This window comes from Cibotium barometz, chromosome 8 (assembly GCF_041138505.1).
Source record: "Cibotium barometz isolate CiBa-2024 chromosome 8, ASM4113850v1, whole genome shotgun sequence".
Taxonomy (NCBI): domain Eukaryota; kingdom Viridiplantae; phylum Streptophyta; class Polypodiopsida; order Cyatheales; family Cibotiaceae; genus Cibotium; species Cibotium barometz.
The window spans coordinates 60,352,175-60,424,263 of NC_141053.1; the positions used below are offsets into that span (position 1 = coordinate 60,352,175).

General features: G+C 39.7%; 1 pseudogene; it reads right to left on the reverse strand.

Annotated features, from left to right (window-relative positions):
- Positions 1-27,731: 27,731 nt before the first annotated feature.
- LOC147636506 (uncharacterized) lies at positions 27,732-55,706 on the reverse strand (annotated as a pseudogene).
- Between the last annotated feature and the right edge of the window lie 16,383 nt (positions 55,707-72,089).

Consider the following 72,089-nt stretch of genomic DNA (forward strand, 5'->3'; position numbering starts at 1 on the left):
CTTTGAAATCTTCAACATAACACCCATCAGGGTTAAACCGAACCTGCAAACCCTGCTCAATCATCTGGCCAACTGAAACCAGATTCTTTGTTATGTTCGGTACATGAAGTACATCTGCAAGGTACTTCACTTTGCCATCCTGCATAGACAATGGCACATCTCCAACGTGGGCAATTGGATGAGCAGTGTCATCCCCTGTTTCCACAAAACCTGGTCTTTCCGGGTTTTTCATCTCCTTGAACCACTCCCCATCACTCGTCATGTGGTTCGAAGCGCCTGAATCCACATACCATACATTATCTTTTTGTGCTGCATCAACATTTTCAGACATGGCATTCACAACATGCTGCATAACAAACAACCTTTCATTATCCTCATTATTTCTGCCTGAGGATGCATAGTTGTTTTGCTGCACTTTCCCATTTTGCATGTCAGCCTGTTTCTTATAACATTCTGATTACACATGTCCAAGCTTACCACAATAATAGCATTCACGTGCATCATTATATTGCCTTTGCCAATTTCCACGGCCTCTTTGACTCCCCCTGCCTCTGAATTTGCCTCTTCCACCTGCGTGTTGTTGTTGTTGTTGTTGATTCTGGGACTGTTGTTGCTGCTGCTGCTGCTGGCCATAATTTTGATTATCTGTTCGGCCACCTCCTTGACCGCGTCCACGGCCTCCTCAACCTCGTCCTCTTCCTGAACTCGTGTAGAAGGCCTGTTGCTCTGAACTGTTTTTGCTTTGTGAAGACTGTTGGTCTTCACCCAAGTTCTTCTCTTCGATAATCAGCATAGACACCAAATCTGTAAAGTTGGGAATGTTTTTCCGAGTCTGAATAGACGTCTTAAACGCCTTGTATTGTGGCCCGAGACCAAGTAGACAGACTTCCACCTTGTCATCATCATCTACTGACACACCAATAGATGCAAGGGATTCCACAATACCCTTTATCTTCAGCGCGCATAGTCACTCACAGACATTCTCTTTTTCATTCTTCAACTGTATCTTGCGTGCCTTGGTATTTGTTTCATAAAGCTTTACCAAGTTGTCCCACGCCTCCTTGGGGGACTTGGCATCCTGAATGTGCCCAATCATGGTGTCTTGTATACTAATGGAAAGCCAATACATTACTTTCCTGGCTCCTTGGTTCCAGTCTTTAAACTCTTTCACATCTGCAGCAGTCGGATTTATATCCGGTATCTCCGGTGCCTCTTCATGCTCACCTTCTATGTAGTCCCAATAGCCTTTTCCCATCAGGAAATTCGTTAACCTGAACCTCCAAGCATGGAAGTTATTCTTATCCAGCTTCTCAGCCACAATCTGTGTTATGCCATCATTAGACATCTTGCCAAACACACAATTTTACCAAAAACTGCACTCTGGTTTTTCTGCACAAATTGCTGTATTTTCTGCACAGCGGTACTGTAGTACTCTCAAATGTCACAACCAGTGACTTCAATGTGCATACATACACCCAATGGCAACTGTAGACCTCTTTGCAGCACCCACAGTGTCTGCACAGTCAATCTGTCTTCTTGCAGTTCTTAAAACAGAGTTATGCAGAGAATCGATGACTTACCCGCAGTGCTCAAAATCGCCTGCTTTCTGAAAAACGGAGGTCCAGACGTGCCTGAAACGCGTTTTCGGCCCGAAAATCGTAGTCCGATAGGACTGTATAGTTACCCTATAGCTTTACTCCCGCGAAGAAAGCTCCTCAATCAGAGATCGTTTGCCGGTGCCTCCCGTAGAGCTCCCGACAAGGGTGTAGTCACCAACACAATAGGGAAGAGTAGTTGAAGCTCTTACCCTCGTACCGCTTCTTGTGGTTCTCTTGCTTGCAGCTCAGCCCTTAGCATGAACCAGGCTCTAATACCATGAAAAGATGTAGGGGGGAAGAGAGCTTGAGCTCTTGCAAGCACACACACACACTCACAAAACCCTAATAGAGAACACATAAGGTGAGAGGCTGAAAATCTTATTCTTCTCTACTCAACACTCAACACTCCATATACAAGAATAAGAGTACACACAATATGAAAGGTACTCAACCAATACATACACGGGTTCTCTATAGTGTGAACCTGACTAAATGAGCTGGCGCTATAACTATGCCAGTCTCTAGAATGGCTGTCACACAGCCTGTCATCCCACTGGCCGCATATCTCCCATGATCTCACCAACCATGCCAGTGGTGTAAGTGTGGGGCCTATCCCCTAGGCGGGTCATCAGTGGCCACCGCCTCACTAGACGAGCTCGATATCTCAACAACATCCACATCCATTCTTTCACATACATATCCACATCCATTCTTCACATACACATCCACATCCATTCTTCACATATACATTCACATCCATTCTTCACATATCATCCATTCACATCCCATATCATTTATTTACATCCCGATTCACATGACATCACATGTCATCCATTCATATCCCATATCATTCATTCACATCTCGATTCACATGACATCACATCTCATTCATTCACATCCCGATTCACATCACATCTCATTCACTCACATCTATCCATTTCACATGACATCACCTCCATCCATTCACATCCATCATATCACATTCATTCATATCCATCACATTCATTCTCATCACCATCCCATCACATACATTCTATCCACATAACATCACATCACATCTATCCACATTATATCTCATTCATACACATCTCATCTCATTCATCCATTCATTCACATCTATTTGATGCACATCACATCTCATCACATCTATGCACATCACATCTATTCACATCACATCCCATCCGTGCATTCATTGGCATCTATCTGATTCACATGTCATCACATCTCATTCATTCACCTCCCGATTCACATCACATACCATTTCATCCATTCATTCACATCTATCTGAATATTTTGATCTCGATAGATTTCTTGAAATTTCTTTTTACAATCCGTGTGAATATAAAACGATAGAAATTTCTCTCTTAGAGTATTTAATTATTCATATATCAAATACTCATAGAATTTAAACTTTTAAGATAATTCTAATTTTGATATAAAAACTCTTTATGCATCTATTTATGCATAAAAATCAACTTCAATGGGAATAACACTTTTATATTAAAAAAATCCTTTTATGCATCTTTCTATGCATAGAAATCAAATTTAATAAGAATAACACTTTTGTAATTAAAAAAATCCTTTATGCATCTTTCTATGCATAGAAATCAAATTTAATAAGAATAACACTTTTGTAATAAAAAAATCCTTTATGCATCTTTCTATGCATAGAAATCAAATTTAATTAGAATAACACTTTTGTAATAAAAAGAGCTCCTTTATGCAACTTTCTATGCATAGAAATCAAATTCAATCAGAATAACACTTGTAATAAAAAAATTCCTTTATGCATCTTTCTATGCATAGAAATCAAATTTAATAATTAATATCAGTGATATCCATGCATATTCATAGGTGAGTATTACATGGAGTAATTAGAATATTTCTTTTAGATGCAAAAATGGTGGGAATTACTCTTTTGGAATAACATGAAAACAAACTTTCTTTTTCACAAAATTCTGAAAAATTTTGCCATAACCTCCTTTGTATGGCTGACCATTTCTCATTTTTATCTTTCTTTATTTACTTAATTAAACCAATTTAGAATTATAGAACTCTAATCTACATAATTTTCTAAATTCAAGAGAGTAAACAATAAGAAGAGTTTAATTAATCACTTAGTTAATCTTTCTAAGATTAAGAAAGGTTGGAATGTAAAGAAGAGATTGGGGTGACCTTTTCATAAAAGGCATAGCATTTGAATTTAATTCAATCATTTGTGCAAAACATAAAAATCAAGAAAACCATAGATTTTTCATTAAAATTTGTAAACAAAGTAAGAAAATTAGCTTACATGAAGCTTGTAAGCTCTCCTTTGGCTTGAGGGATTGAGGGTTCTACTCTTGTTTGAGGCAAGAGTGGCCACCAATTCACTTTGGAGAGGATTAGGCCAAAAACAATTGAATTATTAAAAAATTCAATGTAGATGGCTTAGGATAGGAGTAGAGTAACACTGCATAAACACCATTAAGCTTTTACAAAGGGGGAGACTTCTATTTATAAGAAAAAGTGAGCCTCTAACAAGTAAACTAATTCTAGAATTTCCAGATTAGTTTGGTCAATTTTTGACCATTTTTGGGTCAGTTCAACTTACTTTTTGGAACTAGATTTGAAATAGGAGAGAGGAGAGATGAAAATATCTCATTTTATTGATTAAAAATTGGGGGTAATGATGAGAAAAAGGTGCCTACTTCATGAGAGGAGATCCCCACACTGAGGTGTCAAAACTTAGTTTTTTAATTCTTTTCTTTGGTCCTTAGTCCACTCTTCATCTTATGTGAGCATTTACTCATTTTTGGGGGATTTTTCTTTTATTCTTCAATTTATCTCCTCCCTACACTTGGATTGATTCTATTGGCCCATAGGAACCTTAATTGGACCATAATCCAATTTTTTTTGAAAATCTGGACCTTTAGGCTAAGGTCCTTTATACCTATTTTCAATTAATTCCAATTGCACATTGGAAAGTTCTTTTTGAATTTTTGGTTTAGGGGAAACCATTTTAGACACTAGGAGGATTTTTATATCCAAAAATATCTCAATTTTGAATTACCTCTCTCTAGACATTTTCTCTCTCCAGGCCAAAACAGGGTAAAACAAGATCTTTCTTTTATTTCAGAGAGGGGAATAATTATAAGATCAGAAGGGGAGGTTCTTACACTTGCACACCTCAAAAGCTGGAGGGAGAAATCTTACATCCTATCCCACTTAATAAAACGCCAGATGTCCTCATCTCGCAAAATAGAGGATAACTCTTTTCCTTAAGATCCAACTGATTCTGGGGTTCCTTATAGTCTGTGAACCCAACAGAATCCTGGGATAAAGATCCCTTATATAGAACTCATCATGAGATAACGTTCAAATCATATCATTCATATCCTTAACACAATAATGGTCCATTAGACCAAAATTTCCATCTGAACATTCCTCCTTGGGAATTTCAATTGTACAGGTTTTTAATTGGTCATCCCTTAACTTGATCCTCTAGGTCAATTGTAACAATAGCAATCTGTCAGCACAATCCACTAATCTCATAGTGATTCGCTGAAGTCATTAACGTCATTCAAGTTATGAACATCATCAAAGGGACTCATCCCATTCATCCTCATTGTGGTTTTGCTCAGGCTTTTCAACAAAAATTCAAGAATCATCATTTTTCAATTAGAATCCAAATAAACTCATCAGTTTCTCAATCAGAGTTTTAAAAATCATATCAACCACATTTGAATTCATCATCTGGATAGCATTTTTGCTTATAATTTCAAGGTCTTAGATTTACTCGTATATACTGCTAGTAAAGAGCTGTAGTTATACCCTCGGTATATACGGGTAGTCACGGTCCTTGGAATTTTAAGGTAAATACCATCATGTCTAGGCCTTAAGAAAGTCAATGATTCCATGCAATTGTGGTTCTTCCATCTGAAGACCCAATTACTAATTTATGAATTTCAGTCCGAATATCAATTTGTATGAATTTCATCACACATTTCTAACTTTTTACTATTACTTCATAAATTTTTGACATTTTTGACTTCTCAGCTGATCCACTTTAGCCAATTCGCTCTGATACTAGCTGAAAGATCCTTGTCCCCTCAGTGCAACAAATTATGGGGTGCTAGTAGTGGAAGTAGCACTTCTTGTGTGGGGCAGGGTCCCTCACTCGGGGCCTTGCCCACGTATATCCAGACGAGAGACTAATCCCTCAGTTCTTCCAAAACCGAACCCGAAAAAAACTTCCCTCACCCCAAAAGCACGGGCGATTCCTCCGTGACTTTTTTACTCGACCATAGTCAAGAGCCTTAACTACCTGAACTGATCTGACCAAACCCGTAAGTCCCATAGTTAGATCAAGGAAAACACTTGCACTTGGATCATAGAGACCAACGCTTTTTTCCTCATTGAGAGGCAGAGCCATTGATTCTTTTCCATAGAACAATTTTTATCCAGGATTTACTTCATCTATCGTACCATAAGAGAACTGAGTCTCCTTTTAGGGATCCATCAGTCCAGTCTAGTCCCTGGGTTAGCCAACCGCCCAACCTTTGTAGCGATGGGATCCATTTAAGAATTTGGTTAGGTTTTGTCCTGGGTACTAGGGAAAAGAGTTCCTAGGTCCCCTAGCCAGATATTCATGCAAACTTAAACCTAGTCACACCACTTACACACCTAATATGAAATTGCCTTTTTCACAGATTCAGCTGTCTTTAAAATAATCTTTTAATGAAACTATAGTATCATTGATTATAATCCTCCAAAATATCCGATTGGATCCTAATTTCTAATTTTTCCTTCAAATTGGTGTACCTATGGCATCATTGGCAACCAAAACGCTCACCACCTGTCCACTCAGGAGCCTTTTCGATAATTCCTAGCTCATAGTACCCAGCAATATAGTCACTTATAAAAATCAAAATGGAATCTCCGTTCAAGATCAACAAGATCAACTAACAGATCCATATAAAAGAGCCACGGACTCATCCGTTGAGGACTAGCAAGGTCAATCAACTAGATCCATGCCCAAATTCAGAAAACAACTCTTACTCCTTGATCCAATATCTTCCCCAATACACATGTGGGTATCTTCAATGACCGAGAGCCCTAGCACCATATGGTCAACACCCTCTAGGATCCTTCGTCGCAGGTCATCTAGTGCTTCACTCATAGGCCGCTTCCTTGGTCCATCATCCACCGTACCAGAAACTCACCATTTAAATTGAACCGAGACTGGTCAAGACCTTAGCCGACCTTGCTACGCAAGACATCCTTCATTGACTCTCCGTCAGCTGTTGCAACTTTATCCAGTGGGTCTCCACCACCTCATTCACAAGATGATCAAAATGCTTTCCTAGCATTCTTGACATAAAACAATCATTTAAAAACATGTCATAAATACAGTTTCTATAACCAACTCTTATCTTTCCACATTGTTCCACATCAGTCCACATTATTTAATTCACATCCATTTCATATGTATTCCCATTCTCATCCAATCACATCATTTTCATCTCATCACATCTTTTTCATCTCATCACATCATTCCACATCATTTAATCCACATCCATTTCATATGTATTCCCGTTCTCATCCAATCACATCATTTTCATCTCATCACATCTTTTCTCATTTATCCTCATCAAATCTCATCTACTCGCATCTACCCATATCCACATCTCATCACATCACATTCATTCACATCTCATCCATTCATATCTACCCTGATCCACATCACATCACATCCATTTCACCTCACATCTCATTCATTCACATCTATCCCGATTCACATTCCATCACATCTCATCCATTCACATTCAATCTCATTCATTCACATCTATCCTGCTCTCGACCTGAGATGTGGAATGATATTGCCACATGTTTGTCAGAGCAGGTATTGCTCTCGACCTGAGTTGTGGAATGATATTGCCACATGTTTGTCAGAGCAGGTATTGCTACAAAAGGGTCACCATCATTGTACTATACACCCTGAGACAAAGCATGTTATGCCAGTTCCTATCAACAAAGTAGGAAAATTTTGTGAGGATGATCAGGGAAATTCTACCCTCCCATTAGAAGTGCGAAAAGTAGCTTCAACTGCAATACTTGATAGTGGTGCAGGAGTGGGCATTGTGACAAGGTCCATTTGGGAAAAGTGGGGCAAACCAGCCTATTAGGAGTACCAGGATGCGCTTGCAGCTAGCAGATGGAAGCTTAGAACATCCATCTGCTTGAGAACATATTGGTCACCACATGTGGGATTGAATATGAGCACACCTTTGCAGTAGTGGATTTTGGAAAACATCCAAACTATGAAGAAGTGATATTGGGTAGACCATTCATGCGACAATTTCAAATGATTCAAGATTGGGGATACAATTATTTGTACCTCCGACATGATTCTGTCATCACAAGAGTCAACCTAAAGAATCACTCATATCGTGATGTAACAAGGTCTCCAATAGATGAGTTTGATTCTGCTTCATCTGAGGGCTCAAGAGTTACATTGTCAGATGGGCGAGAAGATCTGTGGATGTGTGGAGCCTCATGTAGGGATTTCAACACTGAGAGACTTAAGGGTAATCGAAGTGTATCAGATGAGGCATACATTTCACAACCCTTCCCTGAGCACTTAATTGATCCACTAGAATGGAGTCATGTCCTTGCAACATTATTGGCATGTGCTTTACCTAAGCCAATTCAATTTTATGACTCAGATGGATATGACATTATTCCTATACAAATGGTACAACCACGTGACCTTCTAGATGTTTTGTACTATGGGGATGCATCCACAATAACACTGCATGTAGAGGAAGTCTCAGTGGAGGATTTAACACTCGAATTTGCTCTAATGATGCTGCTAAGGAAGATGGATGGGACTCTGATTTTGATAATGATGTGATAATCTCTGAGGAAGAGTTAGGAAAGGCACGCCTACTCTTGAGAGGAAGGGAGGTTCAAGTAGAGATCCCTCGAAAGCCGACCTAAATGTAAATGCTGTAAGAGCCATAAGAGAATCCGTAAACAAGATGAGAGGGAACTACGTGAGAGACTACAAAAAGAAAAGGAGGAGTTTAAGAATGAACACTCTCGACCACCACCTCACTTCTCAGGAAAGAATGGATATCTATACTATGTCCAAGCACAAGATAGTATCAAAGACCAAGTAAAACGATCAGATGGATTCCAACCAGGAGAAAAGCTAAAAACTGTTAGCAAAAATCATAAAAAAACAAAGAAACAAAAACCAAAACTCAAGTCTAAAATCGATTCAAAAGAGAGTGTCGAAAGTGCAAAGATAACGGTTGAACAAAAAAATCTGATGCAAGATTGCAAAGGAGAGCTCAAAACCGCATGGTCTTCAATGAGTGACGACTCAAGTGGACAAGAACAAGGTCTCAATGTTCCCCCAAACTTCACACAGTACACTCTTCAAGATCGGAAGATTGTTCTTCAACAGCCCATGCGACAAAAGCCAAGCATGCCAGGGGTTTCATATGATGGTCCAAAAGATGCAAAAAAAATTGATATCGCTAAGCCAGGAGAAGAGCCTCGCTATGTGTGGATTGCCACAGACTTGTCCTTAGATGAGGAGAAGTTATTAATTCAAACAATAAAGGAGTATCGTGATGTTTTTGCTTGGAGTTATAAAGACCTCAAAGGAGTTGATCCAAGCATATGTCAGCATACAATTCCATTGCGAGAGGATGCAAAGCCTTCCAAGCAATGTCCTTATACTTACAATGAGAATTTTGCACGAAAGATAAAAGAAGAAATAGATAAGCTCTTAGAGGTAGAATTTATCTATGAGATTGAACACACTGAATGGGTCTCCCTTATTGTAGTGGTGCCCAAGAAAAATGGAAAACTTCGAGTATGTGTAAACCTCAAGAAGGTAAATGCAGCTACTGACGTATTCTCCGGTTACAGTCAAGTGTCAATTGAACCAAAGGATCAACACAAGACAGCCTTTGCTACTGAAGATGGCATCTTTGCCTATCGTGTTATGCCATTTGGTCTAACAAATGCACCAGCAACCTTTCAGCGGTTAATGAGTCATGTATTCAAGGAGTACCTTAGGCAATTTCTTGAGATCTTCATGGATAATTTATGTGTTCACTCACAAGAGCATGATGATCATATAGAACACCTCAGACTTGTGTTTCAAAAGTGTCAAGTTTATCGTATATGCTTGAATCCTGACAAGTGCAAATTCATGGTAAGACGGGAAAATTTTGGGCCATATTGTTTCTCACAATGGGATTTCAACAGATATGGATAAAATTGATGTCATTGTCTCATTACCTCGGCCTATCAACCTTAAAGGGGTACAAATATTCATGGGACATTGTGGCTATTATCGTCAATTCATCTACATGTACGCAGTCCTAGCCAAACCATTATATGCTCTTCTTGTAAAGTTTAATTGGACTGATGAGTGTGAGGAATCCTTTGAAAAGTTGAAGCAAGCATTAGTGACTGCACCCATCTTACGGGCACCAGATTGGAACCAAATCTTTCATGTCCATATTGATGCTTCAAACTTTGAAATTGGATGTATTTTGGCTCAATCGGGAGAACATAATAAGGATTTCCCAATCTCATATGCTAGTCGACAGTTGAACAATGCTGAGAAGAATTATACCACAACAGAAAGAGAAGGTTTGTCCATGATATATGCAGTGAAAAAGTTTTGCCATTACCTTTTAGCAAACAAATTCATATTTTTTGTGGACCATCAAGCATTGCTATATTTGGTGAATAAGCCTTGTGCAACTGGAAGGATTGTGAGGTGGTTTGTCATCCTTCTTGAGTTTGATTTTGAAGTGGCAGTCCGAAAAGGAACAACTCATCTTAGGACAGATCATTTGTCTCGAATCACCTCTGGCGAAGCTCCTGTGGGGGTGTGGATGATGATATGTTAGATTCAACACTTTTCCTTGTAGAGACAGCTCCTAAATGGTCTGAATCCATCTTAGAAATTTTGACAAGTGGGCAGATACAACTAGCGGGTCCTAATGTGGACCTATGGCGACCATTCGTCGAGTTAATCTCAGGGAGATTATATCGTCAGGGTAATGATGGAGTGTTGCGGCTTATACCTAACCCTGACCAATATGAAAAGATCTTGGAATGGGCACATGCGAGTATCGGTGGAATCCATGCATCAGCTACTACTTGTGTGCTACGTATATCTCAGGATGGGCAATGGTGGCCTACCATGCATGTGGATGCTGAAAAATTTGTTCGTAACTGTGCTTCATGTCAAATTCAGCAGCCAATTCATAATGTCACATTATTCCAAATTTCAACTACACTAAGTTGGAGTAAGTATATTGTGGACTATCTTCAGCATGGTCATACTGATCAAAAAATTGTGGACTATCTTCAGCATGGTCATACTGATCAAAAAATTCCTAAATATCGAAAGCATGCTATTGAAGTTGAAGTGGCAAACTATATTCTGATAGAGGGCCAACTCTACAAGAGGGGCAAGGATGGCAACTTACGCATGTGTGTATGTGAAGCTGACTACTTGAAAATCTTGACTCATGCACATGCAGGTGTTGGGGTGGACACTTTTCGGGCAATACCACAGCTAAGTTGATTAGGTGGACTGGGCTTTGGTGGCCAACCTTACAAATGGATGCTGAAGAATATGTAAAACGTTGTGACGATTGTCAAAGGACCAAACCTCCCATCACAAAGGACAATATGCCATTGCGGCCTATGTTAAGCACACGTGCTTTTGCCAAATGAGGTATTGATTTTGTCGGTCCCATTAAACCTCCAGCTCGTCACACGCATGCTGAATATATTATAGTCGCAACTGACTATTTGACCAAATGGGTAGAGGCAAAGGCTACAGTCAAAAATGATGCCAGAACCACAGCCAAGTTCTTGTATGAGTACGTGTTTACACGCTATGACTTACCTATTGAAATCGTTAGTGATCAAGGTGTGCACTTTGTGAATGAGGTCATAGAGTTTTTACTTCAAGAATTTATGGTAATTCACAAGCGTTCTGCACCCTATCATCCCCAGACCAATGGACAAGCTGAGAGTACTAACAAGATTCTCTACACGGCACTCACAAAGATTGTTGAGGGACATAGGACTGATTGGGAACAAAAGTTGCACTCAGTTCTTTGGGCATATAGGACAGCCTATAAAACATCTGCAGGCACAACCCCATTTGAGCTTGCTTTTGGGCTAGATGCAATTCTTCCCATTGAATTTCTTGTACCTACTCTACGAGTAGCTAAACAATTGGACTGGACTGGTCATGAGCTTTCTCAGCGCATTGATGAATTGGAAAATCTGGATGAGACCCGCTTATTGGCGGTAATGGGGATGTATGCCGAGAAGAGGAGACAAAAGCAATGGTATGATCGAAATGTAACAACTGGCCGATTCAAAAAGGGGGACCTTGTGCTCTTGTACACACTTAAGAAGCATAAGCGAAAGCTCAAGAAACGTGGCCTAGGACCGTTTGTGATTAATGAGCTTACTCCAAGTGGTGCAGTGCATTTAGAGACACTATAGAAGGTGAGCAAATGCCTAACTTCATTAATGGAAGTCGTCTCAAGAAATACAATGAACCATTAACTGAAGCCATGCTTCAACAAATGCATGCTGCACACACACGGAAAGAAGCACATGACCTACTTAAACGTCAGGCTCAAGAAGAGGCTAAAGTTAGAGTTGCAAAAGCCAAGGAGCGTCGCAAGGCTTCTATGTTGAGTGTATAAAGTTTGAAGTTTCTAAATTTCATTGTTCTACGACCAGATACCTCTTGATGGATACTTGGCGAGATACATGTCCACCATGCATTGACCCTGATAGTACTCAACCTGAACATCGTGGGGGTTATAGTGCTCCTCCTTTTCAAACTCATTCTAGGTACTTTTATGCTCCCTTAGGTGAAAATTGCTGTGGGCATCACTTTGTCACTTTATTCTATCAACAGTATCACCCATTTCCACATTGTGAAGAGTGTGCACGACTCGTATTAGGAGAAGCTTCACACATTTGTTGGCTATGCCGCTCTTACTTTCGACGATATGGCATGGGCTTAATGAAACAAATTGTGGGAATTACACCCCAACACCATAACCTTCTTGATGTGAGAGTACCAGACCGAGGACCAAATCAACGTAGATTACCTGAGGAGGTTCAAGCACAACAATGGAGGGATACATGCAAAAATGACTTGCAACCACCTATCTTGCAAGCCCTCCTTCCCCCAGCCTCAACATGTCAATTTTGGATCACTATGAGTAACTATATTGAGCAGTTCCAAAATCCGAATTGTTTGCTTAACCTTCCCATAGAACCAATGCCATATTTTAACGAGGAAGCACTCCTTCCTCTACCACCTTCTCCAGAGGCCGGTTTTTGTACAGGGTTGTCCTTGCATCCTGAAGTGATTAATACCATCTTTCCAAGAGAAGTGGACACGGATCTACCACCAGTACAAGGGTAAGCTTATCAACTCCACAATAAGATCAACAAGCCAGGGCACTTTTCTCCCACTGGGTTTTTCCCCTCGGTTATATTCGGTGATTGGCACCAATAACAAATTTTATTCCTTTCTTTTCTTTTCTTGTTTGTTAATAAACATTTTGCAGAGATCTCAGCTAAACAAGAGCATACAAACATGCCCCAATAGTCCACCTACCGTGCACACAAATTAGGAAGAGGGGAGACATGCAATGCCTACAAAGAGCAGAGAGAAGCAATCTGCACAACATCAGCAATGCATCAATGCAAATGCACAACATCAACGAGCACTACAACAGGTGTATTCAAATCATAATCTTTTGTTCTTTATGTGCTTTTAACTTTTGGATATATTGTTTGCATGTTCACACACAGTTGGCTGGTTTAAGTTTTAGTTGTTAAAATGTGGTGAGTGATTTCTAGATTCTTAGAGGACTTAGTAGAAGGTATTTCTATTTGAAGACGGTGTAGGATATATACCAACGGAGTATGCCAAGTTCTTATGCTCTCGAAGTATATTAGTTATCCCTAGTGGTAGCTACCTCTTAGGTATGGGCTAGGTGCTAGGATTAATAAAAAAATTTACGAAAATCATGCCCTAAAAAATATATACAAGTGAATCGAGACATGACGTGTCTACAGCCATGTGGAATGCTTGGTAGGACCTTGGGTTGTCTTACCACCTTGGGGCCGATGCCTTGGTTTCCATGGGGTGAACACTGACGTCTAAAAGGTTAAGAAAGACCTTCAAGGACTCTATCGCCTTGATGGATGCTGGTAGGACTCTGGGGTACATTATGGGCCCTCAAGACCGAAGCCCTCATCTTCATGGGGTACTCTTTATGTCAAAAAGAAAGAAAAGGGTCTGTCGCTCTTGAGATACTTAGCAGCCTTTAGATTCTCTTGGCAGAGGTCTCTTGGCCATTGCTTGGGTCTCATTGGGATGGAACCTTCCTCTTTATTCATCTTTTAAGAAAAAAAAAGGAGAAAAAATAAAAAATAGAAAAAAGAAAAAAAAAAGGTCCAATCACCATTGCTCATATTTAGGAGTCGGGTTGCCACTTAGGAATAACTTAAACACTTGTAGGACATTGAGACTGCGATCATAACCTGCGGTGTACAAGCACACTTACCTTTACATAGCACTATCTAACACTTAGTCTCACTTTGACTAGTCTTTACTCACCTCTTTTAGCACTCTTTAAAACTCTAATCAGCCTTTCACTTGTATGCTCACGTGTGAGATTGTCATTGCTGGTTTTTTTTCAATAAAAGGCTTTACTTGTATCCATTGTTTTTTGCAGCTTTTGCTTCTACCGCGCTCGAGGACGTGCGCAAAATAGGAAGGGGGGAGTGTTGCGTGACGAGTGGTGATCAATGCAAGGATGCAACAAAAAGATGCAAGCAAGAAAACAGGAGACTGGACATTCTTATTTAGGGCTCTTGTAAAGAGTAGGGTTCTTGTAAAGAGTTCCAAGTTGTAGATGAGTGTGGGAGTGGGCTTGAGAATAATCCCACATGGGAAGTTTTGGGAGTTTTAGGAGTTTTAGTATAAAAAGTGGCTCATTTGAGAGCTTATGGATACATTGGACTAAACTTATGCTTAAGCTCTCTTGAGACTAGCTCTCCCTCCTGTTCATAGAGGTGCAAGCTCTTCTCTCTCCCCATCTACATTATTGTATGAGCAATGCTCTTTTTTTTAATTCAATGCAATGAGATGATGTTTGTCTCTCTTCTCGTCTATTCTCTAGTGTGCATGTTTTTTTGTTGATAGCTTCAAGGTTTGAGAGCATGCTAGGGAAGTAAGTGCTTGAGAATGAAGTATGCTTTGAGCTTGTGTATGCATTAGCTTAGCTTTCTTCTTGTATTGGATGCATGAATGAGTGGGATGATGAATGAATGAGCAATGGCAAGATTGAGCTTGTGTGTATGTTAAGTCTATGTCAAGGTAAGGGTGTTCTTAGCATTCTCTCCATTTGTGGATAAGCTTTTGTGCACCGGTACAGATAGAATCCCTAGCTCCGAAAGGGATACAAATCCCATTGGATTGAGCTACACACGGATCATACTACTCATGCTACAAGTGAGAGAGTTTCCGTCTCTCCATATGCATAGTTTGTTCTTCCAATTTCTATAGTTGGTTGTGGAGAGACAAGAAGGTGAGAGAGGCTATTTACAAAATGGGAAGCTTGGTGAGATATGAATCTTCTCTTCAATTTACAGAGTTATTTTGCTTATTTGGAATTCTCATGCACTCACAAGTTATATATTGGTAAATAGTACACATAATTGCTATGTATGTAGGTACATATCCTTAAAGGAGATACATCCTACATCCATTGAGATGGATTGTCTCAATGCTATTGAGGCACTATGTATGATCAAGGACAACTTTCCTAGAACAATTCTCCATAGCCAATTGCATCTTGTGGTGCATTTGGTTGATGAAGTGGCGTAGTGTGGTGTTGTTCATGTTCGATGAATGTTTTTTCTTGAAAGGTTCATGAAAGCCTTAAAGGACTTTGTGAGATAAAGAGCAAGGTAAGAAGCAAGCATGGCAGAGGGATGGTTGATGCAAGAGTCTCTTGTGTATATCTCAAAACATCTATCTCACATAGATCCTTCCATGCCACGATTATGGAGCAATGAGGAGGATAACCGACTAATCACTAATGTGCCTCAAGGGGAAAAGGAAGGCAATGAAGACTTAATGAAGAATTACACCACAAGTTGAATACATTCTGCATTCTAAATAGTCCCATTATGGAGAAGTGGATTGGGAGATACAAGGATGCAATCAATAGACAAAATAATGAGAGAAGAGCTTTGAGAAGAGCAAATAGACGCTTGCTATTCCTGCCTAGCTTGGAACCTCCACCAAATGTGATCAATATAGAATGGCTTCATATGGCAATATCGATGGAATCGCAAAAAGGAGAGATGATCACAAGAGAAGAGCATGAGTATGCAAGAGGATGTGACCCTCAAGTTACCAGAGATTTTGAGGATTATAATCAGTGACTCTATGATTTCATTAAATGATTGTTTTAAAGACAGCTGATTCTGTGAAAAAGGCAATTTCATATTGGGTGTGTAAGTGGTGTGACTAATTTTAAGTTTGTATGAATACCCGGCTAGGGGGCCTGGGAATTCTTTTCCCTCATACCCGGGACAAAACCTAACCAAATTCTTCATTGGATCCCATCACTACAGTGGTTGGGCGGTTGGCTAACCCACGGGACTAGATGGGGTTAGGCTAGACTGATGGATCCCTAAATTGAGACTCAATTCTGTTATGGTACGATAGATGAAGTAAATCCTAGATAAAAATTGTTCTATGGAAAAGAATCAACGGCTGTGCCTCTCAATGAGGAAAAAAGCGTTGGTCTCTATGATCCAAGTGTAATCTTTTCCTTGATCTGACTATGGGACTTACCGGTTTGGTCAGATCAGTTCCGTTAGTTAAGGGTTTTGACTATGTTAGAAGTGCTACTTCCGCTGCTAGCACCCCTGAATTCATTGCGCGGTGGGGACAGGGATCTCACACAAGTGATATTCTGAGATAAAATCTAGAGAGCATCAGAGTATTTCTTGCAATACAGTGAGTGGGCATATGAAAAATACCAATGCTCCCTTCCTTTTTAGGAACTAAAAGTTTGTCCCATGCAAGCCAAGTAGAGACTTTTTTTCCCCCATTACCATTTCTCCAAAAAAAATCTCTAATAGGGCCTATGATTTTCTTCCAGTGGCACTTCCCAATATTCAACACTGGGCATAAAAACATACCATAAGCATTCAGTATTGAGTTGCAAAAATCAACCTTGCCATGAAAGGGGACCTTGATGCCCTCCGACTTTTTCAATTTGTCCAAAAACCTATTGATAGTCCACATTACCAATTTTTTATTAGCAACCCCAACACGAAAAGGTATACCAAGTAGTCTGACAATTTGGCCTTTCTGCGCCACCTCACAGCCCCACCTTTGCATATCAAAATCATTATCCTCAGTCAAGCTGATAATTTTGGATTTCATAATCTTACATTTAGAACCAGAGGCATTAGCAAACTCCTACATTATCTCTAAGACCAATCTCCCATTATTGTTCTCAGCCCTTAGGAATAATAAAGAATCATCAGCAAAACATATTGTATAACTAATTGTTCACTATACTTGAGATTTAACCTAGTAATCTTCCCTTCAATGCATGCTGATTCTAGAGAAATTATTAAAGGGTGGGAGGCAATAGCGAACAACAAGGGAGCTAATGGATAGCCTTGTCTTATTGGTTTGTTAATCTCAAATCCCCCTACCACTCTTCCATTAAGAAACACTTTAGAGTATCCTCCCCAGGATAAAGTGTAAATACATGTTGCCATTTTGATCCCAAAACCCAGTTTTTCCATCACTCTAGCAACAAATGACCAATGGATCCTGTCATAGGCGTTCTCTAAATCCAATTACAACATGATGCATTTCTACTAAGTTTTGATAGCCACATCCCTTCCCAATAAAGTTGCAAAAATGTTGTCATAAATTGACCTTCCTTTAATAAAACTATGTCGTTTTCTGGATACAACATCTTGCAGCACAAGGGTGATTCTAAGAGCAATCACGTTGGCAGAATTTTGTACATCCCTGTTAATAGGGTAATAGGCCTCCAATTACCAAACCTGTTGCAAGCAGTTTGTTTTGGGATGAGCTTTACAAGCCCTTTTTTAAAAACCTTATCCCAAAGCCCTGAACTAAAGGCTTTCTTACAAATATCACCCACCACCTCTTTCTTTCAAGGAAGGCCAAAAGTCTATAAAGAACTCTGTAGATAGGCCATCCCAACCCGGGGCTTTCTCCCTCCCCAGCTTAAGCAAGGCACACCAGCATTCATCCACCTTGATGTCTCTTTCTAAGCATCTAGCTTTATCTGAGTCCACCATTTGTTTTAGAAGACCCAATAGCCTATCTTCAGCGTGAAACCTCCTCAAAGAACAATCTTCCTTCAGACTAAGGGTTGAACCCAAAAATTTCACCCATTTGAAAGCCAGTGTGTTCATATCATTCAAAGGGTTACCATCTTCATCCAGAATACTTCCCACGATCTCACTATCACTCTTCTTCTTTGGAAGTTTAAATAGCCTATTGTCTTGTTTTCTTTTATTATTGAATTAATTCCATTTAGCCCAATTCTCATGTTCTCTATAACATCTATCCTCCTCTTCCTTAATACTAGCTTGGCATTTAAAGTAAAAAGCTGTATCAGTAGCATCTAACCCTATGGTTTGTCTCTTCATCAAGAGATCCTCTAGCAATGAAGCCCACTTCCTTCTCTCTCCTCTCATTTCCTCAGTCTCACAGCTCTAATAACCCCTTGCATTTCAATAGCAAACTACCTCCAAGATCCATCAACCTCCTTTCTCCTTTTAAGTTTTCTAATTGCTTCTTCTGTATATTCCATAAAGAGTGGGTCCTTCAGGAGCAAATTATTCACTCTCAGTTTCCTTGTTGGGAAATGAGAAAGATCTATGTCAGCCCCACCCTTAATGGTCAAGCTCCACTTCAAAGAAGGTGATGAGAGAGTGTGGAACAACAGTCAACTAAAACTCTCAAGGTATGGGGCACCCACGAGGCCTGCTGAGACTAAATAAGGCCCTATCAATTCTTGAAGAAGAAGAGAGATATTGAAGGCTGCAATAAGTATGCCCCGGCTTGTCTCTCCAGTCACCCAAATACCAACTATCCTTGAGCCCTAGCCCCCTTCTAAGCTCTTCCCATTTCCCTTTTTCCTTCCCTATAAGAAGAGAGCTACCACCACATGTATCAACCACTTTTCCACCATGTTGAAATCCCCAAGAACAATACAAGGAACTTGTTCATTTAAACTAGCAATCCAATTCCACATATTGCTCCTAACCTTATGACTGTGTGTCCCATATACATTAATAACCCATATTCTCTCTCCATCTACTAAGATCTCAACTACTAAGATTCTTCCCTCAGGGTGATTAGCTATAGCACTGGGATTAAGGTCAGTCCTAACTAGAGTCATAACTCCACTATACCCAAAGTTGACTCTGCCAACATAAAAAATTTTCCAATTGCTGAATCTATTTAATCTAGGAATTTTCCCAAATAGCACTACAAGGGATTGGGCTCATACCCGCGCTCCTAGCCGCTAAAAATGACTTGTGAAAAAAAGTAGCGGGCCCGTGTATCAGCGCGTGTAACATCGCGGCCAGAGACATGCGTGTAAAAGCGCGTGTATAGCACCTCTCAGACGCACGTATACACGGGTGTGTAGCCGCGTTCTTTTCACAGACGCGTTGATACATGCGGCTATACACATTTTTTCTTATTTTAGACGCGCTTATACACGGGTGTATAGCCGCGTCCTGTTCAGTTCAAATGTCCCAGACGCGTTTATACCTGCGTCCATACACGCGTTTCTTTAATTTAGATGCGCTTATACACGCGTAATTACCAGTTTTGACGCATTAATACACGCATATTTTCCAGGGTATCCGCGTAGATACACGCGAGTTTTAGCAGTTTTGACGCGTTTATACACGCGAACAGAGAGCAAAAAAAAAAATCTAGAGAGTGCTATTTGGTGCCTGAATACTGTTCCAGCATTCCAGCACCCAATAGCACTCTCTGGTTTTTTTTTTTTGTGCATTAGACCATCCACGAAGAACATATGCACGAGGGAGATTAAGACAAGAACGACATGAATGCATACATTGTCAATACACGATTCAAGACAGACATGAATGTAATACTATCGATCAATCAATTCAATATTACCATCAAAATTTCATACATGTATACAAGGGAGTCCATATCTCGAAGTAGCCCATGGCTTGAGTTTACAAAAAAATATATACAATCACATCCTCAATATGGAATGTGATACTATAAGTCTGAGTACTACTCAGACCCAGATGATGACTCGGTGCTCCCTCCATGCTCAGATGAGCTCACATCGGTCGGAATGTCCGAGGAGTAGTGCTCACGTCCACCCTCTGCAGCGGCGGCCGGTGGATCATCAGCAGCTTGTGCCTATTCAAGTAATATATAGTATATAAGTATATATATATGCAATTCAATAAACCAAAACCATTCGTTTAGAATTTTCAAGTACCTGTCGACCGTATGGTCTCATGGCCATCTCAAACTGTGCGTCCGTAATACGTCCCTCGGCTCTGAAGATGGCCCATGTGTCACGTCTGCTATGCCGGCGAGCATACGCAGTATCGTGGGTTGTGGGCTTCCTCCCCGTAACCCGTCGCTGTATCATAATCAACACAATTTGTAAGATTAAAACAATCATAGAATCAATGAATTAAGTAAACAATCAAATAAAGTGGCAGGATACTTACGAACTCTGCCTCCCATGACTCAACGCCGCCAGATCCGAAATGCGAAGATCCAATGGTCTCCATCTGGATCCGTCGTGCCTCCACATGCTGCCTGCTCTTCACGCCACCCTTTGCTCGTTTCTTTGCCTCCTTCCACTCGCGTTTGTGCGCAGTGGCAGGTTTCTCGGCAGGATAGCCACCCGCAGCTACATTTAGCCGGTCATCGTACGCGAGTTTTTTAAGGTGAGATCTTTTACTACTTAAGATCTCCCTTATTCGCGTCCTTCCCCATACATCCGAGAATGTAGCATGTGGGGGATTGGGGTACCGACTATGTACAGCCTCTATCACCTCCCCAACTAATCGGCTATTTTGATCTTTAAATTTAATAAAACAATTTCTATATGAGTTTGATACTACCCCACGCATGTACTCCATTACCTCCCTCCCCCTCGCATCCACCATCACTATCCCGCCCCTATCCGTCACATCATAGCAGACCACTCTCTCTATCTCTCTCATCTCCTCCTCTTCCGAACTGTCTCCTCTAACTCTTCTCTCTCTATCTCCTCTCTCACCGCGTGCCCTACTACCTCCCCCACCTCCCCCACCAAAGCACCCGCCGCATCCTCCACTCCCACTCTTCCTACTGCTACGGGTGGAGTCACGACTGGGGGATTGTCTACGTGACGGTGGCTGTGAGCCCTGACGTGACGGTGGCTCTGAGGGAGCACGTGATGGTGGCTGTGAGGGTGTACGTGAGTGTGTCTGGAACGAGGTATGTCTCCTCGGTGGACGTGGAAGAGGAGAAGCTGCATGCCGTCTCGTCGGACTCGGAGGAATAGACGGCACTGGAGTGCCCTGGATACTCGCGGTAGGGGTATAGACACCAGGCAGGGAAGGAGGGGGATGGGCATACATATACTCTGTAAGCTCAACCGGACCAGGTTGGTGCCCAAAATGATTCAGCATCTCCATCAGCCAGTTGCTGTACGCAAATGGATCGGATGAAGAACCTGGAATATCCATAAAGAACCTGCAACAAACATCTTCATGTACATCATGGGCTGTCTCTTGACTCACACAAATATCATCATTCAAGTCAGTTGTGTTGCCTGCAAATCATGAAATCTGAAACGCCGCAGTCTCGTGCAGAAACGCGTGTATACACTCGTCAAAAAACGCGTGTATACACCCGTCCAGAAACGCGTGTATATCCTTGTGAACAGACTCTGCAGACAGGTTACACGCGCTTTTACACGCGTTTCTACATGCGACCTGCGAAATTTTTTTTTCGAAAAGACCGACCCCCGACAAAGACAGAGTGTCCTTATAAAAGGACCAACCATTGTCGCCCCTGTCAGGATGCAGTAACCCAATCGTGTGCAAAAGGACAAACCCAAAGAGCAAAGAGCAAAATAAACAAATCTGACGAAAGAGACAAGGCACAGGACAAAGTGACTCACCTCTGAAAAAGTGAGTCTTCTCTACTCCTTCTCTGCTCCCTCCTTCTCCCGTGTGTGTGCTCCTTTCTCTGCTCCCTCCTTACTCTTGGAAGAGGCGAAAACAGGCGAAAACGCATGCAGAGTCGATTTCTTAGTTCAAAATCTATATTTGGGGAAGGCGGGCTATTTTTAGTTTAAACATACCGTCGCATTTATATTCGCGTTTATAAACACGTGTATATTCGCGTGTATGATATTTTAGCTGCGTTTATACACGCGTTTTGCAGAAATTACCCGCGTTAATACACACGATTTTTAGGAAGTAGCCGCGTTAATACACGCAATTTTTAGGAAATAGCCGCGTCAATACACACGATTTTTGTGCTTTCATTAAAAACATATAATGATTTTGTGTTTTCTGATTTGTACACAGGATGTCATCAACCTCTTCAAGCAGTTCTGGGGAAGATGAGACAATGTGTCATCGTAATCGCGATGTGTGGTTGGGACAACGGATCAAATGTATGTGTAATCGATGTCAAGGATGCATTGTACGAGCACGTCGAATTACCTTGAATCACATCTCCATGTATGGAGAATGGAATCAAACAGGTTTAGAGGTGAGTAGATGTAAATTGATGGTATTCAAATGACTCATGGTATCCAAATTAAATTAATAGAGTTGTAACATATAATTTGATAAATTGAAGCAGGATGCAGTACCACACCCTAACATGGTACCCTATGCGCGACGAGAGCACGTAAAGCGTCGACGAGATGATGCTGGAGCTTCGGGATCTATTGTCAGAGATGAGTGGGAAAGGGATGACAATAGCCCTGCACCCCACGAAGTTGTGGAAGAGGAGGTGCTTGATGATATGGTGCGGAATCTTTTTAAGGATGATCCCAAAGGTATGGACGACGATGATATGGAACAAGAGCATCTTTATAAGGCTTCATCGACACCGGTGTTTGAAGGGTGCACATTCTCTGTTTTACGTGCTTCACTTGAACTACTTAATATACAAACAGTTTATGGATGGAGCAATGCAAGTCTTGACGCATTGTTGAAGTAAGCATTCTAACTTACAAATTTGAATTAGTGGTTTAAGGTTTAGGATTTAAGACTAATTATAATTGATGATATTGGATGCAGGCTATTATCAAACATGCTTCCAAAGGAAAATAGACTACCCACCTCAAGAGACATAGCGAGGCGCTATGTGACATCTCTTGGAGGACTGGATTATGATAAAATACATGCATGCATCAATGATTGCATTCTCTTTCGTGGGACGCATAAGGAGGCTCTACATTGTCCCACTTGTGGTGAAGCAAGGTACAGAACAAATATGAAGAGTTTTGATGTACCTCGTAAAGTCTTGCGACACTTTCCTATAATTCCTCGCATCAAACACATGTTCAAGTGCAAATCCATAGCAGAGCTCATGTCATGGCATTCCTCACATCGATCGGATGATGGCATGTGGAGAATTCCCGCAGACACTCCTGCTTGGAAGCATATTGAAGATGAGTGGCCCAGCTTTAAAACAGAGCCCAGAAACTTGAGACTTGGCCTGGGTATGGATGGAGTGAATCCATTTGGTTTCAAAAGCACCGCATATAGCGTGTGGCCAGTTGTGTTGGTGAATTACAACCTTCCACCATCACTGGTGATCAAGAAGGGACATCTTATGTTATCCCTTCTAATTCCAGGGAAACATAAAGTCAAGCATATGGATGTTTATCTTGAACCACTGATTGATGAGTTGGAGGAACTATGGAGAGGTGTTGCGGTGGTGGACATTAGTCGGTCTCCCTCCTCTCGACACTTCGACTTAAAAGCAGTGTTGATGTGGACAATGCATGACTTTCCAGGATACAGCGATTGTTCTGGTAAGAATTCTAATTACCTCCCTACTCTATTACTATTGGCTATATATATTAATTAGACGGTTTGACTTTATTATTCTAACTTTTATTTATATTTTAACAGGTTTGAAAACATCGGGTAAACATGCATGTCCTGTTTGTGGCCCTTCGTTAGTACATGAGTATGCTGATGGTTTGTGTAAGACTATATTCGATAATCATCATCGATTTCTCCCCTCAGATCATCCTAAATATGTTGCTAGTAAGAGTAACATTCCTCCACAAACACTTCGTGCAAAAGATTGAAAGCGTATTTGGGAGTCTACAACTATTCTTCCTCCAGATGGCATGAACAGGTATAGTGATGTTTTTTCAATCTTGTTTTGTGTAGTCTCTAATTGGATTAAAGGTCACATAGAGCAATCCCTTGTGCAGGTACTCCATTTTTTTCCGGCTACCATATTGGACCCATCTTAAGATCAACCATCTTCTTGATCCTATGCACATCTTCAAGAATGTGGGATCTGGTATTTGGGAACATATTACTGGTAAACGAGACAATGTTAGCGTACGTGAGGACTTGCGGGTCGCAGGACGTATGCGTCAAGCTTGGCCACGAGAGGTGGGTGGGCACGTTCGTCTTCCACCTGCACCATGGATTATATCAAAGAAAGAGGAGAAGCAGGTAAAGCAGGCCATCACCACTTTGCGTACTCCCACTGGATGCATGAGATCATTGAAGGGAGCCTTTACAACCACTAAGAAAAGAGGCGTTGAGCAACTATATGGGTTGAAGTCCCACGATTGGCACAAGATGCTTCAAGTAAGTGTTTTCCAAGTCTTGTACGTACGTTGAAATTAAATTTTGTAATGCCATAAACCATAAATGTGCTCTTATGTGCACAGTTCATACTACCTACTAGCATCGACCATTGTGCAAATAAGAGTTTGAAAAAATGTATTTATAAGATGGGCGAGCTTGTGAGGTATGTAAAACCCATGCTCAGATCACCCTTCATTATACCTTGCAAAATGAACGTGCATGAGGTATAACGTACTATTTATTTATTTTTCAGATATGTTAGTTCCAAAGCAATTGATCCAGCCACGTTGGATGATGTGCGTGTTATGGCAGTGGAGGTGGTTTGTTTGGTAGAGGAGACTTTTCCGCGAACCATTCTCACAAGTCAACTACATCTCATTGTGCATTTAGTGGACGAAATTGCTTTATGTGGTACTGTGCATGCACGCTGGATGTTCTTCCTAGAGCGCTTCATGAAGACCTTAAAAGACTTTGTGAGGCAAAGTGCAAGGCCTGAAGGAAGCATGGCCGAGGGTTGGTTGATACAAGAGTCTCTTGTATATATTTCAGAATTTCTTGGTCAGGTGGACAGCTCTTTGCCACGACTATGGAGCAATGAAGAGGACTTGAGGATGACCTCTATTGTGCCTCAAGGAAAAGGACAGAGTAAAGTAATTGACAGAACATTGATTGATGATCTCAATTTCACTTGTATCCTTAATAGTGATATGATGAGCAGATGGGTTACAAGATATGAGGATGCAAAGACAAAAAGGCAAGTAGAAAGAGCTCTCTTTCGGAGGCAACATGGCTCTCGGAAGGCGTACCCTAAGCATCTAGCAACACTTCCGAATGATATCCATGTTGATTGGTTGCATGAGGAAATGGAGAGAGCAGAGAGCGACGAGGGGCTGCATATCACGGCGGAAGAATGGGAGTATGCACGAGGATGCATGTCAAAGGTACATAGAACTAATGTTTTGCATTAGTTGTAAGTGATTTACTTTTAATATTTATTCACATTGCTTACACAAATATTGCTTCTATTTTGGTCCAGTGCACTATGTTCAATGCTATATGGTGTGAAGGCAAGCATTTTCGAACACAAAGAATTGATGAAAAGACAAATACACAAGATTGCAGTGTCATTAGTAGCTTTGAGGGAGCTAATGGAAAAATGGATGATTATTGTGGCATAATCCAAGACATATTTAGGCTTGACTTTCGTCGCTTCTTTGTGTATGTTTTGGATGTCAAATGGCAAATGAACGTGGTGGAAAAAGGACCTGATGCAACGATAAAACGCCATGCAAGTGGATATGTAACTATTGACTCTACAAAGTTCTGGAAAACAAAGAAAGATAGGCTCGTATTGCCACAACAATGTGAGCACGTATGCATTTTTTTACTAATGTGTTTCATGTACATATATATCTAAGCTCGCGTACCCCTTGACTCTTGATATGCTAATTAATTACTGTACTGTGTGTATTTGAGTAGGTTATCTATCTACCAATGGTGCATGACATCAAATGGTGGTACGTCATCCCTATTGCACCACGTTCCAAAGTGATGTATAATACATTCACTGATATGGAGCATATGGAGGATGTAACAAGCCGCAATGAAGATGATGTCGAACATGCCATTGAAGATGTTGTGATCGATGATCAAGAAATAAGAGATGATCATGATAATGAGGATGAGCATGCCATTTCTCATGATCATGAGAATGACCCTACCATTGAGGATGATGGTGATGTTGATGAGGATGATCAGGACATTGATACCATTATCAATGGAGTACAGAATATCGATAGTGGAATAAATTTAATCGTAGCCTTACCAATTGATCAAATGGATATTGATGTTGATCGTTTGGCAAGGATGGATCTTATTGAAGATGAGATCGAACCCTAACCAATCCGTCACTGTATGTTCTAAATTGATGACATTTCTATCATCTCATATGCATGATTTATTTTTGAATATATTTCATTGTTGTAAATGCATGTAGTGGGATTGTGTAATGATGTATACTGTAATGTACTATGAGATGGTTTAAGGAAAATAGTTTTTAATTTTGTAAAGGAATTCAGTTTTTCTTCAGTTTTTCTCTGCCATGCGTGTATTAATCCGTGTATAGTAGCGTGTATTTATCCGTGTATAATAGCGAGTATTACCCCGTGAATATTATCGTGTATAGATGCATGTATTACTGCGTGTATATAAACGCGTTTATACACGCGTTGATAAATGCAAACATACACGCGAACTTAAATGCTAAAATACACGCGCCCGATTCTATTCAAATACAAGCGCGACCATACACGCGTTCGTAATTTATTACGTGTATGAAACGCGTGTATGGCAGCATTGTCTTGTAGTGTAGATTGTGTTCTTGTATGGTAAAAACCGACAAGCCCCAAGTTTAAACTCATCCCCAAAACAGAGCATTTTTCTTTTGTCCTTAATACCCTTAACGTTCCACGTGCACCCCGTAAACTCTAAATGATTCTTCATGATAAGGCAGTTTCCAGAACCATCTCAACTTGCTCCTCATCCCTTTGGCTAATGTGATCAATTCTAGATCCTTTCCTAGTTTCACTCATTAATAGATCAGGATTTGGCTCTGCCAAAGGGCGGCTATCTCTATCAATCAGTGGGCTGAATGGATTAGAATAAAAAATAGAACTCAGATTCTCACTATTCCAAGGCCTTCTACTCTCAGTTCTACGATTAAGTTGAGCCTTCCTGGCCTTAGCCTTAGCTTGCCTAACACTGGGTTTTCCTTTTACTTTAACCCAACCCCCTTCGACCATATTTGAAAGAAAAAAAAAGTTGAATTTCATAGATTGTGAATAACATATGGGTGAGAGCAAATGGGCGAAACGGTGAATTTCATAGAGCATTAAATGGTGCGGAACACATAGCATCTATACGTGAACAGGTGAGTTTCATAGATGCAATCAATGATGACGGTGTCTCTTCTTAATATACAAGCCATTGCATTGAATTGTGAAGAATGATCTTCTCAATGCTGCAACCTAACAAGCACAAGAGTACAAGGGCTGCAGGGCAGAAGAATTGCAATGGGAGTCATTAAATAGATACAAGAAGATTGTTTACTTAGTGAAATATGCAAAGCCTCAAACTTTTTTTAAATATCTACAAAATATATTGAGATTCACAGTTTCTGTAGAAATTTATATGAAGAACAAAGTCCACTATACCAACACCCAATGTTCCGGAAAGGAGCAAGACAAACCCTAAAGTTTGCAACTTCTATACCCAGTGGTCAAAATACAGTATCCGGTTCGCAAGTGCGCTAGGGCCGCGAGTTAGTAAAGACAAAGTGGATAAGGAAAAAAGAGATGGCAGTGTACTGATATAGAATTCCAACACTGGACTCCATGTAGGTTTGGAACTCGGAGTATCCAATATAAGGCCATACAGAAAGCATGACAAGGCTAAGGCAAGCTGCAGCCCATCCACATGCCAGAAGCTTGTTGGATGCAGCATAAGCAAAGCCATCACCTTCTTGTGCTAGCGTAGGGGGGTATGAGTATGGCTCCACATAGACCTTGCTAGCAACCCAATTAGAAACCATGACCCTCACCAACCCCAAGAGTGCCAAGGGCTTAGAAATGTTGGGCAAAAACGCTATGGTCTGTGATGAGATTGAACTGCCATAATCCCTTGGTAAGCTGCAATTATGCTTAGAAGACCTTGTGAGCTAACAACACCAGAAATCTCAAGCCTTTTGATCGAGAGATTCTCAATTGTTTCTGCTACGATATAAGGGGTAGGGGGCCTGAAAGGGTGGGCTTCATAATTGATTAAAGCTAGCTGCCTTTCATCCCAGCTTTTGGCCATCAAACGGTAGGCCAGTAGCGCCAGCAAAGGTTCACAGGGTTGAAGTATCTTAACAGCCATGACATTTTTGCAGGAAAACTAGCTCCTACGAGTACAGTGTCCACCTCTCCCGCCAAGACCTGGGTTGAGAAAACTGCCAAGAAGGAGTGGAGTGCACCCTCCAGCAGAAGCGAATTGCCTGCATTCCGGCATTGCGGCGGTGACACAGTCTGAGTAAAGCTTCTTCGCTTAATCTTTGCTGGCAAGCCCCCTACTACAAATACATATATTTATATTTAATTTTATATAAGACGAATATTCAACGATCCCACAATTTAAGATCGTCTTGACCACGTTATTTAGATTGCCCAACAACCCCTCACTTTAGTCTTTCTGGTCGCGGTGCTTGTTGAAAACTAACGATGATGCTCAAAAGTAATCCTTTGAAATTAGACAAATATGTAATATTTCTTTCCCTTCAACATAAAGGCAATGCTAAATGTCAACCGGAAAAAAATACATAAAATTTGAGTTTTTTGAGGATTGGTCTTCCGTAGAAAACAAGTTGCCAAGTTCCCATTACACATGACTTCCTCCTCGTAGTGATCGATTTATGTTGAATATTTGTACACCATCAAATCTGGAGGGGTTCACCTAAAAACATATAAGTATAGCACATGAGTTCAAATGAACCAATTTTTTAAACAAACCATTGAAATAGGGGTCATTTTATTCATGTAGAATTCATAGGTAAGGGGTTTTTTAAATACCCCTTCAAAAAGTCAACTGCTAACCAAAAGTTTAACAAAGGTCTCATTATTCAAAGTTCAACCTCACACACGATATTAATACCGACTATATGTGTATGTATGTATGTGTGTGTGTGTGTGTGTGTGTGTACATGTACACACACACACACACACACACACACACATTGTTAGCATTTTTCTTCTATGTGTTTTTCATCATTCAATAATGTAAAATGAGCATTTTAAGGTGAGTCTAGAGGTGAATATGACCTACATTTAGCTCTAAACGATGTGTGCATGCGTGTGCTAGTTTGGAATAATAGGTTTGGGCATACATTGGGCAAGGTGAAGATGTCTAAGGTTCATTTTGAGTTCTAGCAATATATGAAAGTAGAGTGAGATTGTTAAAAAAGAGGGTTTTACTAGCCTACTATGCACAATGTATAACAATGGTGTAAGAGTTATGAGAAATGTCAGATATTTGGTGTAAGAAAGCTAGTAGGTAGGCCTTTGCACCCAATGATTTGGGAAATTCTACAGCTTGGTGGGCCATTTGAGAAGTGGGGATTGGTCCCCTACACATTCTATGAGATGATCCTCATGGTAAAGAGAGGGTTTTGATTCCCGACCTAAGAAAATGCTTCGCTGAAGTCTAGACCCACCTCTCGAAATGAGGTAGACGTCTAGACCCACGTCATGTTCTGTGTATCCATGTTCTGTGTATCCATGTTATTGTTTACATATTCTAAATTTTCTATACTAAAAACTTTCCCTTTCTATTTTTTTTTCTCACCCAAAATCTCATAAAGTGATCTTGAACCTTGACTTTCATTCAAAGCATGAATAATCTTGAGTCTCGACTTTCATTAAAAGCATAAATAACAAGGAAAAAATCAATTGTGCCGATTAATTCCAATATACTAGGAATTTCTCTTTTCCCATCTCAATGATGGAATTCCAAATGTCATAGGAATTATTCTTTTAACATTAAAAATGAATTACTAGAAATTCCTCTTTTGCTAATTACTATTTATGCATAAACATAAAAATCAAATTTTTCATGATTATAATGAGAATCATTCAATTAATCTAGGATGATTAATCCTAGAATATGGTAGGAAGTCCTCTTTTCATATTATGAATGAAAATGATTTATGTGTTAATTTTTTGAGAAATTTTACCATAGCTCCGCTGCTATTACTGATAATTCTCAAATAATTTGAAAGCATAAAGTTTAGTAATATCCTTATGATTAGAATAACCACCACTAATTGGATCATTATCCATTTATGGATTGATTCTTAATTTTACCATATATTTAATAGCATAAAAGTATTAAAAAGCCATTATTTTGGCCTCCAATTAGACAAGTATAGAAATTACTTTTAGATTAGAGAAATGCTTCATGAGAAGCTTCATTCGAATTGAGAATAGATCATATGAATGACCATTCTTTGGGGGAGGGAGAGAAATGCTTAAAAACCATTATAAATTAAGCATAAATAGAGATTTATGTATTTTTTCATTACAATACGTTAAAGAACTTCAATAGTATTCAAAAGCCATTCAAATTAATGTTTCTCAGGCTTGAGAGGGGTCGAGAAGAGAAACATTTGGAGATTTAAGAAAAAGAAGACAATAATCCACACTTTACCTTCTAAATTACTTGATTCTTTGATCACACTAGAGGACCCCAACCAATCAATTGGTTTGGTATGTTGATGAAGTCTCCAATGAAGATTGAAGAGAGAGAGAAGCTCCAATCTCTTCAATTTGTAGAGGATTTTTAGAGGATATTAGAAAATATCATTATTTTAGTATAATACTAGCATGGTATAGTTCTCCTATTTTTTTTAACAAAGGGCTAAGGATCTATTTATAGGTGAGGAAGGCCTCTAACCAAGTCCAATTAGTTTCTAGAATTTTCCAGGTTCAGTTTGGCTGAATTTGGACAAGATTTGGACCTACTTTGGCTCCCTTTTGATTTGGTTTGATCTAGGAGAGAGGAGAGATAAAAATATCACAACATTTTTGAGTTTAAAACTCCACCACACATGTGAAATAGGCGCCTCCTTGAAGAGCCCCCTTCTCCTTACCAAGGTGTCAAAATTGATTCATTATACTCAAAATATCTCATTTTTTTAGTGATACTCATAGTTTTTTTACTAATAAACCTTGTCCTTAGTCAACTCTTCATCTTATGTGAGCATTTACGTGGTTTTTCTTTTGTTCTTCAATTTATCTCCTCCCTACATTTGGATTTATCTTATTGGTCCATAGGAACCTTAATTGGAGCATAATTCAAAAATTTTTGAAAATCTGGACCCTTAGGCTAAGGTCCTTTTTACCTATTTTCAATTAATTCCAATTGCACATTGGAAAGTTCTTTTTGCTATTTCATGTGAAACCATTTTAGGCACACTAGGAGAATTTTTATATCCAAAAATATCTCAATTTTAGACTATCTCTCTCTAGATATTTTCTCTCTCTAGGTCAAAACAGGGTAAAACAGAATCTTTCTTTTATTTCAAAGAGGGGAATAATTACAAGATAAGAAGGGGAGGTTCTTACACCTGTACACCTTAAAAGCTAGAGGGAGGAATCTTACATCCTAGATCATACACACTGTGTCAATAGGTTTGAGACGAGCCATGTCAATGGATGTAGGATCTATCTACTTTAAGGATATGTACCTACATACATAGTAATTATGTGTAGTATTTACCAATACATAAATTGTGAGCGCATGAGAATTATAAACAAGTAATATAACTTAGTGAATTGGAGAGATTCATAACTCACCAAGCTTCCCATTTTGTAAATAGACTCTCTCACCTTCTTGTCTCCACAACCAACTATAGCAACTGTGGAAGAATAAACTATGTATAGAAAAAAATGGAAGTTATTATATGAGCTTACCAATTTTAGTACCAGAAAGAGAAAATGAATAAGCGAATATTTATATACCTATAATATCTTGTGCCAATCATGTGTCTTGAGGCCATATAATTGTTCCTCTCCTTTCTTTTTGGTCTTTGTGAAGGCACCCTTCAATGAATGCATTACTCTCGTTGGTGTACAAAAAGAGGCAATTACACTTTTCACCTTATTTGTACTCCTTCTTGGTTACCCATGGTCCCTTTGGTAGGACTATTTTTCCACTCTCACTTTCAATTGGCGTTTGACCCATTTCTATAGTTGGATTTGTACCATAGACACTCACATCTGTTGTATCTACTCCACTACGGTTTAGTTTGGAAATGACATCGCATGGCACCTCTGCTCTTGATAGATGGCACAGGCAAGTGAGGCAGAAGATGGTGGTATGTGTAGTGTACCGACTATACCTATTTCTTCAGCAATTACAAATTCTGCAGAGCCTAGCCCGGTTAGTGCGGATGTGGGCGGTGTCTCGGAGTGAAGACTGGTGGAGTATCCCCATGGCTCGCTATCCTCTGAGCCTCCCTTGATTCAACATTCAGTGGCATAGGCATAACAATACTAAGCAAGGCCATAGTCCGTTTTCTTCCCCTGCACTGTGAACTGCTGCCTGTGTGAGTGGTGCCACTAGAAACTATGTCGATGATTTGCCAAAAACAAATTGAGCCCAAAAAAAGAAACTTACACAAATGTAAAAATGCAATCATCATTGGCAAAAAAACCCCACCCACCACCCCATTAGGAATTTCCAATAGACAACTAGCCTCTTTATTCATTAACTAGCTTTTCTTATTTCTTCCGGAGGAACAAAGACCATTGAATGTCATTAAACATCAAAGCCATCGCCACAAAGCTTGTTCATTCTCCCCACACAAAGTTCTTCAACGCGATCAAGAGGATGTGATCGCCATCAAGAAGGGGGGAATGTTAATCCAATTCTGGGATTAACAAGAGCTACCACCATTATCTTACATCAAGGGGTCATGGCAGATATACCAAAGGGTCATACATTCAAGATATGAAGCAATAGTGTCCAAAGCTACAACTTGGACGGGTGCTCGTAATGGTGTGACAGAGTATTCATGGCAATTCCCGCTTCAAGAGCGTGTGGGAGCAAGTTAGGATGAAGTCCTAAGTGATGTACTTCATGGATATATTATGCCAAGTAGTCATTGTAATAGCATTAGGCCTCTTAGGAGCCTAAAGTGCCCGGTCGGCCACCATAGTTTAAGTGAGTGTGAACACTTATGGCCATGTATATAAGTGAATTTCTCTCATAATACAACATACTCTCCCATTGTGCAATTGAGTCTTGATCTTGCTTATCCTCTTGCTAATCTCTCTCCCTAATGCATTCTAGTGAGTGTGTGTGAGTGAAGTGAGGTGAGAGGAAGGACAAGGACCCATAGTGCAATGTGACAATGTGACAACGCTCACGGGAGATGCAGTGGAATTGCTTCTCAAGGAGTTGTAGAGGTTGGAGACCTCAAGGGTTACGAGCTCGGCCATTGGAAAGATCGTCACAAAAGTTACGGTTCACTAGGTAATCTCTTTTTGGATGTGTTTCAAGGTAATCTCTTTTTGGATGGAGGCTTAAGGTGATCCATAACAAATGTTTCTGTGTTTAAGAAGCCTTTCCCTTCTCATTGTTTGTTGTTTTCTTCTTTGAAGATAACCCAAATTTCAATGGAGACACTTTGGGAAGTCCTTTCTTTTTCAATGGCTTCTTTACCGTCATAGGTGGGATTGATGGTGGTGGTGGTGAATCTGAATCTGTGGAAAGATCCGCATGATTGTCGAGCAATAATCTAATTGCCTTTTCTCTCACCCACCACATGTATGTTTTTGTATAACATGAAGTTGTGAATTGTAAAAAATTATGACAAAAATCTTAGTATATATTAGTAGGATATGAAAGTTTGACAATATTTAAATTTTTCACAACTCTTTTTGATGTGTCTATTGAAAATACTCTCAACTACTCTTTTTGATATGTCTACTGGAAATTTTGATTGCATGTATGTGCAACCACTCTTCATTGACATTAGATTCCATCAGTTTGTAATGCAACTTATAGCAATGGTAGTCGTTGTTTAGACTTTTAACTAAAGCTTTCTTACAAACTTAAAAGTTATCATTTGTATTATTATAACTTACATGCAAAATAAAAAATTGATGTGGAGTTTTATTGATGTTTTTAATGAGCTTATTATGTGTTTAGATGCCTTGCAAAATAACAAACCACATGTTTTATTCAATCTAATACAAATTGAATCTTAAACACAATCTCTATTAAAATTAAAAACTCACAATTTGGCTTCTCCATGCATACTAAGCATGGAATTCAAGAAACATGTCTTTCTTTTCTTGATATCAATTATAATTACACTCCAATGGCTCCTACAAAATAGAGAAAAGAAATTTTTTTTGATAGAGATGTATAGAAGGACATAAAACAAAGTAAAACATATTTAAAATAAAATACTTACTTTTCATTATAAGGTACAATTACATATTGCACCTTTTCAAAGTTTCATCTCCTCAACCATTCTTCAGCCTACTAAAATTGGTGCTTGTTTCTCTTACAGAAAGAGAGACTATAGGGTCTAAAAAAAATATGATAATAGGTCTCCCGGGGTAGGGTGGCCAAAAGAAGCCTACAAAAACAAATCGAGGATAAATTAGGCATTTATCTTTAAAAAACAAATTAGTAGTAGATAAATTTTCAAAAAAATAGCTTACATACTTGAGAGATATAAAGACCACAACATCATTTATTTCTCATTTTCTCTCTAACACCATATATGTATCTGAAGGTGCTATATAAAGATACTCTGAACCATCAACAAAATCTCACCTGAAGAAGAAGTTATCCAAGTACCTTGTTTAAATACTAAAGATTCTTCTCCTCAAGCTCCATCAGCTCATCTCCCATCATTGTGTCTTCATCAATCCTCCTTTCTTCCTTAGAAGACATATGTTCTTTTCCCTTCTCACTCTTTGCTTGATCTTTAGTCCTAGTATTCCTATCATACATAACATCCTGAATCTTAATACCTACATCCTTAGGTTTTCTAGATGGTGGGACATTTAAGATATTGAATGCCCTAGAGGCACTCAATGAGGATGCAATAACTTCTCAAATCTGTATCTCATAAGCCTACAAGTGTGCATGTCCTTGTCCATAAGAGTGACCCTATGCACATGGGTAGAACAAATGTAACTATCAATAAAAAAGTCTACAATGAAGTCTTCTACAGGCTCTTAAAGGGCACATACTGCATTGTCTGTCCATCTCATTCAAAGCTTCCAATTATCACAAATCTGTCTCACAACACTCATGAAGGTAAGCTTGGGTATGAGTAGTGTGACATGTTTCTGGGCTTCATATGCTGGTTGATTATTTTTTTCAGCTTTTGCTTTGATAATTTTTCTCTTCACTTGCTACTTTCTCTACCAACCCTAGACTTGTTCCAACCTCCTTGCTATTTTCTTTGTTCTAGCCATCTATGGATTGTCAATTAAACACAAAAAGAATATATGACTTCATATAAAAACCTCCTTCATTTGGATTCAGACATTCAAAATGAAAGGGCAGAACAAGAACATGATATGCACATAATATATGTTTAATTTATTTAAAATGGAAAGATCATTCCCATGTACTAGCAAACTAACTGGTTAGAGACAAGTGTGGGCTCATGGGAGAAACAAGCAATAATTGTTCAACACACAATGTAATGGAAAGAGGACGAAGTTAGGATGAACCAATAACACACTGTGTCTTATATCACGCCATCTTTCTACGCCTTTTATTTCATTCCCCAGGATGGCGGTGAAGGTGGTGTTTCGGCTAAAGTATGGTGTGCTGCACTTGTTGCTGGGGACGATCCAAAACAAAATAAGCATCATAGGGATCAAAGATAAAATGGCCAACATTTACATCATGCTCATGTCCTACTACTACACCACAACCAACACTAGCAACAATGGTTCAATACGCAATGTAATGGAAAGACGACACTAGTAGGAAGTCCTGATAACACACAGTGTCTTATATCGCACCATCTTTATACGCCTTTTATTTCATTTCATGATACTCTCATCACCTCAAAGACCAATACAAATGGGACAGATGCTTTTGTAGCTTGTTGAAAACCCAAAACCTTAACTTGATCTAGAAATTTTTGTTGTAAATGTGATTCCACAACGAACTACTAACTTGTCATATTATTATAGAAAGGTGATTTAATTTTATTCACCATGGTAGAAGCCTCAACTTTTTCCTCTACGTAATAATTATTAACCAATAGATTGAGACTCGATTTATTCATAAAATGATAAAAAAGCTTTCTCATTCTTCGTTACTCCAACTACATCTAAAAAACTTTTTCTTGTTTGAAGGCTGCACGTGGTGAGAAAGGCCCATGCTATGTTATAAAAATGCGTGCGTAGCTAGAAGATCTTGAGTGTGATATCATATTATAAAACAAAGTAAGGAAAGCAACAAAAACAAGGAAATCACATAATATATGTTTAATTTATTTCAAATGGAAAGATCATTCCCATGTACTCGCAAACTAACTGGTTAGAGACCGATGTGGGCTCATGGGAGAAACAAGCAACAATGGTTCAACACGCAATGTAATGGAAAGATGATGCAATTAGGATGAACCAATAACACACTGTGTCTTATATCATGCCATCTTTCTATGCCTTTTATTTCATTCCCCAGGATGGCAGTGAAGGTGGTGCTTCGGCTAAAGTATGGTGTGCTGCACTTGTTGCTGGGGATGATCCAAAAAAAAATAGGCATCCTAGGGATCAAAGATAAAATGGCCAACATTTACATCATGCTCATGTCCTACTACTACATCACAACCAACACTAGCAACAATGGTTCAATACGCAATGTAATGGAAAGATGACACTAGTAGGAAGACCTGATAACACACAATGTCTTATATCGCACCATCTTTATACGCCTTTTATTTCATTTCATAATACTCTCATCACCTCAAAGACCAATAGAAATGGGACAGATGCTTTTGTAGCTTGTTGAAAACCCAAAACCTTAACTTGATCTAGAAATTTTTGTTTTAAATGTGATTCCACAAAACGAACTACTAACTTGCTGATAGGTTGGACTCTCACTGTAGTCTTATCCATCATATTATTATAGAAAGGTGATTCAACTTGCCATTGTAGAGGCTTTAACTTTTTCTTCTACGTAATAATTATTAAGCAATAGATTGAGACTTGATTTATTGATTAAATGATAAAAAAGCTTTCTCATTCTTCGTTACTCCAGCTACATCTAAAAAACTTTTTCTTGTTTGAAGGCTACACGTGGTGAGAAAGGCCCATGCTATGTTACAAAAACGCATGCGTAGCTAGAAGATCTTGAGTGTGACATCACATTATAAAACAAAGTAAGGAAGGCGACAAAAACAAGGAAAGCAACAAAAATAAGGAAAGTAACAAAAACAAGGAAAGCATACCTTTTGCCCTGATGGAAGAACAACACGTAGGTGGAGGTATGATGTCTCAAATATATTGAAATCATGCTGTAATTCTAGCGAGACATGTGTAGGTGAAGAGCAATAAAAGAGGGTCTTGGTGGTAGTTTGAAGGCCAATGAGGAGCTGTTGTAGGTGAAGAACAAGTACGGGTTAAAAAAAAAAAGAAAAAGTGCAAAGAGAGGTCGGTGCTCCTCGTCTTTCCATGTACTAGTAGAAAAAAAAATTAAAATAATCCATGCTTATTTATAGAGCATGCCGATTAGGCCACATGGCAACACATACTACAAAATGGTACAACGACTCATGTGGCCATGTGCATTCAAACGTACTAGAGTAAATGCACCGTGTATCCACACATGCAACAGCTAGACACATGCCACTCACACGTGTGACCACACGTCGACATGTGGATTCCCACCTGTGGGTATTTCACATGTGTTTAAGTCGCACGTGTTAACATAGGTGGCATGGCTACGTGTGGCATCCATATATCATTGCCATATGGCCTCATGGCCTTATATATATCGAGTTAATTTTTAAAAAATAAATTTTTTACCTCCTAACCCTTTGAGATACCTGAGCTTCCTTGAGTTGCCCCCCTTGGCCCACTGAGCTACCCTTTTCCCCTTACCCCAAGTACCCCACCATAGAAAAACAAAGCGGATCCCTTGCTCTAGTTCCCCCATCGTAGAAAATAAAGCAATGACATTGATCTGTTTTTGAATTGGATTTCACATTTTGCAGTGTGTTTCCAACCTTCCATTTTGCACTGTGTTTCCAACCTTCCATATCTACCTTCCATTTTGCACTGTGTTTCCAACCTTCCATATCTACCTCCTAGTCCACACAATTTCTACTTAGTTGTCCCACCTGTCCCTCAGCTACACCCAAGAGTATTTTTGTGTCCCTTAGGCTACCCCATCACTGGTAGAAAAGCAATTCAAAGAGGGGAAACTTGGTCAATTGGATTGCAGTAATCACGCTATCTTTCCAACATTTCTCTAAGCTAATGAGAAGGCTTAGCTTCTATTGTGTGCCCCTAAGATGCACCCTTCCATGGTTATTTAGAGGTGTTGTAGGCTGGATCCAAAAATCATTGCATAGAGATGGGATCAAGTTATGAAGTTGTTCCTATGACAAAGGAAACACTAGCAGAGAGACTTTTTGACTTCCTGTAGCTTGCAGGTGTAGAAGATTTATTTGAATGCTATAGGGAATGCTTCAATGTAAGATTTGAAATGAGTTTAGTGATTACAAAGAAGAAATGCAAGCTTTCTTTGCATTGATAGATGATAGTGACATTCATATTGAAGGTGTGAGGCTTGATCATCTTAGCATATTGTCACAGACATCTTAAGGCCAGATTGCAGAAAAAGTATGACATACTTCCCTAACCATGTGAAAGTCACTATGGAGCATTGCAGATTACATAGTAGGAAATGCAGGTTTCTTCAGCATCATGCAGGTTTCTTCAGCATCATGTGGCTTTCCTTTTCTATCTACATGAAAAATTGGAAATTGAGGATGTTGAAAAGAGTAGTCTTGAAGGTTTTAGTATCCAGTCTGTAGCATTTCTAGGGTACATTCAAAATCAAGAAGAAATGCATAATGTAGAAATGGTTGTGGATATAGATCAAGAAGAAATAATGAGCAGGGATTTTTATGCTATAGATTTAAAGAAAATTTAATTCTTCCAGAGGAAAAGGATTTTTATATTGTAGATTTTTAAGAAAGTTTAATTCTTCCAGAGGAAAAGGATTTTTCTATAAAGGTTTCATAGAAGGAGATCCTTCTCCCATGCCTACCATACTTCCCACTAAAGGACAATAAGAGTTTTGTACTCCTAACATATATCCAAAAGCTCTTGAATATAAGGGGAGGAATATTGTCTTGGTTTAATAGTAGATGGATGTCAAGTGGTATCAGAGTTTTTAGATCCAAGTGCCACTGATGAATTTTCAGTTCTTAATATAGAAGCATGTGGCACTTTCATTGGTGCACCTAAGGCTATAGAAATGTGCATAAGAAAGTTTGAAGAATAGGAAAACAATCTTCCCACAGAAGAAGAATTTTTGGCTATTCAAGAAAGCATGGGAATCTTTAATATGTGAAGGGAGAAACCAAAGATTCCATGCTCAAAAGTGGAGAAACCATAGATTCCATGCTCAAAAGGAGAGAATCCTCCACAAGGTTCAATTGACTTGTGGGAGGATAGGCGACTTTTTGACAGCTGATGACGATGAGAACTATAAGATTCCTCCCTCCAGCATTTGAGATGTAAAGATGTAAGAACCTCCCCTTCAGTCTCTTGTAATCATCTCCCCCTCAGAAATGGAAAAAGATCTTGTTTGTTGGTCTAGAGAGAGGTAATAGAATTTTGAGATATTTTTGGATATAAAGTTATCCCTTTTATTTAAGATGAATTCCCCTGAAATAGAAGTTCAAAAAGAGTTTTCTAATATGCATTAGAAATTAATGGAATATGTGCATTAGAAGTTAATTGAATATGTGCATTAGACACCTTAGCCTAAGGGTCCACCTTTTCAAAAAAACTTGGATTAAGGTCCAAAGAGTGTTCTAAAGGGCCAATAAGATTAATCCAAGTGTTTGAATGAGAAAAATGCAAAGAGAAAAAGAAAATCCCCCCAAAAATAAGTAAATTCTCACATAAGATGAAGAGTTCACTAGAGTACTGGGTTTATTAGTAAAAAAATTTAGGATTTTTTAGTTAAAAAATGGAATTTTTGACACCTCAAGATGGGGAGAAGGGTTCATGAATGAGGTGCCTAAAATCTCATGATTACTCTAATTTTTAATCAAAAAATGAGATTTTTCCTCTCTCCTCCTTCAAACCAGATCGAAAAAGTGACCCTAACTTGTCTAAAATGGATCAAACTGAAGCTGGAAGCCTCTAGACTCTGGTTGGGTGGACTTGGTTGGTGGCCTCCCTCACCTATAAATAGACCCCAAATACTTTGTATTTTCATATTGGAGTAACTCTATGCTAGTGTAATTTTTAGTTTAGTGTATTTCTTTTATCCCTCTTCATTGGGCCTCCATTAAGAAGCTTTGGGGCTTCACTAAACCTCTTCTTCTCTTGAAGACTACACTTTTCCCTTCTTGGTGCCCAAGCCTTTTTCTTGGGGGCTACTCAATTCTAGCAAGGTAAAGAATCAAGCAAACCAAGGGTAAGCCTAAAACAATGAAGTTTATGCTCTCTTTTAATGTTAATCTTCTTCCTAATCTCCCTAATGCTTGGGAAGCATTTTATTTTATGATTTTTCTCTAAAAATATTTTTGTATATAATCAAATATAATTTAACTTTTAATAGGGCAGGAGGCAAAGTATAACTTTCTAAATCAACCAATTACTTTACAAAAGGATTCTACCTCATGTGGATGGCATGTTATTACCAATGTGTGGAAATTTCTTTTGTCTAAGTATACTAAGATTGATAGAGTAGTGTAGGTTACTTATGTCAAACTAAACCCACTATTTTTGCGTTAAATCTTTACCCAATTTTTAAACTTATATTCTATAGTTCCAAGTTTTTAAATCTGAGAAATTGTCTTAATTTGGCAGACCCTTGGTTCTCAAGAATTTTGGATGTGGAGTGTTTGTGCAAGAGTAATAAATATTATTTTGAATAATTCAATTACTCCTAGAGATCTAGACTCTCCACTCCAAAGTCAGGCCTCTCCATCTAAGAAGAAGAAGAAAATGCATGTATATTCACCACCACTAAATAATTTTATGTTTAAGCAAGGAACTCTATATAAAGAAACCAAGGGTGCTCCTCAACAACAAGGCACTCCTAAAAGAGGTACTAAACCACAAAGTACCTCAAAGAAAAGTGGTTTTTATCAAGAAGCCACCTAAGAGTCCTCAAGTGGGCGCCAAGAAGGGTGTTGGAAAGAAAGCTAAGAAGGAACTCAAGTTTGTAGAGGTAAGAATAACTAGAAGCAGTCAAAGGAAAAGAAGGTCATAGAGACAAAGGAAAAGAAGGACATGGAGACAGAGGAGGAGACAAATCCAGAGGAGATGAAGGAGACAAAACTAGAGGAGACAAAATAGAAATCTTCATTCCTCCCTATTTATCATTGTAAATATTTGGAAATTTTCTTCTAATTTAATCATCTTATTTTTAAAGACTGAGAAATCCTCTTCTCATTTTATCATGTTTTGTACTCATAAAACATTTGATATTAGAAACAAGCTTTAATTTCAGACCTTTAATTTCAGACATTTAATTTTTCAAGGTTCTTAACATGGTGAGTTTGTAATGGGCTGACTATGGTTTTGAGATATTGTGCTACAATTGCCTTCAAATGTCATCTTGTGACTCGAGTATATCTCTAAAAGGAAAATATTGTAACTCTAAAAGTACTTCATTAAAAAAACTCCAAATATTGTAATTCTAAAAGGACTTCATAAAAAAACTCCAATCACAAGACAAAACTTTTCATTAATGAATTACATTAGTAAATTTATAAAATTGGTTTGAGTGGAGAAGGAAAATATTATAATTCTAAAGGGACTTCATAAAAAAAATCTAAAGCTTTCTTATTAAGTTATGCTTATACCATCAGCATCTACCAAGGTCTTTGACTCCATTCGCATTCGAATCTTTCTATTCTTCACTTTGAACTATGCCCTACTTATACCCTCAATTCCCATGATATTAAGGTGCTTGAGTACTCAAGCTTCTCCCATGATATTAAGGTGCTCCCTAATATTTATGAGGCTCCAATGCTTGCTTGCACTTACGATTTCCACCACACCATTGGGCAACCTAACGCATATTTCAAGAGGCAAAATAACTTGTTCATCCACTTGCCAATGGAGCCCAACTACTATTTTTCTTCATCCACCACTCGTAATAAAAGCAGATGTATAAGGTAGAACGAGCTTTAAGATACCAAAATGCAACACTGGACTCTAAAAGACCATATTAGGGAGTTTGGAAAAATTTCAACTCCCATTTTGCAAGACCAAAAAGATGGGGGCATGGTGAACCTTTTTAAACTTTTCTCAAAACTACCTCATCTAACATACCATTGGAAAGCTCTTGAAGAGTAGGTTCTAAATCCATATTCTTTGACAAATTTGGAATTGATATGCTGAAGATACACTAAAAGTATATTAAAAAGAAAATTCCCAAAGTAATGGGATTTTCCCAAACTCCCTAATATGGTCTTCTAATATATTGCACTTTAATGTATCATCCTTATGCTCCCCCTCTACAATATCATCTAGTAATTTCTTGCACACAAACATGGAAGGTGTTTGTGGGAAAGTAAATTGATTGAACATCTTAGCAAAAAGATGAATTAGGCATACCCAGTTGAGACCCACAAATCAAGATGGCTTTGCAGCTTCAAAGATCCTTGTATGTCATAAAGCATCTTTAATTTCATCACCATAATTGGCCAAGCATCAGGGATTGGCCAAGCATCAGGGATTGGCCATACAATAGAAGAGAGGGGAGGAGATGTGATGATCTCTAGCTTACCAAACCCACCATCATGTTGAGACTCAAGCTCAATGACAGCTGTGCCAGCTGCATTATGTGCTGGCGTGTTAAGTAGTAGCATGTGTGAGACATAAATGACCGCATCCAGCTGGTCATAGTTGTGTGGATAGTAGCTAGGGTTAGTAGTGTGTGGACACAACACAAGTAGTGTGTTGTAGCTTTTATATTATGGCTTTATGCATTATGTGAGATGGGACATGGCTTCCCTCTAAGGCTAGGGTTTGAGTAATACATTAGGGTTTGCTCATGTGTGTTGATTCCCTCTCCCTCTACTTGTTTTTCATCATGGTACTAGAGCTTGGTGCTCTCTGTTAGGGTTTATGAGGAGTGAGTGAGAGAAGAGGGAGAAGAAGCTCTGAAGAAACGCTGTGGAGCTTGCCATTGGAGCTGTGAAGCTTGGAGCACACCAATTTTCACCAAATCTGAGAGCTTGGCCTACCGGGTAAGGAAAACTAAACATCCTTGAGTGGATTGCAGGTGCAAAATCACAAACAATATCAGATTTGAGTTGCCCAAAACCAAGAAAAATTCTGTTTTGCAAGCCCTCCATTGAAGCTTAATAGTGGTGAATGTATGTTGCAAATGGTTGCAAATCTGGCAAAGGTTCATGTATCTGGCAATGGGAATGTGTTGGCAACTCATGTGCAAACCCTAGAGTGATTCTAGAGCAAGTGTGCATCTGCATTGAAGTGATTGGAAAAATTTGGTTTTGAAGCCCTCGCAAAACTGTGAATAGATGCTCATTTTGATGTAATTGGAGCCGGTTTTTTTCAAAAATCACAAGGTTGATGGCTTGGGTGCATGCCTAGGGGTGTTGGAAACTCCTACATACCATCATTAGCCACAGATAACTTCTTAATTTCCCCTAATTACGGGCGGCACAGCTTGGAGGCTAAAACAGAGCAGGTTTTTACCTTTTTGCTTGCTTGAGGTCCAACTATACGGCCTGGTTGATTGATTCCTTCCACAATTTTCTTAGCAGTATTGTGATACACATAAAGGAGAAGGATGCTATGTGTTTTTTTGAAGCAATTATGCATTTGGGAGCCAATTATGAGCTGATTAAGAGTGCTGTTAATTGTGATTAGTGAAACATAGGGTCATTAATCGACTAATTACTCACTCAAGTTTGACAATTGGTCTAATTCCTTTTACATGGAGTTAGTAGACATCATTGCTAAGCTAATGAATGCCTGGTCCCTCAATTTGGACATGAATTGAGAAAATTAGAGCACTTTTTCTACTAGTTTTTCTCAAAATAAAAAAGGGGATTTGATATTTTTGGTATGTATACACCTTGGTTGGTGTTAATATGCAACATTGAGCTTGTTCGGGTGTAAATGCAAGTTTTCCACAGTTGATTGAACCACTATATTGTAGTTTGAAGCATTTGGAAGCCTTGAAAAGTGCACCAAAACATGGTATTTTGGATTGCGTATGCTAGCTCAATTTGAATGCACTCAGTGTGATTTTCTACATCAACAGTGAAGTTGGTTGAGTACTTTGGATTATCTGGGACACTTATTAGAGTGTGGTTGAGCTGAGGAAGGATCATTTATAGGATTGGACATGTGTAAAAGATGCATTTGCATTGAGCAAATATGTGAGACAACCCAGTACTACTGATTGTGGGTGAGAAGTTGGATAGAAAGAACTTCCAGGCATGGAAGTACAAGATCAAAAGCTTTCTAAAAGTAAAAGGATTTTGGAACCTTATTTTACAGGTGCGGAGCCAGAGCCGGTAGATCTACCCCGACAACCTACACAAAAACAAGTTGTAGCTCATAAACAATGGTCAGAGAGAGCATACAAAGTTTTGCATTACTTGTCTATATGCATCTCGGATGCTATACTCATACATATACATGATGTTGAGAATCCCAAGGATGCATGGGATACTTTGGTAAGCTGTTTGATCAGATACTAGTGCTCGTAAGTCTCAAGTGAGACAACAGATTCACAATGTGAAGCAGAAAGGAAGGAGTATTCATGATTATGTACAAGAGATTAAGAAGTATGCAGATGCATTGGCAACTATCAATGCCCCCATGCCTGATGATGATTTGGTAGACATTGCCTTGCATGGTCTTGGGAAGGAGTACAAGTCTTTTGATACATCTATCTCTGTTAGGAGTATAGGTTTACCAGATTTTGATGAGTTGGTTTCACTCTTGCTTGTTGAGGAAATAAAACTCAGTGGCCCTTTTCATGATGCATCTACTAGCCATGATGATCATGGCAGGAATCAGGCTTCCTATTCACAAAGGGGATTTAGATGCAGGGGGGATTTTCATCACACAAGGTCATGGTGTTGGTCGTGTATGGCAAGATAGGTCACCACAATAGAATTTTCAGCCTTCATATGGTGGTCACCACAATAGAATTTTCAGCCTTCATATGGCAAGATAGGTCACCACAATAGAATTTTCAGCCTTCATAGAGGTGGTCGTGGATATACACCTCAAAGAGGTAGAGGTAATTCTCATGTGGAAGAGGATGTTGGCAAGGCCAACAAGCATCTATCCAAAATGTGGAATGCCATTATTGTGGAAAGTTTGGTCATATGGCTCAAGACTATTACCACAAACAGAATGATTTGAGAGGGGGTAGAGCACAACATGGTGGAAATTATGCAAATAGTGAAAATTTTGGAGCACAACATGGTGGAAATTATGCAAATAGTGAAGATTTTGCATCAAGCAGTCATGATGGTAGTGCAAATCACTTGTTTGCCATGAAACATGTTCATTGTTGCCAAAGGCAAGAAAGAAGGCAAGTTATTCAAATTGGATGCTGGGATTCCTTAGTTGAAATTGGCTATGTTCTCTAAAAACCAAAATGTGGTACAAGACATTGAAATGTGGCATAAAAGGATTGGACACATGAACATACAAAATTTAAAGAACATCCAGGAAAGAGGCATTGTTGGTGGGCTACCTAGATTCAAGTATGATGCGAGTATGCATGTATGTGATGCTTGCCACTTTGGAAAGCAAGCAAGGTTGCCATTTTGTAAAGAAGGCAACATGAGTAGCAGGCCACTTGAGATTGTTCATAGTGATGTATGGGATCGTGCACAAAACCCACCCGTTAAGGGCAGCATGTACTATGTGACATTCATTGAAGATTTCAGCAGAATGACATGGATTTGCTTTCTTAAAGAGAAGAGTGAAGTGTTGGGAAAGTTTATAGACTTCAAAGATTTTGTAGAGAAGTAGTATGGCTACTGGATAAAATGTTTGAGGACAGATGGAGGTGGTGAATACACCTCACATGCCTTTGAGAACTTCTTGAGAAAGAATGGCATAAGAAGGCAGCTAACTTGCAGGTACATACCTCAACAAAATGGTGTTGCTGAGAGGAAAAATAGAGTCATTGGTGATGTGTCTAGGGAAATGCTCAATGAAAAGAGCATGCCAGACTATTATTGGGCTTGGGTATCAAGGCATGCTTGGGTATAAATAAGCGCCCTCACAAACCGAGAAACACGCCTTAATGTATGCTTTCTCTAGTTTGTAAGCCTTCCTTAGCCATCATCTCCCTTTACTCTCTTGTACATTGAGTCACAAGTTTTTTCATTCTCAGTCTAGAGCTTTTTCTACCATCATAATATATGATTATTGAGATCATTGTGTCCATTTATCTTGTTATTCTCTTGACAAGTTTTTTTTTACGGCCTCTGTTAACACAACTGTTAAGATTACCACCTCGTATAAGTCCAAGTTAACCTCTCTTATCTGCAAATAGCTTTATGGTATCAGAGCTGCGGCCTTCCGATCCTCTCGTCATTAATCCTTATTGCTTTCCTTGATTATCAGAGCTTGTTAATCTCTCTTTAAACATTCTTATTATAGTCTGTAGTATTGATCACCATTCGCCCATCTGTATTGGAGTAATAGAGTATCTGTTTCTCACAGTATAAGGTGCTACTTTTCTTGAAGCCTATTCCATCATCGTTAAGTCGCTAAGCATAGCCAGCGGGCACCGCGTCAGACGTTCAGGCATTTGGACCTTGAAGCACTGCAAGAAGTTTGCATGCAAACACTGATCGAGCACAGAAAACTCCTCTCTTACCTTGATCAATGGCAATGTTATCTCTCACCAAGTCTATCTCTAAGAGGTTTAGAATCGAGTCAAGCAATATAGTAACCTCTTCTTCACTTTCTATCTTAGACGATGCTACACATCCTAAGTGGAGCATTCCTAAGATTCCCCCAAAAGCCCGTATGATCTAGATAGAAAGTTCAAACTCAAGTCTTCTACCAAATTCTCTATTTCTAAGTCTACCTGACATAGGGTTTGGTTATAACAAAACTCATTACCTCTACCCATAGAGAAGATGATCTCAAGAATGCCTTAGAACTAGGATACAATTATGTACATCTAGACGTCATCTGTATAGGCACCATTCCACTATATAGAAAGTGAAAAGATGCAGGGGGGAAGAGAGCTTGAGCTCTTGCAAGCACACACACACACTCACAAAACCCTAATAGAGAACACATAAGGTGAGAGGCTAAAAATCTTCTTCTTCTCTACTCTACACTCAACACACCATATACAAGATAAGAGTACACCCAATATGAAAAAACCCGACTAAATGAGCTGGCACTATAACTATGCCAGTCTCTAGAATAGCTGTCACACAGCCTGTCATCCCACTGGCCGCATATCTCCCATGATCTCACCAACCATGCCAGTGGTGTAAGTGTGGGGCCTATCCCCCAGGCGGGTCATCAGTGTCCATCGCCTCACTAGATGAGCTCGATATCTCAACACTCCCCCTCGAGCTCAACTCCATCTCATGTACACCAAGCGAAGCCCTGAATCTGCGGAGCTTCTCTGTACCCAATGCTTTGGTGAAGATGTCAGCTACCTGATCCTCTGTGCTGACATAAACAAGGTCAAGATCTCCTGCCAAGACCTTCTCTCTGACAAAGTGGTAGTGGACCTCTATGTGCTTCGTACGAGCATGAAAGACTGGGTTCCTGGCCAACTGTATACTACTAATGTTGTCACAGAAAATGACAACTTGTCTATCCACTGATAGACCCAAATCTGCAAGTAGCTTTCTCAACCAAGCTACCTCACATGCTGCCATAGCAGCTCCTCTGTACTTGGCCTCTGTACTCGATAGAGAAACCGTAGGTTTCTTCTTGCTGCTCCAAGTCACAGCAGCACTCCCCAGAGAAAACATGAATCCACTGGTAGATCTTCTATCTGAGATACTACCAGCCCATTCAGCATCTGTGTACCCATGTACACATATCTCTGTCCCAGTCTCATAGAATAGTCCACAATGCAAAGTAGACTTCACATACCTCAGTATGCGTCTCACTGCATCCAAATGCGGTTTCCGTGGAACCTGCATAAACTGACTCACCAACCCAACAGCATAGCTCAAATCTGGTCTGGTGATCATCATGTAGATCAAACTTCCTACTATGTGCCTGTACATAGTAGGGTCCTCCAAGATCTCTCCTGAATCTGCACTCAACTTGCCATTCTGATCTAATGGCACAGAAATAGGCTTACAGCCTGTCATACCATACTTGGACAACATGTCCAAGCCATACTGTCTCTGCAGTAATCCAATACCATGTGGTGACCTAATCACCTCAATGCCCAAGAAATATCTGAGCTCCCCTAGATCCTTCATCTCAAACTTCTGTCTTAGCAAGATCTTTACATCAAAGATCTCTACATCATGGTCCCCCGTAATGATCAAGTCATCTACATAGATGACAACAAGAACAACTCCTCTATCACCATGTCTCACATACAATGAGAAATCCAATAGTGACAAGATATTCAGAAATCTTGTCAGACCATGCTCTTGGTGCTTGCTTTAAGCCATACAAGGCTTTCTTCAACCTGCAAACATGCTCGGGGTGACCCACATCCTCATAACCAGGTGGCTGCAACATATACACCTCTTCTTGCAAATCCCCATGCAAGAATGCATTCTTTACACCCATCTGATGTAAAGACCATTGCTTTGACGCAGCCACTGCTATCACAACTCTCACCGTTGCCATCTTGGCAACTGGGCTGAAAGTTTCCTCATAATCAATCCCATATGTCTGTGCATATCCTTTGGCTACCAATCTATCCTTGTACCTGTTTATGCTTCCATCACTGTTATGTTTAACTTTGTACACCCACTTGCATCCAATGGCTTTCTTGCCTTCTGGCAATTGCACTAAATCCCAAGTTTCATTTCCATATAGTGCATCCATCTCCTCATCCATAGCTTTCTCCCAACACACATTTCCAACAGCCTCATCAATGCATGTGGCTCTACAACCTGTACAACCTTTGCCATATATGCATAGTGATGTGCCACATAGCCATCATATGTAAATCTCTGCACAGGGTTCTTCACTCTCCCTGATCTTCGTAGCTTTTCATTCATGGCTTCCATAGCCTTCTTTACACCAGGTGTTCTCATAGATGGGATCCCAAGCTCCTCATCAAGGCTCATATCTGAGCCACTAGACTCTCCATGAACATGAGAATGCCCTACAGAAATGTCAGGCATACCAAGGGGCTCAACCACTTTCTCTTTTCCTTTAAGTGATGTAGTAATCACATTTGCAGGACTGGTATTATGACGTAGCCTGCCACTCCATGGTCTATCAACAAACCCACTAGATGAGGACTCTCCTGGTCCAATCAAAGACTGTGATTGCTGACCTGCATTCTGTGCAACCACACTTCCACTCACATCAGCCCCAACAGCTTCTTTTTCAGCAGCATACCAGCTGCTCATCTCATCAAAGACAACATCCCTGCTTACCCTCAACTCACGTGTAGCAGGGTTATAACACCTGTATCCCTTTTGCTCAAGGGAGTATCCAATAAACACACATTTTTCAGCTTTTGGATCCAGCTTAGTTCTCAGCTCATCTGGCACATGCACATATGCAATGCATCCAAAGACTTTCAGATGAGACAAATCTGGTTTTCTGCCAGTAAACCTCTCCTCTGGAGTTACATCATGTATGGCTGTAGTTGGAGTCTTGTTCATGATGTATACTGTTGTAGAAACAGCCTCAGCCCAATAGCAATGCGGCATATTCTTCTCTTCCATCAATGCTCGCGCAATCTCAGCAATGTGCCTGTTTTTCCGCTCAGCAACTCCATTTTGCTGCGGAGTGTATCTGCATGTAAACTGTCTTCGAATACCATTCTTCTTCAAAAATTCAGAGAACTCATTAGAGAAGTACTCTCCCCCTCCATCTGACCTTAGGCACTTTACATATTTTCCTATTTGCTTTTCAACCAAAACTCTGAAATTTTGAAAGTGAGTGAACACCTCACTCTTCTCCTTCATGAAATATACCCACACTTTCCTTGTGTGGTCATCAATGAAAGTCACATAATACCTACAGCCTCCCATAGATATGGTCTTCGTAGGACCCCATACATCTGAATGCACAATATCTAGTGCATTTCTGCTCACATATCTGTTACGTGGAAACACATGCTTTGTTTGCTTCCCAAATTGGCATGCTTCACATATTTTCTGCATACCTTCCACTTTAAATTTTGGCAGCCCTGTCACAATTCCTTTTGTCTACATAGACTTCAATCTCTGCACATTTACATGTCCAATTCTTTTATGCCATATGTCTGTGTCTGCAACAACTCCTGAACCATTTGCAAACATCGCAGCACTCATTTCAGGCATGTCTACATTCAATGTAAACATTCTGCCCACTCTGTTGCCTTTTGCAACCAACCTGTACTTGTCTTTGAAATCTTCAACATAACAACCATCAGGGTTAAACCGAACCTGCAAACCCTACTCAATCAGGGTTAAACCGAACCTGCAAACCCTACTCAATCATCTGGCGGCCAACTGAAACCAGATTCTTTGTTATGTTCGAAACGTGAAGTACATCTGCAAGGTACTTCACTTTGCCATCCTGCATAGACAATGGCACATCTCCAACATGGGCAATTGGATGAGCAGTGTCATCCCCTGTTTCCACAAAACCTGGTCTTTCCGGGTTTTTCATCTCCTTGAACCACTCCCCATGACTCGTCATGTGGTTCGAAGCGCCTAAATCCACATACCATACATTATGTTTTTGTGCTGCATCAACATTTTCAGACATGGCATTCACGACATGCTGCATAACAAACAACCTTTCATTATCCTCATTATTTCTGCTTGAGGAGGATGCATAGTTGTTTTGCTGCACTTTCCCATTTTGCATGTCAGCCTGCTTCTTATAACATTCTGCCTCCACATGTCCAGGCTTACCACAATAATAGCATTCACGTGCATCATTATACTGCCTTTGCCAATTTCCATGGCCTCTTTGACTCCCCTTGTCTCTGAATTTGCCTCTTCCACCTACGTGTTGTTGTTGTTGTTGATTCTGGGACTGTTGTTACTGCTGCTCTACTGGCCATAATTCTGATTACCTGTTCGGCCACCTCCTTGACCACGTCCACGGCCTCCTCTACCTCGTCCTCTTCCTGAACTCGTATAGAAGGCCTGTTGCTCTGAACTGTTTTTGCTTTGTGAAGACTGTTGGTCTTCACCCAAGTTCTTCTCTTCGATAATCAGCAGACACCAAATCTATAAAGTTGGGAATGTTTTCCCGAGTCTGAATAGACGTCTTAAATGCCTTGTATTGTGGCCCGAGACCACGTAGACAGACCTCCACCTTATCATCATCATCTACTGACACACCAATAGATGCAAGGGATTCCACAATACCCTTTATCTTCAACACACCAATAGATGCAAGGGATTCCACAATACCCTTTATCTTCAACGCATAGTCATTCACAGACATGCTCTTTTTCTCCACAGTATGAAGTTCATTCTTCAACTGTATCTTACGTACCTTGGTATTTGTTTCATAAAGCTTTACCAAGGTGTCCCACGCCTCCTTGGGAGACTTGGCATCCTGAATATGCCCAATCATGGTGTCCTGTATACTAATGGAGAGCCAATACATAACCTTCCTGGCTCCTTGGTTCCAGTCTTTAAACTCTTTCACATCTGCAGGCAGCAGTCAGATTTATATCCGGTATCTCCGGTGCCTCTTCATGCTCACCTTCTATGTAGTCCCAATAGCCTTTTCCCATCAGGCAATTCGTCAACCTGAACCTCCAAGCATGGAAGTTATTCTTGTCAAGCTTCTCAGCCACAATCTGAGTTATCCCATCATTTGACATCTTGCCAAACACACAATTTTACCAGAAACTGCACTCTGGTTTTTCTGCATAAACTGCTGTATTTTCTGCACAGCGGTACTGTAGTACTCTCAAATGTCACCAACAGTGACTTCAATGTGCATACATATACCCAATGGAAACTGTAGACCTCTTTGCAGCACCCATAGTGTCTGCACAGTCAATCTGTCTTCTTGCAGTTCTTAAAACAGAGTTCTGCAGAGAATCGATGACTTACCCACAGTGCTCGAAATCGCCTGCTTTCTGAAAAACAGAGGTCCAGACGCGCCCGAAACGCGTTTTCGGCCCAAAAATTTTAGTTCAATAGGACTGTATAGATGCCCTATAGCTTTACTCCCACGAAGAAAGCTCCTCAATCAGAGACCGTTTGCCGGTGCCTCCCGTAGAGCTCCCGACAAGGGTGTAGTCGCCAACACAATAGGGAAGAGTAGTTGAAGCTCTTACCCTCGTACCGCTTCCTGTGGTTCTCTTGCTTGCAGCTCAGCCCTTAGCACAAACCAAGCTCTGATACCATGAAAAGATGCAGGGGGGAAGAGAGCTTGAGCTCTTGCAAGCACACACACACACTCACAAAACCCTAATAGAGAACACACAAGGTGAGAGGCTGAAAATCTTCTTCTTCTCTACTCTACACTCAACACACCATATACAAGATAAGAGTACATCCAATATGAAAGGTACTCAACCAATATATACACGGGTTCTCTATAGTGTGAACCCGACTAAATGAGCTGGCGCTATAACTATGCCAGTCTCTAGAATAGCTGTCACACAGCCTGTCATCCCACTGGCCGCATATCTCCCATGATCTCACCAACCATGCCAGTGGTGTAAGTGTGGGGCCTCTCCCCCAGGCGGGTCATCATCAGTGTCCATCGCCTCACTAGATGAGCTCGATATCTCAACAGAAAGGGTATGCCTGTTAGGCTTCTAGTTTCTCTTATGGGCACAAGAGTTAAAGATATGCAGAAGTCTATAATTGCTACTTGGGACACTCCCCTCTCTAAAGGACCCTCATTCTCTACAGTCTGTCCACACTATCTTCTATCCCTCACAGATTCTTACTATCTTAAATCCCTTATAAGCATGGTAATCCTTGACAGAGAAGACTTCATGAATTTCACAGAAACTGTGTCTGTGTAGTGGAGAATGTGCAACAAATATGTGAATATTGGAATGCCAAAGCATATAGCAGAGAAGGAGAAGAAGAAGATTGGATACATGAACACCCATCAAGATCCAGATCAAAGCATGATAGTATTCATGAAGCTAGATGAAAGATCTAGCAGTATTAGAAGATTGCTAAGGAATGGACCTTAGACACAGAGAAGCTATCCAAAGAACTCCCTTATCTAATGAGGTTGCAGATCAGAAAAGAATCCCTTGAAGCTTCAACCAGCAAGTCTCTTCTTGTATCTACAAATGTCAAACCTAGGTCAAAAGAAGAAAAGTTGAGGCAGCTTGAAGATTTGTCTCAAAAACTTGGGACAATGAGGCTTGATCTTTGTGATCACCCCCAAACTATCACCAATGGATATACAAAGCTTTGCACAACTTGTGGATGCATGGTGGTTAGAGAAAAATGTAGAGTATCTATGATGAGTACACCTGTTGCACTGGTAGACAACAAGGTGACACCAAAAATCTATTCCCCAGCCCAGATGTCACCATAGTCACTGACCACAAAGGCAGGAAGCAAGGATACCTATGGGTATATGCAATATATGGAGACCAACCAACCAATCAAGCAGTAAACACATGTCTCTCTATTTCAAACTAGCACTCCAAGGCTCTTTTTGCATTAAATGAAAGGGCAATATAGAACATGCAAGCTATCACAAAAGACTCAGCCAAATCAAGTCAAGGATGCTTTTCAAACACATTGAAGTGAAGAATTCACTTTGCAAAAAACTTTGCAAGGTTAAATAAGATCCTTAAAGAGAAAAATCCTTAGCAAACATATGAGCCATCTTCTCCATCCCACAAATCCTCGCTCAATGTAGAAATGGTGGCGACAATACACTAGCCTTACAGGGAAGATGACATTCGGCAACAAAAGGCCAACATCAAAGCTGCAGAAGAAAAATGGGAGAATGTTATGGATATGTTCCAAAAGATGAAGCTTTCTAGGACGATCTAAAGAGAATGTGGGGGAGAGGGAGAGCTTCAAACTCTAGAAAGCAAATACACACACACACAAGAGAGAGCAAGACACAAGAGAGAGATGGATAGCTGAATTTTCTTCTATCTTCTTCTCTACTCAACCAACATAACATAAAGATAAGAGTACACATTATATGGGTTAGTACTCAACTACTACAACATACAAGGATCGGTCCATAGTGTGAACCCAAATAAATGAGCCCGCGTTATAACTATGCAAGTCTCTAGTAATCCAAAATGGTTGTCGAACAACCTGTCATCCCACTGACCACATATCACCCATAATCTCACCAACCATGCCAGTGGTGTAGATGCGGAAGCTATCACCTAGGCGGGTCATCTCAATGTCTGCCGCCGTAGCACTAGTTGAGATCGATATCTCAACACTCCCCCTCGAGCTCAACTCCACACACTGCACTCCAAGTAAGCTCCTAAACCTGTGGAGCTACTCTGTGCCCAATGCCTTTGTGAAGATGTCAGCCCCACTGATCTTCTGTGTGCTGACATATACCAGATCTACATCTCCTACTGCTAGAACCTTCTCCCTCACAAAGTGATAATGCACCTCAATGTGCTTCGTTCTAGCATGATATACTAGGTTATTGACCAACTGTATGTTTCTCATGTTCACTATAAATAACAACTTCCCTATCCCCACGGGCTCTCCCATGTCACGAAGTAGCTTTTGAAACCAAGCTACCTCACAAGCTACCATAACAGCACCTTTGTACTCTGCCTCTGTACTCGATAAGGCAATTGTTGACTGCTTCTTATTGCTCCAACTCATAGCATCACTCCCAAATGAGAACATAAAACCACTGGTAGATCTTCTATCTGCAATACTACCAGCCCAATCAACATCTATGTACCCATGCAATTGTATCTCTGTACCAGCCTCATAGAAAAGTTCATAATCAACTGTGGACTTTATGTACCTGAGGATCTGTCTAGCCGCATCCTAGGGGCCTGCATAAACTGACTCACAAGTCCAATAGCATAGCTCAAGTCTATCCTTATAATGGTCATGTAGATCAAACTACCCACTATGTGCCTACATGTCGTGGGGTCCTCTGAAAGCTCACCTGTGTCTGCAGAAAGCTTTGTGTTCTGCTCCAATGGCACTGAAATAGGTTTATAGCCTGTTATATCGTACTTGGACAACATGTCCAAGACATACTCCCTCTGTAATAGCAAAATGCCATGAGATGATCTTACCACCTCTATTTCCAAGAAATACCACAGTTCACCCAAATCCTTCATCTTAAACTATTGCTTCAAAAGCATTCTGACATCATGTATGTCTGCATCACTATCACCAGTTATAATCAAGTTATCCACATAGATGACCAATAGCATGATCCCTCTGTTTGTCTTTTGTCACGTATAGTGAAAAAATTGCATTAGATATCTGAAATCCAATGGTAACAAGATACTCCCCAATCTTGTTTGACCATGCTCTAGGTGCCTGCTTCAAGCCATACAAGGCTTTGCATAACCTGCACACAAAATCTGGATGTGCATCACTCTCATAACCTGGTGGCTATATCATGTACACTTCTTCTTGCAAATCACCCTGTAAGAAAGCATTCTTTACATCCATTTGATGTAAAGACCAACCCCTTCCATAGCAATGACAGCTCTCACGGTTGCCATTCTTGCAACCGGGCGAGCACTGAATGTCTCCTCATAGTCTATGTCATAAGTCTGCGCATAGCCCTTGGTTGGCAACCAATCTTGCCTTCACTGATCCACTCTCTTGCTTGCCTCCTGAGCTCTCACATGAACCAGGCTCTGATACCATAAAGAGAATGTGGGGAGAGAGAGAGAGCTTCAAACCCTAGCAAGAAAACACACACACAAGAGGAGAGCAAGACACGAGAGAGATTGATAACTGAATTTTCTTCTATCTTCTTCTTCTCCACTCAACCAACATAACATAAAGATAAGAGTACAAACTATATGGGTTAGTACTCAACTACTACAACATACAAGTGTCGGTCCATAATGTGAACCCAACCAAATGAGCTGGCGCTATAACTATGCTAGTCTCTAGTAATCCAAAATGGTTGTCACACAGCCTGTCATCCCACTAGCTACATATCACCCATAATCTCACCAACCAAGCCTGTGGTGTAGATGCAGAAGCTATCACCCAGGCGGGTTATCAATGTCCACCGTAGCACTAATTGAGCTCGATATCTCAACAAGGACTACACCAACTAGTCCACATCTATTCACTTCACTTAGCGTGTTCACATTATGGACTGCTTATATATACTCTAGTATGTGTGGAGTATATTATTACTATTGGTTTTCATATGGCAAATGAAGATCACTCTTTGTATGTGCGCAAGAGTGATAGGGTATTATGATCATCACCATCTATGTAGATGATCTTATTGGTGGGGATGACAACTTGGAAGAGATTTTCATGTGAAAAGTCTTCTCAAAAGAAAGTTTGAGATGAAGCATTTGGGAGATCTACGCTACTTTTTGGGCATTGAGATCATTTGTACACCTGATGGTATTTGGTTTTCATAGAGACAATATGTATTGGAAATGTTTTCCAAGTATGGGATGGCTGGTTGTAAGCCAATCTCGGTGCCATTAGATCAAAATGACAAGCTTAGTGCGGATGCAGGTAATGTGTTGGAGGACCACACTATATACAGGAAGATTTGGGGAGTTTGATCTATGTCACAATAAGCAGGCCATATTTGAGCTACATTGTTAGCTTAGAGATCCAGTTTATGCAGGTTCCACACAAACCACATCTTGACAGTGTGCAACACACACTTTGGTATTCGAGGGCCACTGTTGATTATGCATTATTTTATGTAACAGGTGTACCATTAGAGCTATATGGGTACGCAGATGCAGATTGGGCAAGTAGCATCTCAAACATGAAATCTACCAATGGATTTATGTTTTCATTGGGGTGTACTGCTATGACATGCAGAAGCAAGAAGCATCTCATAGTTGCCTTGTCATGTACAATGATAGAGAACTTGCAATGGGAGCATGAGAGGTAGCTTGGTTACACAAGCTAACTTTTGATTTGGGGTTGCTTGTGGAGAGAAAGATTGTCATATATTGTGATAATCTTAGAAGTATAGAGTTGGCTAGAAACCCAATTTTCCATGCATGGACAAAACACATTGAGATGCATCACCACTTCATCAAGGAGAGAGTCTTGGCAAGCGACATCGACTTAGCCTACATCAACACACAAGATCAGGTCGTTGACATCCATGAAGGCCTTGGGAGCTGAGAAGCTTCACATATTTTGAGATATGCTTGGAGTTCATGATCTAGAGTTGAGCTTGAAGGGGAGTGTTGAGATGTCAAGCTCAACATAAGCTAACACTCACGAGGCACCTACATGACTGTTCAACATTTACATCCCTGACATATCTTTGCCAGAGATTCTATAGCTAGACTACGTTAACAACTCCGCACATATCCAATCCACTTCGCATGTTCACCTTATGGACCACTTGTATATACTCTAGTATGTGTGAGTCACTTTATTTTCTTTGTAGACCTCTTTTGTTGTGTGAAGGAGAAGAAGAAGAATTTTTTGCCTCTCACCTTGTGTGTTCTCTTCTAGGGTTGGTGTGAGTGTGTGTGTGCTTGCAAGAAAGAGGTCAAGCTCTCTTCTCCCCTATATCTTTTCATGATTCTACCCAAAAATAATGTGGCATGTTCTTTTCAGCCATCAAGGCATGTGTCACTTCTGCAATGTGCCTATTATTTCTTTTTACAACACCATTCTATTGCAAAGTTTACCTGCATCCTCTAAACTGGGTGTTGATTCCCTGCTTCCTTAGAAAATTGCTGAACTCACTAGAGAAATATTCTTTCCCACACCATCTGATCTCAGGCATTTTATTTGCATGCCTTTTTCCTTCTCGAGGAAGACTTTAAATCTCTGAAAAAGTGAGAAAAAACCTCACTTTTTTCCTTCATGAACTAAACCCACACTTTCCTAGTGTGGTCACATCAGTGAATGTAACATGATACCTGCAACCTGCAATTGTTGTAGTCTTGGTCGGTCCCCATACATCTAAATATATAACATCTAACTAACATTCTTTTGATGTGATAAATCATGTTTGGCCAGCTTACCAAGCTGGCATGCTTTGCATACTTTGTGCATACCATCAACCTTAACACTAGTTTGGTACCCAAACAGGACACTTGAGTGTCCTTTTTTGGGGATTGCGAAAAAAAATCAAACTCCTAATGTAGGCTTTAAAAACCAAAATGCTTCATTGGGCATGTAGAACATAACCCTATGCTTATGTAAAAAATGCTAAACATATAAAATGCCTTTTTATTTGGAAGTACATAAGCAACAAAGTAGCATATGTCTTGAAAATGAACATTTTTCAGGATTTTTCCAAATATGCAAGCATCATTCTCTCAAAAAAAAATCCAATGATATCAATAGCATTTTTCCCAAGATATTTTGAGAGCATACATCAGTCCAAGGAGGTAGAAGTTCACCAAAAAAAATCATTTTCCTTTCCTAGAATATTTTCCAAAAAAGTTGCATAAAATTAGCAAAAGTAACGCGTATTATCAAAACTCAATCACGCCACTAAAAAATAATGTAGCCCTATTAATGAGAATGTTGATTATTGGTTTTCATGCTTGAGATGAGATAAATAAGCCATAATTTGATGTGTATGACACTAACTTAGCCTCCACTTAAGTAGGTTCTTATCGCCTAGTTCTAAAAAAACTGTAAAAAATAAAAATGTAAAATTTGATCATCTTTTATCAAAAACTAATCATAACTATGCTTGCACAAGTAGTCTACACCTATAGTTACAACAAATAATGCACTTACACAGCTTTCCCCTTTGATGAAAATCAAAATTAGGCTCATAATTAGACATTTTATGTATTAAAAACAGGTTGCGCAAAAGGCCATGTATGAGAAGAGGCCCAAAAAGTGGCTATAAAGTTTTGGAAAATTCAAAACAAAGTAGTATTTACCCTATATAACATCGGTGCACCTCAAGTTTTACATTATTAGCTTGCATATGGAAGGAGAAAAATTCATGCTCCACCTATATAAAAAACGTCATTTCAATATTAGCGAGTCAAACATTTATAAAATAATTATCGTTTGATGATTCCAGGATTTAGTTTACATCATAGGCTTTCCATCAAGCCAAGTTTCATGATCAAACTATGTCCCTTCTAAAAGTTATGTCCAAATTACTACTATTTTGAAAACAGCATTTGAAAACAGCAAAAATCATTCGTTTTATCAGCATGTGTCTAAGAAAATTAAAATATTACCTTGCAAAAGCTAAGAAAAGTGAAATTTAAAAAATCTCAAGGATTTTTTGGGTCTTGAGGAACATCTGTGGATGTTAAGCATTTCAAAACTCTTAATAGATTGCCCACAAAATTCAAGAAAAATGCTAACCTTTCAGGACACTTTAGTGTCCAATTACAGAACTAGTGTTAAGCTTTGGCAAAACAATATTTTGGGCCAGCATAGACTTCAGTCGTTGTACATTCACATGACCAATGCGTTTGTGCCATATGTCAATATCTGCAATGACACCTATTCCATGAGCAAAAATGGATGCCTTTACTTTAGGCATGTTCACATACAAAGTAAATATCTTGCCATTTTTGTTATCCTTTGCAACCAAGCGATATTGATTTTTGAACTCTTCCACAAAACATCCTTGAGGATTAAACCTCACTTACAGACCCTTCTCAACCATTTGTCCAACAAAAACCAGGTTCTTTGTAATATTTGGAACATGAAGTATATCTGTTGTTGCCATATATATAGGCAGTGATGCGTGTGAACACACTTAGGACCACCGGAGCACTTTTTTCCTCTTTAGGAGGTTTTTTCCCCCGGCTTATATATACGCCCATTACTCTAGGGCTAACTTATCTTTGTACATTGAGATAATCTAATACATTGTGTGTAGTATGCATTCTTACTTCTTCTTCTCCAGGCTTTGAGTGCTTTTCTGCAACCCTAATTCCAACAATTGGTATTAGAGCAGGCATCGGCTCCCAGGGCTACGCCGCTAGCACCCTCCGACTCACGTTCTCCGATTGAGGAGAGCTTTCACAAGCACTTGCAGGTCCCTATACTCTGTAGAAAAGCCCATAGGGCTTATGCATTCTCAAAAATTGCATCTGAGGTCGTTTCGGGCTCCGTTTTTGCATTACAAGTTTTGTACAGGTGTTTTCGTCATTTTGTGCAAAAATTTTGACAGTGCAGTTTTTTGCAAAACAGGCATACGTATTCTATTGTGGACCGTGCTACATAGCACGAGTTGTTTTTTATTCAGTCTTTGCTTCGTTATAGGTAGCTTTTGCATCAATTTCAGTCAGTGGCCATGGTTGATAATAGTAATGATGTATTTCGCATGTTGTCTGCTGATGACAAATTGGATGGAGACAGCAACTACCCACTTTAGGCATACATGATGCAGCATGTTTTGGTTGCAAAAGGAGTGTGGAACATTGTGCAGGGTATGGATGTACGTCGAGGTTCTGTGGATATAGGATCTGTTGAGGATGTTGCAGGTTCTAGCAGCTCTACTGTTGCTGTTGTTTTATCCACTCCTAAACAAGCTCGTTGGGATGGTAAAGATGTATAGACTCATGCCTTGATTGCACTTTCTGTCAACGTAACATCACTCCACATATTCGTTCAGCTAAAATAGCAAAACAAGCTTGGGATATTCTAGCTAGTTTGTATGCAGGTCGTAAACGAGGCAAAAAATCTCGTACCTGCGTAAAGAGCTAGAATCGAAGATTATGCAAGAAGATGATGACATGAATGTTTTCCTTGCTGAGATTAAAGATCTCAAGGAACAATTGATTTCTGCAGGTGAGATTATTCCTGATCATTCTCTTGTGCTGATTGTTCTTGATGCTTTACCTGAGTCATATCAGACTTTTGCTTCCACATGGAGACTTGTTATTGAGGACAGATCTGATGTTGTCAAGTATGATACTTTAGTCAATAAGCTCTTGCAAAAAGTGCAGTCCATGCAAAATAGGACTAGGCAGCGTGCAGTTGATCAGGCATTTGTTGATGCTCAGCAGAGAAGAAGTGGTAAGGCAACCCCTTCCACTGTTTCTTCTCCTATTAGTAGGTCTGCAACTTCTTCTCCTTCCACAAGTAGCAACAATAGGTCTGAGAAGGCTCTTGATAAAGGCAAGAAAAAGATCAGGTGCAACTATTGTAAGGCAACTGATCATGTCATTAAGAATTGCCCTGAGCTAAAGGCTAAAGAGGCAAAGAAGAAAGAGTCAAATGCAGCGACAATAGTGGATGCTTCTACAAATGCAAATTCTGCAAATGTTGTGCAGGAGCCGCCCTCACAAGAGCAAACTCTTTGTCAATGATATCTTTCGTGATGCCATAGGACAAGAGCTTGACCTCCCTGTTCTGTAGGATACCCTCTAGCTGCTCTAGGGTGTCGGCCTCAATAATAATCTCGGGTGGTTGCCCTTGACCTTCCTCGGCTTCTTTTCGACGCCGCTCTTCTTCCGCTTCTCTACTACGCTCTGCTTCTTCAGCTTCCTTCCTACGCTGTGCTTCTTCATCCTCCTTCCTGCGCTCCTCTTCTTCTCTCATCTCCTTTGCCTCTTGCTCTGTTACTATAGGTAGATTTGTCCTTTTTGCTGTAGTAGGTAGAAGGCTGAGTTGATCGAAAAAGCGCTCGTCTTGCTCCTGTTCTTCTGGCATGGCCTAGGTATGTACGTGTGCGAGAGATAGTTGGAGAGCAAGAGAGAGTAGAGCACAAAGAAGAAAATGAAATGTGGTGGTTATAAATGAAAAATGACTTAAATATGTCTATAAATATAGAAAATTTAAAAACACAAAAAGATTATAATCAGAGAGTTTAAGCCCATGAGGAACAACACCGACGCTTGCTTGCAACCCACTGCCGTAGTCTCTCCCTAGCATTTGATCGGTTCTATCCTTCAGTTCTTCTTGCATTAATAGTTTTCATTATTTGACGCCTAAGAGACAAATTACCGCGAGATTTCTACCTTTTTTTGCCAACCAGAACGCGATAGAACCAGTTGAACATTTCATGGAGCGCATTACTCTTGACTTTGCCACCACCATGGCAAGTGCCCTTAAAATACACGGCCTTTGCTTGGTAATGTGATTTCTCCATGCCTTGATTGCTCCAAAGTGCTAAAGAGCCATATCTATTGAGAAAGTATGGCCCATGTGCATACAATATATGCTGCATAGAAAATTACAAAAAGTCAACAAACAGTATGAAGAACATACTACAAGGACACAAGAAATATAACATTACCATGTAGTGAGTAATGTGTGTTTCTCCCCATGCCTCGACCATTTCTTCTATAAATCTACAAGTGGCTTGTTTAAGTGCCTCAATACCATGGTCATCCAGGTGAGGTCGCTCTAGAAGATCGACCATTTTATCACACGCCTCCCATACACGTGCACGTTTTAGGCCAAGCCTGGCATCATTTCCTCGATATGTTGTAACATCACATATCTTCTTCCAAATTTCAAAGTTAGTGTGGCTATGAGAACCCAAGTGGTTTGATAGCAAGTGTCTTGCCTTTGATCCACCCATGCAAATTTTATTTGGGTTGTCTTGTGTAGGGTTTGATTTTCTGTCCTTTGTCAAGACCACTGCTCCAGCATGTAGTCCAATAGAGGAAAGTACACCCTCTAGTGCACGTATTGACTCTTCTTGTCGATCTTCGGGCTCCATGTTCCAGACATAGTTTATGTGGAGCATCAATAGCTTATCCAAAATCCTGAGTCTTGCATGTAATGTGCACACATGCACTTGACATAGTGGAATGTCCAAGCTTGGGTTCCAAGCATTGTCCTCCTGGTCACGACTAGGTGGCTTGCTCTAGTCACAACTTAATATGCCATTATGCCATACCTTTGATCCTTTCCTCTGTTCAGCATAAAAAACGATTGCTTTTTTTGCACCCACTTGTTTTTGACTTTTGCCTTTGCTAGGTTGTTTCCCTTTTACTCTTGAGTCTACTGCTGTCTTGGAATGACAACAGTAAACACATGAGAATATAGTATTCGCACCTGTTTACAACCCAACATACACTTTAAGGTTTTTAGATCGCCACCCAAGTGCCATTCAACGTTAAAGCAGCCTATCCTGGGAACATCAAGCTTTTGACCATTGACCTCAAGAGATGACATGTTGAATGCCAGACCATTCAAAATACCACCTCAAGGTATCATGGTTCTCTTTTGGGAGGACCTATGGTGCTTGCCACCAGATGTTCTTCTCTGATTGAATGCCGTAGTAGTCTTGCTTATGCCTTTGACCCCTATTATTACTGTCTTGCTTATGCCCTTGACCCCTATTATTACTGTCTTGCTTATGCCCTTGACCCCTATTATTACTGTCTTGCTTATGCCCTTGACCCCTATTATTACTGTCTTGACTTGCATCCAACTCTTGGGTCTCTAAAGGCTTTCCTCTAAGTGCTCGGCTCATCAAGGTTAAACTAACACACTCCAGTCTTTGACCTTTAACCACTTGACATTCATCTAGCTTCAAGACAAACACGGCATTTCCACCTGTCTCTTCAAGTGTGAGGCCATAGTATTGAATCATTGCTTTTTGTAGCACTTCCATGTCAATGTAGACATTGTTATATGCAATGTATTCAAAGGGTTTGTTTGTTGACATTGGCTTAATATCCTCCACCCACTTGTACCCATTAAACATGGATGCAATATCACCATTAGCACACTTCTTTGCCATCTGTAAGCTATAAAGTGTTGGAAGCAATTGTTGCACGACGAATGAAGATCAATACAAGGATGCAACAAAAAAGACACTTAGGGCTCTTGTAAAGAATTCCAAGTTGTAGATGAATGTGGGAGAGGGCTTGACAATAATCCCACATGGGAACTTTTGGGAGTTCTAGAGTTTTTGTATAAAAGGTGGCCCATTTGAGAGCTAGAGGACTCTTTGGTCATTTGGTTGAGAGGCTCATAGAGAGAGCTTGCTCTATAGATCCTTCTCATGTGCTCTCCCAAGGCTCTCCATCTCCATTCTTGCTTCAATTACTCTCTATTCTCTACATTTTCAATGATATGAGTGTTGAAATATACAAGTGAAAAGGGTGTGTGTGGGAACAAGCTCTTGGATAGAGGCTGTAAAAGAGGAGATGTAATTGTGAAAGAACCTGTGAAAAGGTTAGAAGAATCTACTGGGAGAGAATAATGGGTAGCATGAGGGAATTTAGGAGTGTGGAGATATTCTGGGAGATATTCAGGGAAAAGAGAAGAGGTGGAGAGAATCAGGCAAAAGGTGGAGATATTCTGGGAGTGAATCATGGAGAAATCAATGGGATTAGATGCTTGATGTAAACTCTATAAATTGAGGCATAGCCCTAATGAGAATTTGCTGGTTTTTGAGTATCCATGCCTACATTAATCCATGTGCTAATTATTCACTAATTACGTCTTAATCACTTGCTAATCACTTTGTTAATTATGTTGATTCTAGTGTTTGATCCACCATAGCTCATCATTTAGCTCAAATTTCAACATGGTATCAGAGCCATGCCTAGAATCAACCAGATTTATGAGCCCATTAGTGAATTAATTAGGATTAGTAAAATAATTAGCAAAAAATCAAATTTTTAGTAAGCTTTCACTCTTCCCCTTCACCCCCAGCCAGTGGAGGGTCTCTAGCACTTAGCACACATCAAATTAGGTCACAATCTTCTAGCTCAAGCTAGCCAACATCCTTGGCTACAGGCTCAGCAAGACGGCGTAGCAAACCGCCAACGGACGAAGCTGATTTTACGTTTTTGGCCGCCGCATTTTTTCTGAAGCAAACTGCAGATTCCTCTTTGCTCCAATCAAATTACTTCAATTCCTCCTAGCCCAAGGGGTAATCAAGCATGCTCTACAAGCTGGTGAAGACAGAAATCAATTTCATCAAGTCTACAGAGAGATCAAAGCTCTTCATCAAATCTGCAGGTGACTTTGGTAAAACAGAGATTAAGCTTTCATTATTTGGTCAAATCTTGTGTTTCTTGGCTTAATCCTCTACTAGACTCATTGCTATTGATGCCTTTGAAAGCATTTGAGCTCATTTGAAGTGGAAGGCACCAGATCTGAGCTCCCCGCATACTCTGTTTTCTGCACACAAACCAGAGCATTAATTTGCTAATCAGTGATTAATCAGTGCTAATCACTGTACTTTGGTGCAATTGAGGGTTCAAATTAACCATTAGGTATCTAATACAGATCCCTAAAGCTTCAGATTGCAAATCGGAGTTGGTTTGATACTCCAACCATCCCGTACAAATTGGTTACTCTCAATTTAATGTAATTTCTGGTGATTTTATGCTGATAAAATTGTTGTAATCATCTATTAAACACCAGATTGAGTTGTAAAAGGGTAGACACTGCCCTTGAATCTTGAATTTGGATCAAGAGGTAAGACCCCCTTCACTTCACCATGAATTCAGCACAGGAAATAGCCAAATTTAATGGAGAACAGTTTTATACATGGCAAACAAAAACCATGTATTTGCTGATGAGGAAAAATCTGTGGGGATTAGTTGAAGGGAGAGATGAATGCCCAGAGAGAGGGGAAAATGAGTGGAAGAGTAGGAATAAAAAAGCATTGGGGCTTATTGCACTCAGTTTAAATGATGAGATCATTCATCATATCACAGGGATACAGTGGGCAAAAGATGCATGGGATGAACTCAATAAATTATTTGGTACACAAGCAAAAAATTCCAAGATAAAACTATTAATGCAATTCTACAAACTGGACATGAAGGAAAGTGAACCTTTAATCACACACTTGAACAAATATAAAAGCATTAAGTAACAGCTGGCAGCTATTGGCAAAAAGGTAGAAGATGATGAAGCATTAGCTGTACTTTTGAAGAGTGTGGACAAAGGAGATTATGAAAACATTGTAGCAACACTAAAGAATGTACCTGAACTGAAGATACATGAGATAGAAGCAGCTCTACTAGAGCAAGAGAGCAGAGGCAAAGAGAAGAAAGAGCTCGACTCAACAGCAAGAGAGGAAAAAGCATTCTTCACCCGAGGAGGATTCTCTCGAGGACGAGGACGAGGAAGAGGCAGAGTAGGAGGGAGGACCTTCACTTGCCACAAATGTGGAAAGCCAGGACACATGGCGAGAGACTGCTACAGCAAACCCAGTGAAGAAGGAACGACATCGGCAAACTTCATGGAGGCTCCAAGAGAAGTGGAGTCGGATCATCTTTTCTGAGAGAGAGAGAGAGAACCCACAACCCAATGTAACCTGCCCCAACAAAGTAAAACCACCTCTGAGCCACCGATGATGTAGGCCAAGTGGTAGATGTATGTGTGAGCACTTTAGTCAAGGTCACGGGCACTTATAGTAGCCTTGGACACATAGAGAGAGAGAGTGTCAAGGACTATGGAGTTTAGGGACTTGAGGCACTGGTCGCGGGCTATCAAGTAAGAGGGAAACTTGATACAGGGTCCAGGTGTGTTAGGATTATTCACTTGAGGGGAGGTGTTGAAATATACAAGTGAAAAGGGTGTGTGTGGGAACAAGCTCTTGGATAGAGGCTATAAAAGAGGAGATGTAATTGTGAAAGAACCTGTGAAAAGGTTAGAAGAATCTACTGGGAGAGAATAATGGATAGCATGAGGGAATTTAGGAGTGTGGAGATATTCTGGGAGATATTCAGGGAAAAGAGAAGAGGTGGAGAGAATCAGGCAAAAGGTGGAGATATTCTGGGAGTGAATCATGGAGAAATCAATGGGATTAGATGCTTGATGTAAACTCTATAAATTGAGGCATAGCCCTAATGAGAATTTGCTGGTTTTTGAGTATCCATGCCTACATTAATCTATGTGCTAATTATTCACTAATTACGTCTTAATCACTTGCTAATCACTTTGTTAATTATGTTGATTCTAGTGTTTGATCCACCATAGCTCATCATTTAGCTCAAATTTCAACAATGAGGTTATGGTCTACACACTTGCTAATCTAGATTTCTTAATGATGTTTTGATGCTAAAATCTGATTTGTAGAGTGCATGTGATGAAGCTTGTGCATGAAATGATGTGTAGTTGAGGCTTGTGTGATAGCTCTTTGCATGTTAGATTCTTTGCATAAGTTGCATTTTTGTGCTTAAGTGTAGCCTAATCTTGATGCTTTGATTATGTTAGATTGATTGCTTGAGTGTTGAAGAAGGATTGAGTAGTAGGACTAGAAGTCATTAGTGTGTGGTTAACTAATCTTCTCCCATTCGGGATAGCCTCTATGCGCTAACCGGGTTGCATTCACGGATTGACAAAGTGTGTGGGTTGGAGTGTAGCCTCCGCTATGCTATGATGTCCCAAACAATGGCGCCGCTGCCGGGGAACGCACACCTAAGTTAGTGAAGGGTGTTAACCATTACTTCTTACCAAGTGCTCCATTGATTGCAAAATCAAGTGCTCCATTGATTGCAAAATCGTGGATTAGGGTAGATTAGAGTAGAGTTTGCAAGGGCATTGAGTGTGTGATCTCAAGGGCGCCTTGTGTGTTTTCGGTTTTTTGATTAGAAGCAAAAAAAAAAAAAACCCATTGCGGTAGAGTAATCCCGCCATTAAGTAGGTTCAAGTGATTTCTGTTTTTGTATTTTCCGACGTAGGGACTGTAAGAGGTGTGTCGTTGGAGGCGCAGCAAAGAAAAAAAAAATATATATATATATATATATATATATATATATTTATACATATATATATACCTTGTAGCGGTTGGGCGGCCGGCTTATAGCGAAGGCTTGTGGGAGGTAGAACATTGGAGGCGGCTTTAAAAATATTATATATATATATATATATATATATATATTTTATATACATTGGAGGGGCGTAGGCTTTGGGCCGGCTGTAGGGCAACCGCAGGGAAAAAAGAGCTGGCCACAAGCGAAAAAAGGAGAGGCTGTGGGCGGCCGGCTGGGAGGCGAAGGAGTAGACGGCCAGCTGGAAGCAGAAGGCAAACCTGTGGGCGGCCGACAAATATATATATATATATATATATATATATATATTTATATATTTACGTGCAACTGTTGGTCGGCAGGCTGAGTGTAGGTGGCCGAGCAAAGAAGGTAAGGCGGAGGGGAAGGCGTCGGCGTCGGCAACTGAGTGAAGGCGGGCAGAAGCGAAGCTGTGACTAGCATTGCAGAAGGCGAACCTGTGGGCGGCGTTGTGGAAGCGAAGCGACCAATTAACCTCCTAACCATAGGGCAGAAAGCGTAGCATGTCATAGAAGAAGCTTGATTGAATTTAGCAGGAAGTACTTGTGTGGATGCGGGGCCAGAGCTTTGCGTGGAGGAAGCGTGCAAGCAAAAGCGTGGAGTGGCAGCCTGCAGAGCAGTGCGTGGGGGTAGCTGCAAGAGATGCAGAAGCAGCCGGCAGCTAAGCAAAGCAGAGGCGGTGCATTGAAGACGAGGCGAGAGCGGTGAGGTGCAAAATCCGGGAGGCGACGAAGCGTTGAAAGATAAGGTTGGTGCTTTTCAATTTTTTTTTAATTTTTTTAATTTTTTATTAATTTTTCATGTATCCCATCACATCTCATCCATTCTCATCTACCCACCATATCCACATCACATCACATCCATTCACATCACATCTCATCCATTCACAACTACCCTGATCCACATCACATCACATCACATCCATTCACATCACATCTCATTCATTCACATCTATTTACATCACATCCATTCACATCACATCTCATCCATTCACATCTATCCCGATTCACATCACATCACATCTCATTCATTCACATCTATCCCGATTCATATCACATCACATCACATCACATCCATTCACATCACATCTCATCCATTCACATCTATCCCGATTCACATCACATCACATTCACATCCACATCCCTTTATATCACATCACATCTCATCCACATCCATTTACATCACATCACATCTTATCACATCCACATCCACATCTATTTACATCTTATCACATCCACATCCATATCCATTTACATCACATCACATCTTATCACATCCACATCCACATTCATTTACATCACACTACATCTTATCACATTCATTTACATCACATCACATCCTTTCACATATCCTCACATCTCATTCTCATCTCTTCATCCACATCTATTTACATCACCTCAATCCCATCCACATTCATTTACATCACACCATATCTTATCACATCCAGTCACATCTTATCACATCACATTCCCATCTTATTCACATCTATTCACATTTAGTAACGTTTTCTATTTTTGATACACCGATGGGACTTTCTTAAATTTCTGCCAATTGCTTGGCCTAGTTAAAGGTACTTTTTCTCGACGAATATTTTCATATTCTTTCTCAAATTTCTCAAGTGAAATATATTCAATATTCTTCTCTTGAGTAAAAGATTCATGGGATTTACAAAAATCAATTCTACCCACATTTCCCAATAATGCTCAAAATTCCACTTTTGATAAATACTCATAATTTGAATAATGCTAAAAGTTTCTCTTTTTCCATTTAATTTCTTGGATCTTAAATATCATGGGAATTCCTCTTTTTGAATTTAATTGATTGGGTTCCAAATGTCATGGGAATTCTTCTTTTATAAAATAAATTTATCTAAAAATTTCTCTTTTCTTTAATAAAAATATCCATTATTTCAAATATGTCAAGAATTCTACTTTTACCATTTAAATGATTGAATTCCAAATGTCATGGGAATTCCTCTTTAATCATTTAAAAATGTCATGGGAATTCCTCTTTTATCATTTAAAAATTTATCATGCATAAAATAAATTTATCTAAAATTCCTCTTTAAATTCAAATAGAAATATCCATTAATTCAAATATGCCAAGATTTCCACTTTTACCATTTAAATGATTGAATTCCAAATGTCATGGGTATTCCTCTTTTATCATTTAAATTTTCTCATACATAAAATAAATTTATCTAAAATTTCTCTTTAAATAAAAATATTAATTATTTTAATATACCAAAATTTCTCTTTTATGAGAAGCATCCATTTAAATAAGAATTAGTCATAGGAATGACCATTCTTTTGGGGAGAGAGATATATACATAAAAAGCATCCTAATTAAACATAAAGATTAACTTTTTTATGATTAATCATTAAAACTCTTAGAGAAAGCTTGATTTACATTAAAAATAACTAAATAGAAACTTCTCAAGCTTGAGAGGGGTTGAGAAGTGAAATCATTGAGAATATTAATGAAATTACTTCTTACCTCTTGATTTGGCTTGCTTCTTTATCTTAAAAGGAAGACCCCAACCAATCAATTGGTTTAGTATGTTGAGAAGAAAGCTCCAAGGATTATTGAAGAGGAGATAAGCTCCAAGTTCTCCAAAAGTAGAGGATTTTAAAGGGATAATAGAAAATATCATTATTTTAATGTAATAATGGCATGGTATAGTTCAAAGAGGAGAATACAAAAGAATGAGGGTCTATTTATAGGTGAGGGAGGCCACTAATTGAGTCCAACTAAGTTCTAGAATTTTCTAGCTTTAGTTTGGTTGAATTTGGACAAGATTTACACCAGTTTAACTCCCATTTTGATCCAATTTGATCTAGGAGAGAGGAGAGATAAAAATATCATACTTTTTTGAGTTAAAAACTCATCCACATGTGTGAAATAGGCGCCTTCCTCACAGGTCTCCCCCTCTTTACCAAGATGTCAAAAATTCATCATTGCTCTAAAATATCTCATTTTTTTAGTAATATCTCTTAATTTTCAACTAATAAACCTTGTACTCAGTCAACTCTTCATATTATGTGAGCATTTACTCGTTTTTGGGTATTTTATTTTATTCTTTGGATTTATCTCATCCCAACACTTGGGTTATTCCTATTGATCCATAGGAACCTTAATTGGACCATAATCCAAAAATTTCTCAAAATCTAGACCCTTAGGCTAAGGTCCCTTATATCATTTTTAATTGATTCATAATGCACATTGTAAAGTTTATGTTGAACTTCTATTTCAAACAAAAAGGGTGGCCATGAGGGTAGAACACACCCCTTGGAGAGAGTCTCCTGGTAGAGATTTAGACCTTCCTATTTGGCAGGGACTATTGATTTTTAGAGGAGGCGTAACTCTTTATCTTACTCATAGCATAGCTCTAGAAGTGGAAATGGATACAACTTTGCATGGCGGATAGATTTTATGTGGATGACTAAGGCCTAGATATAGGAGGCTCTATTGCCATCTTTCTAGGTACTACCAAATTAGATCATTGCCTAGTTATCTTGTGCATCAAGAAACTTGGGAGCCAAAAGGGCCCTGTACCTTATGTGTGCATCCAAGAGTCTCTCTATGAAGATGCATAGACCTCCTTGGAAGGTTAGAGAGATTTGGAGGCCTTGTGATCATCCTGACTCCCGAGTGAGGCTTGCTTTGGCCATGGAGAGGACTAGCCACCAACACTATCATTTTGTTTCCTTGGCCAAGAAAAAAAAGCCTTGCTTTGGACATGGA